The 51916-nt window shown below is 33.1% G+C and overlaps 3 protein-coding genes across 3 annotated transcripts; all 3 read right to left on the bottom strand.

The window, feature by feature from the left end:
• Positions 1-3007: 3007 nt before the first annotated feature.
• LOC134240243 (uncharacterized) lies at positions 3008-6304 on the bottom strand (the record flags this gene model as incomplete). Its single annotated transcript, XM_062722334.1, has 3 exons — positions 5455-6304; positions 4941-5099; positions 3008-3211 (listed from the first exon to the last, which is right to left on the bottom strand). Coding segments are annotated over exons 1-3 (1189 nt in total), but the record flags the coding sequence as incomplete, so codon positions are not given.
• A 19003-nt stretch (positions 6305-25307) lies between these two features.
• LOC134240237 (uncharacterized) lies at positions 25308-29377 on the bottom strand. Its single transcript, XM_062722330.1, has 3 exons — positions 29305-29377; positions 26758-26797; positions 25308-26424 (listed from the first exon to the last, which is right to left on the bottom strand). Exons 2-3 carry the CDS (start codon positions 26781-26783, stop codon positions 25455-25457), a joined length of 996 nt encoding a protein of 331 aa, XP_062578314.1. The 5' UTR covers positions 26784-26797; positions 29305-29377; the 3' UTR covers positions 25308-25454.
• An 18865-nt stretch (positions 29378-48242) lies between these two features.
• On the bottom strand, positions 48243-48611 carry LOC134240241 (tripartite motif-containing protein 3-like). The gene has a single exon (XM_062722333.1). It carries the CDS (start codon positions 48609-48611, stop codon positions 48243-48245), a length of 369 nt encoding a protein of 122 aa, XP_062578317.1.
• Positions 48612-51916: the final 3305 nt, after the last annotated feature.

Here is a 51916-nt window from a genome sequence, read left to right as displayed (position 1 = left end):
AAATCAATTAGTTTTTTAATTCTAATTTTATCATCTCCATTTTTTCTGAGCTGTTCAATTTTTCTCTCGAAAGACAACAGCTCTGTATGTACGTGTAGTGAGGTCCTCTCTGCAATCTCTGCAATGAAATCATGGAAAACAATAAAATAATCTTCGCCTTAGAATGCAAATTAAACGGATCACTTATTACTGTCCCATCTTATTGAACTTCAATCTGCACAAACTGGATATGCTTAAATGTTTGTATGGCTATTCACAACCCTGGTGCACTTAAGGATTTTCAAAAAAAAAATCCAAAAATATTCTTAATATGTTAACATCTCCTTCCTTATTTCCATCCTGACTAATGGCAATAACATATAGTTTGGAATCAATGATGAATAGCAATGCTAAATGTCATTTAAATATTACAAACTATTTTAAATCATCCCATCAAGTTTTACTTGTTCTTAATTATCTATCTTTGAAAAATGTTTCTTTAAATATAAAATCTGGTATTCCTTTACCCCAAAGAAATTTTAAATTGTAAAGGATAATGTGCCATACGTCCTAAAATACCTTGACAAAAAATTATGAAATTTTACTATGACTTTTGCATACACTAAATCAATGATTTGTGTATCCTACTGGAGTAATATTTAAAAAAAAAATAGAAACGTATTTTGAGAGATATGCATCTTTAATTTTGGTAGGAGTACAATGTTTACATCCAATTCGCATCAATTTTAGGCCCCATCCCATCCTTTGAAACTTGATGTATGTGGGTGCAAGGAGTACATTTTTCTCCTTTGGATGGTAAATGTATTTATCGAAATCTACCCATATATGTGAAAGGAAAAAACTGAGCCTAATTGCCTTCATATGTTTAAAATATTGTTAAATTCCATTTTGAGCAGATCAAGTGATGTATTTTTTGATGTGAGAATCAATTCTTATGCTAATTGAGGCACCGACGTACTTTTCCATCCAACCAATTTGCTGAGTTGCATGAGTGAGTATTTCAAAAACACTAGAAAAATAATGCTTGAAAACACATGCGAATACTTAATTGTCGAAGGGTAGTATGATATCAGGGGTACTACAGTTTTGTAAGTTGATTAATGGACAATAGGCTGCATGTATTCCCGTATATCAGTTAAGAGAAAAACCAAATGTTTTGCTTGGTCTCAAACGTAAGACGCTGAGATTCCATGCTTAATTGCATGCATAAAAGGATTTTGTTAAAAATTTGAAGTATGGAATATGTTAATTGTCATAAATCATGTGTCTGTGATACAAACATAAAAAATCAGCATGTTTCATCATTCAGTCATCGTATTGTTCAAATTGAGCCAAAAAATAACAATAATTATATACATACAACGTAAATTCGTTGGACATACATATCCCTATGTTGTCCTAGGACCCATTAGTTGTATTTGTCTTTATTTATGAAAGAACATACGGTCACAAACCAGGCCTAATATTGCTATAATTGGGGCTAAAATTCATTAAAAATGCAGTATTCTTTAATGTTACAAACGATACGAACTATTGAAACTATTATGAAGTGTCATTTTCCTTCATTCTTTTTCGAAAATTATCCAAAAAATATTGCAATTTTATGATAATTAATCGCTGTTAAAAGATGAAAAAAGTACAAAAATGACCTGTTTAGTAAAGAAAAAAGTGAAAACTGATTAGTGAAATGTAATAAATTGGCACAAAATTGCCTATGGGTCTTGCAGCAGATTAAAAAAAAAAAGAGGCCCATGGGCAACATCGCTCACCTGAGCAATGTGGCTAAGAAAAAAGCAGAAATCATTTTATTATTGAAATGTGTAAACCCAATAGTGGTCCCTACCAATCCTTAAAAGAGAGAAGGTATGATTTGAGCAAACTTGAATCTACATGAACTAAGGATGCTTGCATATTTCTTTGACTATACCCGTGGCTTTATTGCTCTTTACATTTGAACTAACATTGTCGTACAGTCCTACCTCCAGGGGTCATGACTTGAACAAATTTGAATCTACACTACCTGACAATACTTCCATATAAACAGGACTTATCATGGCTTTGCTATTCTTGAAAAGAAGAATTTTAATTTTTTTGTACATGTTTCTATGTAAAAACTTTGATTCCAAGTTGTAGCCCCGACCTACCCCCAGGAGTCAAGATTTTAAAAAAAAATTAAATGTCCCCTTCCTGAGGATGATTCCAAAAAAATATGATCATTTGCTATTCTTGAGAAGAAGATATTTAAAGATTTTTTAATATATATTTCTATGTAAACTTTGATCAACCATTGAAGCCCCGCCCTACCCGCAGGGGTCTTGATTAAACATACTTGAATTTCCACTACCAGAGGATGCTTCCATATAAATATGATCATTCATGCCTTTGCAATTCTTGAGAAGAAGATTTTAAAAGAATTTCTCTTTATATTTCTATTTAAAACCTAAATTGGCCATTGTGGCCCCATCCACTCCAGGGGTCATGAATTGAACAAACCTGAATCTACACTACCTGAGGATGCTTTCCTATAAGTTTCATCTTTCCTGGCCCAGTGGTTCTTGAGAAGATGATTTTTTAAAACATACCATCAAATTTTCATTATTTCTGAATTATCTCACCTTGAATAAGGGCGTTGCCCTTCATTTGAACAAACTTGAAGAAAAAATTCCCTTTACATAAAGATACTTTGTGCCAAGTTCGGTTGAAATTGATCCAATGGTTATTAAGAAAAAGTAAAAGATGTGAAAAGTTAACGACGACGACGACTATGGCTCAGGTGACCTAAAAAACATTATCCAAAGACTAGATAGGTCTTTTTAATTTATCAATAATTTATAAATCTATAAGAATACCAAAATAATCGAGAAAAATCTAGAATACAAATACTACAACTATTTCCATTTAGAATATTTAATAATATTGTGAAATTAGAAAACTCATTAAAATTCTCTTCATATAAATCTTCATGGCAAAAAGATAATCATTAGAGAAATATGTTTAGATAATAAACCTTTCTCTTCAGTCATTTCTCTCCTTTCTCTCTTTATCTGTTTTACTCCGCTTTCTCTTTCAATCTGTTTCCTTACTACTTTCAGTTGATATACATTGGATTTGAGCTTTTCGTTGAAATCTTCAGAGAGATTACTGAAATCTCCAAAGCTCTCCCCAGACTCTGCAAGACAACCAATTCCAGACTCATCCGTCTCATGAGTCCCTAAACAAGCGTAAAAAATATTTGTTTTTTTTTTATCACAAATAAATAGAATTAGGATTTTTATTCCATGACAATATTCTTTTGTATTTATTGCAGAAAAAAAAACATTATCTATACGTGTTATTAGAAAACTGATACAGACAGAGACTGTCCCTATTTCTTAATAATACATTACAAAATTGAAATACAAGAGAAAAAGAAATGAACTTTTTTATGTATTAAATTGAGTTTCAAATGAATAATACATTAAATTGGTATGTAATCAAACCTACTTTCCGATCGAATATGCTTTACGGGGCAGTATAAGATTTGACCACATGACCAACTTCAGAATGTATATAAGATATCCCATGATTTGTAGTATGAAAAGATTTTTATGCAGTGAGTTGTGTGGGGTTTTTTTATCCCCGAGCCTTGGCGAGGCATAAAAATAATATCATAGTACAAATCATGGGAGATTCTTTTCATCCCATGTTTCATTCTTCACAATCATTGTAAACTTAGTTTTTGTATATATAAAACTCTGCATTATTTTAATTGATAACTCATTGTAATCTCAAAAATGTGGCATATGAAAAGGATATCACATGAGCTATATGGATAAAGGGGTTAATATGGGATAAATTCATGTAAATCTCTAAAACCAATATTTTATTTCTTATCACATATCTCTTTTAACATTTTAATGAAAGAATCTACTGTGTTTCTTCTTGTCAAGTAATTCTAAAAAAATCCTATGAAAATGTTTCATTGAAACCAGAAGTCTCTTAAGTAACTTCAGCTCTGTTGTAATATATTTATAACAGGTTGAAATAAATCTAAAATTAGAATCGTACGATTCGTTTTCAAACACGTTATTCTATTTTTACCTGAGTGAGTAGGAATACGTGTATGACCGGTTAGCTGGTAATGTTAATAAAGGTGTGTTCCTTGTGTTTTGTCATTCGAGCTCAAGACTGCGTGCATTTCGATCACAATTCGCCCCCTCCCTCCCGTAAGCTATATTCTTGTGTTGTTGTATTAATGTTTATGAATGTTATTGAAGCACTTTATTAAATGTTGAGCAATGTCGTCAATTAAATGCGCAGGTCTTGGACTGCTACCCATAATACAGGTGTTTTGTTTTGATTTTTGAATGAGGGTATAAATAATTTATGTTCGGTTGAGATTGGACGAATTAGAACATAAGTTTTAAGATGATGATAACAATAACAACAATTCTGGATCTAATTGTTTAGAAAAACCGACTTGTGACTGTATCATGTCATGTTAAATCTAATTTTCCAAATTTACACAGAAAAAAGATGAATTTGCATGCAAACTGTGTAATAACTATGCATAAAATCTATGTGAAACTAGTCACATGGTTTTTGTTTTATTTTCACATAAATCTAATGCAAAAAGGAAGATCAACGCATAAAAATCATATGAGCCACTCAAAATATTATAAAACTTTTTACATTGTATTACAAAGTATTACATATTTCAAGACTGACTGGACTACTGTTCAGTTGCACATTTTATCTATATGGATCGAAATAAAATTCAGTATGCATGGCTACATGTAAATACATTCTAATTACATTGCTAACTGAATCGTATTTGCCATGGTCAACTAATAAAACATCCATTTATATTAATCAATGACACAGGTTGTATAAGGATGAGATCATTTTGGTAAGTCAATTTGTACTTTAAATCGCAAGTATTTTCAAATCGCTTAACAAACCTTTTCTAGACTGGATTTCTATGATAATATGCCTGTTGTGTTCTTCAGCTATGGTACATTCCACACACAAGGGAACACCGCAGTTTATACAATACCTTATTGCAGTATCACTGGGATGCTTATCACATTTCACGTTCTGTAGAGAACTGTAAGAGAAGTCTGTAAGAATTGTGTTTTATTAGTACTTGATACATGTATATATAATCCTGTGTAAAAGAAAATTTACACCCTTTTTTTACCAATTGTGTTTCAAATTTAATTGACGCCTATCTTAATCTTGTGAAATTTTGTTAAGAAATCTGCTAGATTATCATTGTGTGCAATACACAAAGTAAACATGTTAAAGAAAGAATATATTAGCAAACCCCCTTAATAAGATATATTATCATTCTATTAATTTCATGACTTTTACTACTTTGTGTAAATTATGTCTTTCATTCTTTTTCGAAAGCCTGTATAAATAAAGTTATATTTTCTGAATTATCATAAAGAATACACATTAAATACCACTTACAATTCAGAGAGAGGTCATATATGCAACTGTATATGTTGACTGTGTTGTTAGATGACCCTACAAACAGTGTGTGGGTTGTATAATCATAGCTCAGGCCCAGTGGTTTGTCTATCCCATGTTGTGGTGTCAGGATCTGTGACAGGAAGTGACGGTCACAGTCAATTATCTGTACTGACTGGGTGATCCAATCACACACCAGGATATGTGACAGAGCGTCAGTACAGATTCCTAGTGGTAAAAGTCCTGAACCTGACGGAGGGCCTGAGTAGGTGAAGCGATGTCTTCCTCCACAGTTTGTCACCACTATAGCATTTCTGTACGATTCAGACACAATAACATCTCCATTGCGGTTCTCTGTGATATAGTTAGGTCCACTATAATGTCCCTGGCCTGTGCTGTTGTCATAATGTATGGTCTGGATGTTTTTTCCTGTGGAATTATATCGGACTACTTTGGTTGTAGGAGTATATGTATGACACATCCCAACCAGCAGATCTCCAGTGGAGGGAGAGCTGAAGACACACCGTGGTATCCATGGTACTGCATTGTACTTTATAAATGCAGTCTTTACTTTGTCTGTAGACAGTTTGTTAATGTTATAATCACTGTCTATATAAATTAACTCACCGTCACAGTTTACAGTGTGTACTCCAGCACCACTTGCTATATCTGTCAGATAAAGTAGTTCATCCCCTGCTGTGTTTGTCAAGACATGATTTTTACCATCACTGATCCAGACTCGATCTGATGAAACATGAGAAATGTGACGACCATACCTAATACCTGGCACTCTGACAGATTTCTGTTTCACAAATCTAGACATCATTCACAGCAGACGTTTATTTCCAACTTGTTTTTTTTTTTTTGCATTCACTTCATGACAAAATCATGTGTAGATTTCCTCAAGGATATTTTTCTGCAAATTACAGCATTGTGGTAAACTAATTCTAACTAAAGGCAATAATGTGTTGTTTTTTTATTATTCTTTAAATCAAAAATTTGACTCTCTTTAGATTGAATTAAATGTGCCAAGTTCATTTTCATATCTTTAATATTGTGTATGTTTAACTTAACTTATTTACATATCATACTTTTTTCTCTTTTCACACAGATTTGAACAGAGCATTTCCTAGGTTAATAAAACATTTTAAAACTGTAGTCAAAACAAATGTACACACCGCTGTTGAATCTTTGACTAAGTTGATTTGGCAAACGAATCTGATATTGGAATTGAATCTGACAAAAAAAAACAACAAAAATACTTGCATTACAATTAATCATGAAGGATGTGTGGTAAAAGCATTTTAATGTTCATCTCTGAAGAAACTGTAGCTTAACTGGTTTGTACTCAGAGAGAGAGAGAGAGAGAGAGAGAGAGAGAGTCTCTTTTGGACTTCAAATAATTAAACAGCAAAATAATGATTGTTTTTTCCTTTATTTCAAACTTTATTGAAATCAAACTAAAGTCAACCTCTAGGAGATGTTGCCTCACGAGAGAATCTACAGAAATTCATATTTTAATAACCATATCAACACTGTTCATAAAGGTAAAAAAGCCATGAAAAAATTATATGTTACTCAAAGTAGTGTACTTACATGTCAAGTTATATAAAAATCAGGGAAAAAATGTACAGGGGGTACTTTTTGAGAAATATCAAAACAATTTTTATGTTTATTTAATAGCCATGACCTCTCTGTGTATCAAATCGAAAATCAACAAATCTAATCGTGTATTATATATATTCCTATTACTACAATGAGTTAAAGTAGTTATTGATAAGATTACCTACTTAGGAGGGATATTGCATTGCCGACGTATCCATGAGAATTATATTGTATTTAATCAAATTCCCAATAATATATTTCAATAAGACAATTGGTTTTATACAATGACTAAAAAAATGAACACTATAAAACAATTAAGATGCGAGGTCCGTTCAAAAATTACTCGGATTTGTTGCACAGAAAAAATAATCCGGCAAACTGTCACACATAATATAAAAGAATCTTTACTTATATGGTCTTCAAAATTTCATATCAAAATTTTGTAAATTGGTATCAATTTTGAAGGATTTTTCAGGACATATCATTAAGTCACGGAGCAGCAAAATCTTCGACGCCACAGGTAGTATAAAAAAATGTGATTGAGCTTTCATTTTCTCAACACTTTCCCAAGAGTACCTGTACAGTTTGAGCTACCTTAAGGCTCTTTCACAATTGGCACACGAGCAGAAGCGACAAAATATTCGTGCGACCGAATATTTTGTTTATGATCTTTTGCCAAAATAATCGCATTTGAAAAAAGTGTTCGTACAAAATTCGCACGATCTAAAGCGATTGTTGTGCATTAAATTTTGCGGTATATCTTGCCTCTATATGCGACTGTTGTAGAATGAAAGCGAGTGCTGTAAGATAATGCGATAGGATTACACGACTGATCAGGTAATTGGACGATTGAACGTGCGACAATACGACTGCTCGTGCGCTCATGCATTCCATTGTACGAATGTTCGTGCGAGTCTGAGAGCCGGGTATATATACCACCCGTTTCCGACGCTCTTCAGTTGACATAGTTACGATGCTTATAATTATACACGGTATAATATATACCTGTTGCAAAGCACGACAAATGAAGGTGATAAATCAAGCAATGGTAGTAAAACGTTGCAGGATTACATGAGACTTGTTGAGCAACAGTCTCATGGTCGCAAAACACACGCAAAGACAGCTGCGATTAATCTTACTATTTTTAAAAATCGTGCATCAGTCTTATGAGTACATAAATCGTTGTAAAACGTTCGCACTAATATTCCTGCGTTGAATTGCGATAATTTGGATCGCATTTGGTCGCGTCTGAATAGTGTGCATGTTGACTATTTTGAAGAGACCTGATGTGACCACTAAAACATGCTATTCATTGGCTTATCTTTTCCTTATTATTGTAAAAATTTCATACTTGTCCGTTATGGGCTCTAAATTAGAAATAAAATGTTCTGTTCTGTTCTGTTCATGCAATGAATGCGAGACATCGTGCAATGTATGCGATAGCTCGTGCGAAACTAAACTTTTCTCATCGCAAAGTGTTGTAAAGTGCTCGTGCGCCAATTATGAAAGGGCCTTTATCTACTCAACATGCAAACACGATTTTTTGTCAAGCTTATATGTAACATCTATCAAAGAAGTAAAGAATAATCTTTTTATTAGTTTTAAAACCAAAAACTATAGGTATTTATGAGATATAGCGTGTCATTTGTCACTCTCAATCACGTTCTTTACAATCCGAATAAAGTTTACGTTGAAAATCTTCTTCCCGTCCTCACGTATAGCCTTTTTACAGAGGTCTAACGATCTAAGATTTCAATAAGCTATTTTGGACAAATGTCATGAATACCCTAGTATACTTCATGTTTTATTATGCATATTTTGGATCTATTTTAGCGATATCTCGAGCATTACACATAATTTAACAAAATTGTGGTGCCCCGTCAATTCAGGAGACGTTATTTTCACATTCGTTTTCACGGAAATCGCATCAGAGAAAAACTCACTATATTTCTGTTAGTACTTCAAATATCATGTCAGAAATCTAGATACATAATAATAGAACACTTTAAAGAAACATTTGAGAAAACTGTCGAAAAATATCGCGAATTATAGAAAATTGATAAGCTAAATTTTGGATTCCACATGCTTTTCTTTCAGATTTTTTGTCGCGCTTCGTACCTCTACATCAACGATGAGAAAACTGTCGAAAAATATCGCGAATTATAGAAAATTGATAAGCTAAATTTTGGATTCCACATGCTTTTCTTTCAGATTTTTTGTCGCGCTTAGTACCTCTACATCAACGATATCTACATACCGATAATTTTAGTAGAACTTTTCCAGAATACAGAAATTTTGATCAAAATTTATTGAAATCTTTATTTCTGTGAAATTTCATAACTACATGTATATGACGTCCATAAGAGTAAATAATAGCAGAGTCCGCGTAATTTTTGAACGGCCCTCGTAATGAACAGTGATCGATTTAAAAAAAAAAATTTAGGTGCTTATGCCTAGGTCACATTTCCCTGTCGGTAGCCGTAGACCGGTGGTAATCGGTGGTCATCCGTGGTATTAACGATTCCCCTACATCGGTACACATCGGACTAGTAGTCCTTGAAGTATCAGTCACATTATCCAGCGATGGGTATACGATGGGCAACCAATGCGTTTTATGATAAAAATGGTGTGGTTGCCGGCCGGACTTACAAAGGCCCAGCGATGCATTGCTTATCATAAAACGATGTTCCAGGATAATCGGCCGATGTATATTACATCGCTCATACATTGGTGAACATCTTTTGTACATCGGTCGACTACAGGCCAATGTTTGGTCGAACATCGACCGATGATCGGCCGTTATCTGTTAAACACAAATCAACCCCCCGATGACCTCAGATTAAACGGAAATTGGACGATGCTCGGCCATACACCGGCCGATCCTTGAAAGACGTGTTAATGATGGGTTGCCGATGAGGAGCGATTAGAGGCATCGTTGGAGACATCGCTGAATTTTAACTACGAATTATTTCCTACCGATGACCCCACCGATTCGCAAAATGGCCTCAGTCACCGTCCGATCACTAGTGGTGCCCGGCCGGCAACCACGCCATTTCCATCAAAATACGCATCGGTTTCTAATCGTATACCCCATCGCTGGATAATGTGACTGATACTTTAGTCGGAGTAAGATTCTCCTGTCATATTCACCGTGTGCCTTTTCTGTTGATTGGGTAGCTGGACATTTCCGAAGCCAAATTCGATATAAAAACAAAGACGTAACAGTGACTGTAGTATGAAACAGGATAGCCAAAATAAGGCCCAACAATAGGTTTTATTTAATAACAAGACCATTATAACGACCATATAGAATATTTACGAAATTCTGACTTTAAACGAGTCTGTTTAAATCTCTGAGATATCAACTTGTCTATATCAGAAATCTGTCCTGGCTTAAACTTCGCAGCTAGGTTAAGGACGCCCATAGGAGATATGCTTTAAAATATTCCAAGAAAATCAATATAATGGTGATATCCTTTTTTAAAAGCATGTTTTAGTTTAATGGGGATTCGAGTTCGGCCACTTCACGTATATCAGCTGCTTGTCACGTGACATGGTTAAAATTGGGGAAAAAAATATGCACGGATACGAAGATCGAAAAATTTCAACGATATACGGATAACTTTTCACTATGAAATTGTATTTTATTTAAGACAAATTTCGTAACCTGAAAAGTGCTGGGAACAACTTCCCCATGCCCGAGAAGTATGACGTCGCACACGGTATTGGTTCAAAAAGTTAAAAATTACTATTGCGGCAGGATTTGCGCTATTTTCATAATTTTAAAACAATTCACTATATGAAAACTAAATATCATTCGATCGGTAATTGTTTACTTAATACATTTAAACAAGAATGTTGTTAAAAAGAATTCCACTTGTCAAAGATATTAAATTGACTATTCCGTCAATTACGTGAAAAACACATGTAGACCGGTAACAGGGGCGTCGCACATGCAATTACAAAATGTTGATAACTTCCTTAAAACAAACAATACAAACTTAAAATTTGGCTGAAAAATTCAAAATCTGATGCAAATGACGTAAATTCTTAAAACTGTAATGTCATTCAATTCGTATGCTCTGAACGCGTCTCTCAAAATTTAGAATAATAATTACATGAGCTTAATCAATTTTTTAATTAAATCTCAATAATCCTTTTTGTGTGTTAAGAACTATATTTTATAAAAGACTGATATTTTGGGTGGATATGTATGTTGGATTTCTGATATTAAGCCGATTTATTGTGAGGATTGTGTTGAATAAGATGGTGTTTCACAAAGTTTTAAGTTTCAATGTCATAAAGTTTTTAAGATTCGTAAAATGGTAAATTTTGTAATGCTGGGTTAAAAATTAATGTTGAAAATTATTTTAAATTCTACAAAATGTTGGCATGTTATTTAGGAAAAGATCTCTAGACAGAAATTTAACTTTTATTTTAATTTTAAAATTTTAATTTCTAAAATTAGATTTTAATGATAATTGCTGTTTCACATATTTGTACAACATGTAAGTATATGTAACAATAGAATTTGACGGCAAAAACGTCGTATTTTTATGCTTAACTCCAGCAATAACCTTCATTTTAAGAATTCATTTTTCTAATTTGGCACCAAACGACTTTTAATACAAAATGTGCAAAATCAAAACTTTATTTTGATATGAAACTGACTTGATTCTAAAAAGCAGTGTTTGTTTTTCAGGGTTTTTACAATGTCAACATAAATGTCACACACGTAAAAATTTGGCGTTTTACGTTATTACGTTTAACCTAAAGCGTCAAAAGATTTTTTTTCCAAATAAACTTACTTTTATTGCTGATGAGCCTGATATGGATAAACGAAAAAATGTACCATTAATAATTAATTTTAAGAATAACTTTAGGTTTTAAAAGTTGTATTTATATATATATAAGTAAAACATACCCACTGTATACTGTAGTACACTGTATAAATATAAAACTATATATCCTTGTATCATTCAGAGTCCGAATTAAGACACCAGAAATAACCTTAAAAATACATGTATCTGCTTTTCATTTACTTAGTATATATTTGGTTAAAAGCAATGGGTCTTGCCTTTTTCATAATTTATTTAGTGATGTTTCATTTTTTAATATTTAAAAAAATGCCTTTAAACTCATTTAACCAATCAAAATAGTACCAAGTAACCATTTATTTGAACAAAACCTAGTTTAGGGATAGGATAACGCCTCTATTCAATTGCCTCAATCTGATTAAAATCTGACCCCGCCGTCACCAAAAATCCTCAACATCAACCTAAATTAAATGTTGATGAAAGCATATGCGAAACGCTCTTTGAAAACTCTTTATTTCCATTTATAAGTATGGAAAGGGCATACAATCCCATAAAGCAGGTAAACTGTATGGGTATCCAAAGAAGTAGGAAACCTTCGATCATTGATCTGTGAGCTAGGTACGTATTAAAGGGGGGGGGGGGAGAAAAATGAAATATTTTTCGAATAAATACAACTGAAACCTCTAATTAAACTCCACTTCAACGAAAATTCTTTTCATGGAAACTAAAAGTGAGGGAGAGGGAGGGGTCGATTCTAAAGTTCGATTCCTCTTCTTTTTTAAAACTGAATTTTTTAAAAATATTTAGATCTACTGTAAGAGAAAAGTACTCAGTATGTAAGGGTCTATGTGATGGCTAAAGATGGAATGGGAATAGGGACTTTGAACGAAAAAATTAATTCAGTGCTAAATCAGCAAAATAGTTACAATCGTACAACTTACTGAAAACAAAGGACAAGTTCGAGGGCCTACTAAAATGATATAGGATGGTTTCGAATTTATCTCAATTGAATTAAAAGCACATCAATTTAAAATGCGATGTCGAACAAGTTTTGTTATTTCTACAGAGTTTTTGTTTTAATGAGACAAATCATGCTTATATTTTCCACCCTAAAATATCTGCATCAATTTAATATAAATGAACTTTATTCGTTCCTTCAAAAATTAGCAATATTGATAAAATGTTTAACAATTAGGTCACACTTGACGGGCAAGGTCATAGGGTTAATATCATTAAACAGCAGGATTCATTTTACATCGGCGTACATAGATTATATGAAAATCTTATCTAATCCAAATTGTATGAGTAAATTAAAGTAATGTTAAATTTTCGAAAGGTAGATCAAATTTCCAGGTCATGCATGGGAACAAAAATCATTGAATATTTGGAAAGTAATGCACTTTTAAAATTCGCTTCTCTTATCAAAAACTATAATCAAATTTTCTATTATGATATATAAGTTTATCTTCATGGTTAAGGTCATAGGGTCAAAAATTAATGTTTAGCTAGAAGATTGTTTCTCTATTGAATCTCTCAAATCATTCACAGAGTGAATCAATATTATTTCTCAAGGGATTAAACTATATCCAAACAAGATTTTCTAGAATTTGCAAGAAAACTGAAATGAAAAATATCATTTAAGCACAGCTGAAAGTGAACTTAACATACTTTTCAAGAACAAGGGGGGTGTATAAGACAGTACAAGTTACAAGGCCCTGTTGCATAAAGAACTTCTTGAGTTAATTATATCTATTAAGAATATAATACAAGAGAACTGAGATTGACCAAATTATTAATGAATCCTTGGTTTTACACAGATTCATTACGTAACATGAAACTAATGGGTGTTTTTTCTTCTGTCGTGCCAGTTATGTACGAGAGTTGTCAGTAAAATTCTTGGACAAGCTAAAATTAAAAAAAATTGTGTCATTGATATTTACATGTATAATTCTTTACTAAATATGAATTACATAATGTAAGATTATATTCAATTTCAAATATACGAGGGTTGTCCGGTAAAATCGCGGCGTACGAATGATAACGCCAAATGTTTAAAACAGCGACACGAGAATTCGAGGTTAGAATCAAGTAAGACAGGATCGGCATTGTTACATCGCAAAATGTAATATCAACGCGAAATGTAATAAACCTGGATTAAAACATTTTGCTTTATTACATTTTGCTTCGAGATCAACGCGAAATGTGATAACACAAAATGTAATACAGTGTAATAAGATATTTAGATTATTACATTTTGCACCTAGATCAACGCAAAATGTAAAACATTTTGCTTTATTTTATATTTGCACTGAAGACAAAGCAAAATTTAATAACAATATGTTATAAAACAAAATATAAATATTGTTTTGATTGCGTTTAATACACAAAATATTTAGAACTAAAACAATGAGACCAAAGTTACAGCTTATACGTATATAAATATACATCTTAATGTATCTTTTTTTTCTAAGTCTAACTTTAGTTTTATTGAATACACTGTACTTAATTATAAAGCATTAATTTAACTTTGATTGGCATATTTTTGATAGACCAGTCTTATTAAATTTCTAACCAATAACAAATATTTAATGCTAAAGATTAACCATAGGTCCATTTATAGCTCTTGATATATATGTTCGGCATGTGTGCATTGGTTAACAAGTCAGAAGTTATGTGTGTGTCAAGCAAGGAGGTTTTGGGTGTTTACTTCGTATGTTTATCATTGTATTACTACGGACATGCAGAAACAATACATTTTATCATTAGTAGGAAGAAGATAGAGAGAAGTTTTTTTTGCTTGTCTGCTGTTGATTTGTATGGAACAGTATGGTATCATAATTGTCGATAAAACCCCTCTCTGCTATATATTTACCAGTATAAATGTTTTTGTTTTTTTTTTAAATTAATTGCATTTGTTTATAAAAAGCACATTGATCAGTACCCCCGTCCCCTAACAACCCCGCCCACACACTCACGTTACAAATTTGCAACACCTATACTTTGAATAAATGTATTAAATTATGTAGATAATCAAATTCAATATATCATATTGATTGATTGTATACTGTTTAACGTCCCTCTCCAGAATATTTCACTGATATGGAGACGTCACCATTGCCGGTGAGGGGCTGCAAATTTAGGCCTATGCTCGGCACTTACGGGCTTTGAGCAGGGAGGGATCTTTATCGTGCCACACCTGCTGTGATACGGGGCCTCGGTTTATACGGTCTCATCCGAAGGAACGCCCCATTTAGTCGCCTTTTACGACAAGCAAGGGGATACTGAGGACCTATTCTAACCCGGATCCCCACGGGGCCAATATATTATATAATTCATAAAATTCATTTATTGCAAGAAATTGCGCATGCATCTATCTATATTTTTCCTTTTATTTTATCGGCCACTACTCTATTGTAAATTGTACTCAATCTGGCTGACCCAAAAATTGTGTTATTACTTTTTGCATTCTTTCGTGTTGCTTAATTTCAGCGCAAAATGTACCAACGCAAAATGTATTAATCACAATATTGTTTTATTACATTTTGCGTTCTTACATTTTGCGTTGATATCGACGCAAAATGGTATAACGCAAAATGTAATAATCCTCAAAAGTGTGTTGTTACATTTTTCGTTATAACAATCTGGGTTGATTTCGACGCAAAATGTAATAATGCGAAATATAATAATCCAGGATTATTACAGTTCGCGTTGTTATTACATTTCGCGTTGCAACACGGCATGGTTCGAAAAATAAACGTTTTCGGAAAAGGTGGCGCAGAGAGCAGTGACAAAATTATGCGCGTACACATCGGACCTCAATTATCTAATATACATAATTGAAATATAATTATGATATCATTCCATTCAAAATAAAAGTTACTGACTATTGTTTTATACTTACCTTTTTAGGCAAATTCTTGCATTCTTTTCCACTGAAAAAGATCGATCGCGTAATTTAAAGTTTACAACACTGAGTCTACTTCCCTCTTTAACATGTTTAACTGCTTTATAAAGTTTTAGAACGTCAGGTGTATGATCTCTTTAATATTCCTTTTCCCTATTTTGAAAAATTACGTGTTTTGTTGCTAACCATGCACATGAAATTAACTATACACACCACGTCAAAGTGTTACAAAGTCGGACAATATATTTTCTTCCTTGTTTTGTACAAATATTGAAATCTAACGGGTCGATGATTATTGACAATACAACTTGCACGGGTCTCATATCTCTTTAAATTTTGCACCAGAACCTTTATGTTTCTCATTAAAGAATGTCTCAGTTGAGATTTAAAAGAGATTGCAAGAGTGTCCTATATAAAGGGTAAATAATTCTATTCTAATTGCTTTCATTCTTTTCTTCATTTTTTTTTTTTAAATTTCTTATTCGCGTGTACAATTTTAAATCGTTTTCGAAGCATTGGGAAAAAATTCAGAAAATAACATTTCCTTGCTAAAAATGGTTACATACTCGGGGCCCTGACGAATAAAGGTTAATGAAAACTTTTATTCTAATTACATCCATACAGCTTTATGCAGGATGAATTTTACTGATAAAACAAGATGTGTTTGTGAAACACTATGCCCCCGTATGGCAACATAGTGAAGATTAAACTTTTCTTTGATGCAAAGTTAATATTTTGGTACCCAAAGTAGGGTCTCCTAACTGGAAATACAATTGTAAAACATGAAAGCCCTATCACCATCTGTTCCTTTTTTCATGGCCAGGCTAAAGTTTTTTCATAAGTACATGTACATAAATCTTCAAGATCAAGTCATAAGGTAATAATGCATTTGGTATCAAATGAAAGGTCTTTCCACAAAGATCACATATTTGAAGTATGGAAGCCCTAGCCCTAACCATTCAAAATTTATGGCCAAGGTTAAAAAGATTTTTATTATAGCAGGTAAAACACCAAGATCAAGGTCAAGGATATTGAAATTGAATGAAAGGTCTTGTAACAAGAATTACATATGTGAAGTATATAAGCCTTAGCCCTTACTCTTCAAATGTTATGGCAAGGTTTATGTTTTTTTCATAAGTCCGGAAATCTCCAAGGTCAAGGTCAAAAAGGTTTTTGGTATCCAATGACAGCTCTTGCTACAAGGAATACATATTTGGAGAATGGAAGCTCTATCCCTAACCGTTCAAAAGTTGTGGCCAAAGTTATGTTTTTTAAAAGGTCAAAATCTAACGTCAAGGTCAAAAGGTCAATATCAAATGAAAGGTCTTGTCACAGGAATAAAATATGTAAAGTATGAAAGCACTAGCTCTTATTCTTTCAAAATATGGTCAAGGTTTATTTTTTCAGAAGGTCAAGGTCAAAAGTTCAAAGTTCTTGGTATCCAATGAAGTGTCTTCTTACAAGGATTACATATTTGAAGTATGAAAGCTCTAGCTCTTACCGTTCAAAAGTTATTGCTAAGGTTAAAGTTTTCTCATTAGTGCGTAAATCTCCAAGGTCAAAAGGTCAAGCTTGGTGGTTGCCAGTAAAAGGTCTTGCCACAAAGAATATATATGTGAAGTATAAATGTCTTGGTATCTATTGTTCAAAAGTTATGGCCAAAGTAAATTTTTGAATTTTTTGTTGTAAAATGGGTCAAATTCCAAGGTCAAGGTCAAAAGGTCAAATTTGGTGGTTACCCAAAGATAGGTCTTGTCACAAGGAATAAACATGTGAAATATAAAAGTCACAGCTCCACTAAATCAAAAGTTATGGACAAGGTTAAAGTTTTTGCGGACAAACAGACAGAGAGACAGAAAGACAGGGAGACAGAGAGACAGACAGACAGACAGACGGACACGACAAAAACTATATACCCCCGAAACTTCGTTTACGGGGGCATAATTATTACATAAACAATCATGAAAATCAACCCAATACATTGTACCTTCTTTACAATACAACTTTTTTTCAGATCTCCTCTCTGTTCTGAGTATATCTTTAAAACATATTTCTTGACACTCTTTTTAATTTATAATTCTTTTTTAATTTATTTTATAAATTTTATAAAGTTACTAGTTAAGTTCCAATAATCTATTGTTAATCACCCATATTTGTTGAAATAAAACTTTTCAGATATATTTTTAAACGTATCTTTTATGTTTAAAATCTATTCAGATTCATATTAAACATATCTTCTGACTTTTGCTGACATTTTTTTTTCAATGAAGCGGGACGCAAGTCAAAACAAACAATAATTAAATTTTGGTATAATTATAGACAGATGTTTGAGCAGTAATTGTTTGATGTTTATTACAGCGATTATTGGCGAAAATCATTCCTACAGCGATCGTAAATAATGGACCAATGTTTGGTCGAACATTGGCCGATGATCGGCCGATGTCTGTTGCCCATCACCCGCCCCCATGGCCTCAGATTCAAAGGACACAGGACGATGCTCGGCTATACATCGTCCGATCCTTAAAAGATGTGCAAAAGGATGAATTGCCGATGAGGAGCAATGTGGGCCTTCAAGAAGGATATAGAAATATAACTTTTTTCTTCCCGATGATTCCACCGATGGCCTTCGTCAACGTCCGTTTAAAGTATCAGTCACTTTATCCAGCAATGGGGTATACGATGAGAAACCGATGCGTTTTTTGATGGAAATGGCGTGGTTGCTGGCCGGGCATCACTAGTGATCGGACGGTGAATGAGGCCATTTTGCGAATCGGTGGGGTCATCGGTAGGAAATAATTCGTAGTTAAAATTCAGCGATGTCTCCAACGATGCCTCACATCGCTCCTCATCGGCAACCCATCATTAACACATCTTTCAAGGATCGGCCGGTGTATGGCCGAGCACAGTCCAATTTCCGTTCAATCTGAGGTCATCGGGGGATTGAATAGTGTTCAACAGATAACGGCCGATCATCGGTCGATGTTCGACCAAACTTTGGCCCATAGTCGACCGATGTACGAACGATGTTCACCAATGTGTGAGCGATGTAATATACATCGGCCGATTATCCTGGAACATCGTTTATGATTAGCAATGCATCGCTGGGCCTTTGTAAGTCCGGCCGGCAACCACGCCATTTTTATCATAAAACACATTGATTGCCCATCGTATACCCAGCGCTGATAATGTGACTGATACTTTAAGGACTACTGGTCCGATGTGTACCGATGTTTGGGCATCTTTAACACCACGGATTACTACCGATTATCACCGGTCTACGGCTACCGGCCGGGAAATGTGACCTAGGCATAAGCCTTAGTCACATTTCCCGACCAGTGGCTGTAGACTGGTAGTAATCGGTGGTAATCTGTGGTGTGAGGAATGCCCAAACGTCAGTCTACATCGGCCAGGTAGTCCTTTAAGTATCAGTCACTTTCTTCAGCGATGCGGTATACGATGGGCAACTAATGCGATTTTTTTTTTATAAAAATGGCGTAGTTGCCGACCGGATTCACAAAGGCCCAGAGATCAATTGCTAATCATAAATCGATGTTTCAGTGTAATCTACCAGTGTATATTACATCACTCATACATTGGTGAAGATCGTTCGTACATCGATCTTCTATCGCTAGGCTATGGGCCAATGTTTGGTCGAACATCGACTGACGATCGGCCGATTTCTGTTCCCCACTACTCAATCCCCCGATGACCTAAAATTCAACGGACAATTGACCATCGTCCAATTCTTGATAGATGTGTTATTGATGGAATGCCGATGAGGAGCGATGTGGGGCATCGGTGGAGATATCGCTGAGTTTTAATTGCAACTTATTTTCTACTGATGACTCCCATCGATTCGCCAAATGGCCCCAGTCACCATCCTATTACTATAGGTCTCCTGCCAACAGCCACGTCATTTTTTATCAAAAAACGATCGGTTTCCCATCGTATACCCTTTCGCTGGATAATGTGACTTATACTTAATCGGCAACAATTTTTATTTAAAAAAAAACATCCGTTGCACATCATATACCCCATCTTTGGATAATGTGACTGATACTTAATAAAGTTACTGTTTGTGTATATGAGCAGAAAAAATATGTATAGCCCTGTGCATTTTCTAAGCTCACACTTTTTTTCGCACAAATTAAGGTCGCCTTCCTATTGTAATAAAAATAACATTATAGAACCTAAGTATGACGACAAAGCCCTTAGTTTCATTGCATATATATCATGTAAACGGTTAATATCCTTTAAAATTATTTTAAGAGGAATTTATTAATGAGTGATAAGGTGTAATAGCTAAATTAATCTACCATACATATTCACAAATTGAATAAAACAATCTTTCTTTGAAACCATTTAGTTGATTTTTTTTTAATTACATATAACATATAAAAATAAGTACTTTTCTAAATAATTTATTAATTAAACATACTTGTTTTGGTTTTGTCGAAAACTAAGGGCGCATAAAGTACGACGCTGCATCAAGAATTGATGCTTAAATGAAGGTTAATGAAGTAGTGCTTATTTTTGTTGAAAATTTAAAATTACTTCTATTGAAAGGAAAATTATTAATTATCAAGAGCTTGAAACTTTCAAATTTTGAAGTAGAATGGACCGGATCTCTCATGATCCATTAGGCAGGCACATATACACATGAATGGACTCCTTTTATGATGATGCAATGGAAGACAATGTATCGGTGTAAACGAAATAGTACGCCCACACGTCCTTCAATTTATTTTAAATTAGTTTGACGCTGTTCTGCAGAAGGACAAAGCATGATCACAGGCGCTGTTATCCGAGGCGTATATTGTTTTTGTTCTGTCTGTCTGTTTATCTGATTGTCTGTCTGTTTTCAACTTTAACCATAACTTTGAACCAAAGGTATATAGAGACTTCAGATTTAGTATGCATACTTTGAATTCGTTCAAATGACACCAAGGTCAATGACCTTTTAACCTTAACTGTGACCCATATGCTAAGAATAGCCTTTTCTAACTCTCGTCGTTACTTTTGAACCATAGGTTATAAAGACTTCATATTTGATATTCACACTCCACTAGTTAAGTTCTTTCAAATTACAAAAAGGTCAATAACCTTGACTGTGACCTTAATGCAATGTACTATTATAATACTAGTTTTTTTTTTTCGAAATGCTTGCCATCGGCCGCACAGCGTTTCATAAACACATCTTGTTTAATACTCATTTTGCTCCTTTTTTAACATATAGACTTTAAGAATGATTTTCTTCTAAAGAAACTAGAGGTTCATAGGTCAAGAATATTATGGGTTTCTCCTAATCTTACAAGTAAGCCCCTACTGCAACAATAATAATTTGACATGAACTCTAATTTTACACTATTCGTGAAAATCGTTTCTAAATTATTAGAGGTTGGAAAAAAGAACTTCAAACACTTAATACACTTTGTCCCAAAAATGTAACTGAGCTATAACGACAAACATCTTGCAAATTGGGCTGAAGTCAATTACACTTTACTGCCTTCAATTAAAATATACACACAAATTAAAATTAAACAAGAGCACAACAAAACGGAGCATTCCATCGTAAGGAGAATACCTTCAAATAAAGAAAGCATACGACTTCACTTTTGATTTTTACAGTACTATCTCATTCGCCCACAAACGAACACACTCAATTGTGTTACCATATAACTCCGTTTCGAGGGGATAACCAGAAGTCTCTGTCGAGACTGTAGCTTTACTGGCTTGTATTTATATCAAAGGATGAGAAAAATAGCAGTTGGACGTGAAACTTTGTAAAATCAATAAAGACAGTATGACTCGTTTAGTACGAACACGGATATTTCAAATTTATGGATAAAATGAAGTTATTTTGAATCTACAGCTATATAAAGAACTGCGAACGATTGTATTGTTCTCCCACCTACCTCCAAGTCAATTTCCAAAAGTAAACATATTCGATGAATTTTTAATATTTTTTAAAGATAATTTTATGGATTTTCAAAAACATTACTTAATTGGAAAACCAAAGAGAGATAACTCTAAAATTTTGGTAAAACTTGTGTTTTTCACTATAGAAATCAACGGAAAACGGAAAATATTTTAAAAACACTCCTCCCTCCTCGTGTCACAAATATTCTTTTTTACAGTTAACATAAACTGTCATATTCATACGAAAGCTTTTAATTTGACACGGGGAGAACACATGTTTATTGACAAAAAAAACCCGACAAAATGCTTATATTCAACCAATTTAATTGGCAATTTACAACTGAAATATTATATTTTATTAACATATTTGTTTTATTTATTTGCCTAAAACATTAGAAAAGATATTAGGAACATTTAATCACATCCAAGACTATTTCAAAATATGGTAATGCTTGAAAGTCCGATTTCAATGGAAAATATCGTCTACTCCCCTCTTTTTAAGAGCGGGAATTGTGGATAATTTACTATCTAGCGCTAGTATTAAGGCAATCCATCATTTATCATTAACCTGTTCTTTGTATTAAACAAAGATTTCTTTTTTGCCAAAATGTTGTTTTTATTGAATTAAATGGATCCAAAATGTAGGTGGGAATTCATCATTTACCATTGAACTGCTCTTTGTATTAAACAAAGATGTTTTTTTTTTTGCTAAAATGCTGTTTTTATTGAAATAAATGGATCCAAAATGTAAGCGGGAATCGAGTGTTAGCATGCTGTAAACCGACTTTTATTTGCGTGCGAGAAATTTTCGCGAGATCCTCCTCATCGCGAATATTTCTCGCCGCGAACCGGTCCTGAAAGTTTCTGTTGTATTAACAACAAATTCACAAAATGTTTGATAGCAAAAATTAATCGTTGCGAACGAGTGTACCACCGGTAAATCGCGAAAATAAGTCGTCGCGAATAAAATTTGGTTTAAAGTATTGTCATTATCCAATTATTTTTCTGTAATTTATTATATAATATTATAGTATAAAGTCAACAAAGTTTTGTTTTGATTGTGTGAAGTTTAACTTTATGAAAAAAGTTCGTCTGATAAGTTTAAAAAGGTACACATGACACAAGGCGAAAATAATATAAACTTTGTAATTGGTAATGTGTGGGTTTTTTTTAAATGATAATAGTTTTCAATGCAAATTAAAAATTTAATAGATTGTTTTATATGGTAAAAGTCTCATGACCTTTTTTGATGTTGTACATATTGGTTATTAGGGGAATATAAAAAAAGGGTTTAGCATTGCTCTTCGCCAAAAGGCAAAAAAGAACAGGCCCAAAGACCATAAACTTAGAACAGATTTAAGTCAAAATTTGGATTTTAAACATCTTATGTTTTATCAACATATTAGCATTAAAAATTAATATTGTGCCTCGCATAAATTTCAATTCAAACATGAAAATAAATTATTTTATTTCAATACAAACTTATTTTGAGAGTAATATCGATTTTACTTAATTTTGACTTAAGTCTGTTCTCAGTTTATGGTCTTGAGACCGGGATTTGATGACACTTGGCCTTTTGTTTTCAAACATTTTGTGTCTTGTGAATCAGTCTATGTTTTGTGACCATACCTGTCATAATGTTCGATAATACAAATTATTGATTATTATTTTCCGAAATGTTACAGCATAAAAAAGAACGTACAGTAAACCACTGTGAACTTGAAATAAAGGACACCATTGCACATAGTTGAACTATGCACTCAGAGTATTCTGTATGGTGATATAATGTATAGAATAATGGATAATAATGTAGAATGCAGAATAATAATAAAAAATATTTTGTAAATGTCACTTAAATTGTTTGATAATTCATATGTGCTTATATTAGGATTTTTCCTTTTTTAAACTTGCAATTAAAATTGCAATTGATGAAACCTTGGTCACTCAAAAATATTTCTAGAAAAAAAAAGAGTTTTCTTAAAGAGTACGATTGACTGAAAAATTGGAAAAAGTGAATGCTTAAAATTGTTTTTCTTAAATAAAGAAAATTACAATATACTGTAAAATCACATATTTTCGAGGGTCAACTTGTCGTGGTTTGAGGAAAATATATTGGTTCATGGGGATTTGATTTCGTGGTTGCGCCATGGATTTTCTATTCTAATTTCAATGATATCCATGGTTGCAACAACCGAAATCAGCAAACTTCAGCAATGTTCTAGCATTACTCTATTTTTTTAAAAATTTGAATTGATACATTCCTTTTCTGTATTCTGATGGATTGAATATTGTTTTTTAAGGGTGCATCCCCTATGTTCAATATACTGAAAAATCACATATTTTCGAGTGGTCAACTTTTGTTGATATGAGGAAAATATATTGGTTCATGTACAATTGGTTTCGTGGTTGAAAAATTTTCCAATAGTTTTATTTGTGAAAAATTGCATTTTGGGGTGGACATAAATTCGTGGGTCTCTTCATCATGTCCATAACTAGAAAACTACAAATTTAACCCCCACGAAAATTAGTGATTTTACAGAATCATGAAACAGTATCATCTTCATCGGTTTATGTGCAAGGTTTCGTATTTGGCTGAATCTGTTATTCCTGCTTTTTTCACCAGCATAATTGGTTGCTTTAAATTCTGTTAATTACTATTAAGATTTCGGTTATTCATTTTTGTCGTTAACATACACCCCATTTTTATCTATAGTAGTGTGACCAATGAAATTTGTGTGAAAAAATTGCAATGATCAAAGTGCCTCCAGGCTTATTAAATTTAACAGGTGTCAAGGACTTCAGAGTTAAGACAGTAGACTTGAGTTAACAATTACCTCCTGGACAATGCAAATAATTGATTAATTAATTGATTAAGCAAATATTGATTAAATAATTGATTAATAACTCTATTGTAAATGTTATGTAATTGTATGTAATTTGCTGTTTTATACTTTTATCAGTTATCCACGCTGGCTTTCGCTCTCAGCCACGTATGGACAGCCTGTCTCTCGTCCTTTTAAAGCTGCATATTTGGAATTCTGTCCTATACATCACTTTAGTGAATGCGCAATTTAGACGGTTTTAATAATTTGTACTGTTTAAGGCACTAACAAATTGCAGTACTACCAGTTGAATGAATACTGCATTATAATTAAATACAACGAAAACATCATACTCTTTTATCAGTTTAGTGAATGGTGTGGTGCAATTTTGACGGTTTTAGTAATTAATTCTTAGAATGTCAGAAAAAATGACTTGATACAAATGGCAGATAGTTTGTTTGCTTAGAATACATGTTTTCTCAGCTTCACTGAATTGTGTCATAATTTGAACTGATCATAATGGACATATAATTTGCAATTTGTATGTAATTACAAATCCCTGTAATACTTCGGAATAAAAAACATAGAAAATATTACATTGTGCTTACAACGTGATATTTAAATAATTCAATGAATTTTGTTATATCTCGTTATAAAATACATTTATCCAAGGCAAACAAAACTACGGAAAGATTCGCTAAATATACGTACTAATGTAACAGTGTGTAATTGAAAATCTTTCACAGAGAAAAGACTTAAATTAAATGTTATAAAATAAAATTACTTTAAAAAGAAAATACACTGTTTACAGATGCAAATAGAGAATAATGTTTCAAAAAAAATTTTGAACCCTAGTTATTTATCCGAATGCCGTAATTACAATTTTTATATTAATTATACTTTTTGAGCAAGGGATGCGTAATTAACATATTCCTAACAAACAGATTTGCTTTTTTTACTAAAGATAATTGTATGTTTGTTGAGAAACTCCGAAAAATAATTAGCACAAATTGTTCGTCCTTTGCTGTAATTATAAGGCTTACGTCCATAAAACTTCTTGATCAGATCCATGTTATAATTTGCATTAGGTTTTCTAAGGTTTTCATTATTCCCGCCTACGCTTGTGTGATGCACAGCTAATATTGTTTGGGTAGTTTCAATAACTATATAACCTCGGTCAAGCGACTCCATAACTATAAAGTTATCCATCCCACATCTTCCAGAAACCACATCAAGCAGTTCTCCCCATGGAAAATTTTTGGACGTAATGAAGTAGTCTTCAGCCAGTGGAGTCCACAACTGCCCCCTGTCTTTTGAGATCTTTTTAAGAGTTTCAAAATTCGTGGCTTCCTCCATAGTAACATTATCAACGTTTGTTCTTTGACCAACAAGAAGGATTACTTTATCTCGAAATTCAGGTATTCTAATCAAAGCAAGAAGTGTTTTGATGAGTCCTTCTGTAAACATTATGTCCCCACTCGCAAAACCATAGAACCACGAATCGTAGTGTTTCATAGCGTCTAAAAACAAGTTCTTGAAAACAGGTAAATCGTTACCACTTCCCACTTTTGTCACCGGTAGTGTTTTCCAGCCGCCTTTTTCAACGGCATGTTTCAAATTTTCGTCATTTGTAAAATAAATTGGGGTAAAAAATTCCTTAAATTTAATCCAGTTAGCCACGGTGTTATTTCGAACATCATATTTTTCTGGATATTCGGGCGTTGGCCAAGTTGAAAACATTGTCAATAGACTACGCCCTTCATACTTAAATTTGACAGACTTTCCAAATGGTTGACGAGAAGCGTTCATGAATGTTGAGATGTATAGTCCACATGCGGTACCGACAGCAAAAATTACAAGGATACTTTTTGTACGTTTTTTCCCAATCCAAAGAGTACGAGGTCTAAAAAAAAAATGGAGCATTTTTTTTATAATTGTTAATCTGAGGTTATCGAAAAAAATAGCTATTTGCCTTTGGGCCAAATTAAGTGCCTTTAGTAAGTAGTAACGGTTGAAATTTCAAGGCTTGCACACTAAGAACTATCATTCAATTTTTTTTTTTAAATTATCCGTACAAAAATTCTATATATTTTATACGGATACTTTCTATTTCGTAAAACTTTATTTTACAAAGGCAAAGATTTCAGTATGCACTGCATGCTCACAAAATTATTAAATAAATATTATTCACTTAAATATTCAATTTAAAATAAAGAAAGCCGGAGAATACTGATACCTTAATGATGACGAAATGGTACTCATTTCAACAGATATTCCTGAAAAATAATAAGCTCTTAAAAACAATAAATGTATTAAAATGGAGTAACTAATCAAAAGACAATTTCTAGAGGTGTTTTTGTAGGGTTCAAAAAGAGTTTTCAGAAAGGTCCATGTCCACAGTGCAAATTTGAGAAACCCTGATTAGACATATATAAACGCCTTATTCTCAAAAAGATTCAGTTGCAGGGTCAGGAGGTGTGGAGAAAAAATAATATTCATAGAACAGTTAGATATGTAAAATACCTGTATAAATAGAAAGGATTCAAGAAGTTTTTGGTATTTATATTTTATATCAATAAAAAAGAGTGTATGGTTTTAATATACTGCTCAATAAACTTTTTAAGCTCTTATGGTTTTTCGCACAAATTAAGGTCAAATTGTTGTAATAAAAATTACCATTTTCGAACTGCAGTACAATGACATAACCCTTCGTAATATTACTTATACAATGTCAAGCATAAATGTCTTTTAAAATTATTATCTCAAGTTTCCAATGTGGATTTTTTAAAGGAGAATTTATAAATAAATGGTAGGATGTTTCGACTAAATGATTCTACCATAGGTTTTAACCAATTGTATTAAACGAGATTTCCTTGACACCATGTGATTGAAAATTTTTGATTTTCTTCTTCAAGGTGAGTATTTTCTAAAAATCTTTGCTAATTTAGCATACTCCTTTTGGTTTTTTCGAAATGTAGTGCTCAAAAGGGATAACATTGCAGAAGGAAACCACACTAAAGGGTAGGATAATGAAGTATTGTTTGTTGTTTTTTTTTTTTTCAATAGTAAATTCCTTCTATGAAAAGGAAAATTCTGCATTTACGGTTTGAAACGTTAAAATTTTGCAGTGGGATGAATCTCGCATGATTCTAGATTTTAGAAGTTGACTCTGAAAAATCCCACCTTATTAACATACAAAGCAGACAAACAGATGTAAAATACTATTACCACCCCGAGTTAAAGTGTCAAAATGAACAGAAAATACAGTTACAGTAGCTGTACTGTGCCCATGTCTACGTTTCTGTCAAGAGCTATTGCTTTCAAAAGAACGGATAAAACAGCTGCAATTTGCAAGAAACCACAAAAATTCAAATTCAATTAAAATAGTTGTTATTTTTCAGCCATGAATATATCAAGGTTCTACCAATTGATTTGTGTGAATTATGTTTCAGTAAATGAAATAAAACTCAAATTTTGTAAACAAATACTTTTAAAATGTATTTTGCTGTCACGATACACAATATTACATCCAAACAATGTGACCTTAATTTGTGCGAAAATCCACGTGAGCTTAAAAAGTTTGTTGGGCTGTATATAGGATCTCCCGTGATTTGTAGCTGGATGTGATTTTTATCCAACGATTTTTGTTATTCCCGGAGCCTTGGGGATAAAATCCAACAACAGTTGGATAAATGTCATATCCAACTACAAATCATGGGAGATTCTTTTTAGCTCATGTTTTATACGTCACAAACAATGTTAAAATACACTCTTCTTTTTATATATATACTATATCTGACGCCACTTCATTTTTTTCTTCATCATGCTAACGCAAAATCCATTGTGACATCAAAACTGCACTTAACTGTGGGATATAAAAAAATTCAATGAGTCACATCCATGGGATACAGAGAAAAAGACTCGTACGATATGCAAAATTTATCGTCACTGTATTGATTTTTTTTCAGAAATATCAATGCTTATTTTCTTAAATTAATTTTCAGAGTCTATAGATAAAGACACAGGTCTGTAAGAAAAATTATACACATATAAAGGGCGTCTTGTTAAGTGTGGCAGTTTAAGGAGTTCATCCTTATATGGCGGGTTTGAATGCTACTTTGGGACGCGGAGACCGGTCCTTCGGATGAGAAAGCGTATAAACAAAGGTCCCATGTCATAATAGATGATGGCAAAAAATCACTGAGTGTCGAATAAAGGACAAATAAGATTTTAAAATTGAAACAATAAATGAGGCGTAATTTTCTAGCTCTTTAAAACTACTTTAAAAATCACATGGACATTTTTAAGAAAACAAAAATGTGATGTTTAGAATAATAAACCTTTTTCAAATCCCTAACGCCTCTACACGTGTTCTTCTATGCTTATTGCAGGTTCCTGGCACGATAAGGATCCCTCACTGCTTAATGGCCCTAAGTGCCGAGTCAATGTCAAAATTTGAAGCCCTTCATCTATTTATTATTCTCGAAGGGGATGTAAAACAACATACAATCATTTTTGTTTGTGTATTATGATTGTTCCATAATCCATTCTCTACGGATCCCTAAGATACTTAATTAAAAATTAAATTTCAAATATAAACGACTACAAGAAATAGAGATACATCAAAGCTGCAAACATAATCGCCTGCAAACTTTCTAAAATTACTAGTAAACGTAATCTCACTGAATCTATTGAAGTAACATAATATGCAGCGTTTAAATTATATGCATAATCGAGTCACTTAAGTTAATTAAGTAATTTTTTTTTAATTCATAGTACTTACGTGTTTGTTTGATTTCAATTTCCTCCTGCTTCTCGTTTTCGCCGATTCTATCTGAAAGCTTGCGTTGAAAATATATACCCAAGGAAATTCAATGAATTCGATTCTAAAATTTAAAAAAAGTAAAGCGCTTACAATTACATAAATAAAATTTAGCCATCAAATATCAGGTTTTTAACATGTTTAATGCAGCGTTGAATAATCCCCTCGACTTTAATTTGCTTCTGTTCAGTAACTTTACTCTTAACACGTTAAAGACTCCATGAAAGGAACAGACGTCTGGCTTTCGAAAATCAGTTAATAAGAGTATAGTGGTCGAAGCTGGGTTTACTTTGCTGAATGTGTGCATTTATTTCCTAATATGAGATGGGTGGTAAATATGTAATCATTTATATCTGAATAAAAAGAATGGATTCCGAAGAAGAGTACTTAATGGAAGCATATCTTCATGTGAATTGTCATGCAGGGTACGATGTCGTTAAGTTTATTTAATTGTAGGAACTTTCTTAAAATTGAGGGACATGTCATAAGCATTTAAAACGAGAGACCGTTTGCATTTCCGATTTTCTTGTATGGTTTCCAAATCGATTTATAATTCATGGCCGGGTTCCACAAAACTATCGTTAGATTTTTCCGAAAAAAGATCTTACGATCGTCTTAAGATCTAACTTACGACAATCATAAGGTTTGCCACTGTTGTTTAACAAAACTATCTTAAGTATAAGAAATCTTAAGACAGTACTGCAGCTCAACTCATTCAGATAAAAACATAACAAAGTTACCCCCACCACCCACCCCTCCCATCCCATCGCGTTAAAGAGTCTACTCTAGAGTCGCGGCGAAAGGAGCTGATCCATATCACGCGGAGCTTGGAGACCGGTCCATCGGATGGGATTGAACTGTAAGCGTAGAAATGAATGCCATAGGAAGAGACTTCTACATGTATCCTTTATATAGAAATCATTTATTGAATTTACCGATTTCCATTTCAACATATTGGAAGACCCAGGTTTGATTTTTCTTTTATGTTGTGCTGAAAATTATGCTTCAGTGGTGCGGATAATAACATAAATAATGTAAGTAAAATCCTATTATTTCTTTAAGTGGGGTTCGTTTTATTTCAAATAGTTTACTTAATAACTGCTGAATTACCATCCCCCTTTTTTAAATCACTGTTCTATTCAAAACAGGTAAATGGTTCTTAAAAAGAAAAAAAAAGAAGTAAAGGTGCTATTTTGATTAAAGAGTTGTACCAAGCTCAAATTTATTTACAGGGATAAGAGATGTAAAAAATACTGCACATCATGGTTAATTAATCAATATTATAAGGACCTCCCAAATGTCTAAAATTTAACACAGGTGATATAATAAAAGGACTAGTTGGCTTGTGGTATAATTTCCTGTGTATCAAATACTGGGTCAAAATTAGTTGAAAAAAAAAGTTAGAATTTTCATTTATTTTTATAATTCATAGATATTAACTAAAATCTAAAAATTTTACTTGAAATAAGGTGAATATTACAAACAGTGATTTATCACAATAAAATTACAAACAATACAAATACGCAGTACATAATCACAGAAAGAAAACCCTATTTGTATGTGCTCAATTACCCTGAGTGCCTAGTTTATATTTAAAATTTGCTGCCCTCTGACGGCAATTAGTGACGTGTTATAGGCCTGAAAACTTGCTATGGCAAGAAAAGAAATATGATTTAGCAAAGAGAAAATAAACTATGTTACCTGTCTACGACTTTTCGGGACAACCCTCGTAGAAAAGAAGAGTCTTAAAAGCAATTTGAATGTAATATCTGCGAAGAAATATGGATGGGTTTTTTTTCTTGTCCCTACGAACTTGTTTTTGGAAACAAGTCATTTGGTATACAGCTGTACTCTATAATTATATCTCAAGGCGGTTGTGTACTTTTGTCTAATACGGTTACCACAATCCTGTGAAAGGTACACGATTTGGGGAACGGTATGCAAATAAAGTGGGCGGAGCATGTTTGCTTTAGGCCTTAACTGACTGCTAAAACTTAGTCCGATGTGAACGACTTTTGATGTGTTTTATGCACGTACATAATTATATTACCGTTATTAAAAAATGTAATTTATTTATTGTTCATATAAATTTAAGTTTCAATGAGTTTCTCTTTATCTAGGAAGTTTAAATGTTTTATTATGCAATTGTTTATCATAGTCTTGTATGCTCTTCTATGTCTCACTTTCAATTTAAAAATAAATTTACACTGCAGCAGTGATGGAGGAAAAATGAAAAATGAAAGGAAAAAAACAACGTCCCCCCGATCTCTTTGGCATTATGTATATACATGTATCTACTCAACAAAAAAAAAAGAAACGCATATTGTTTATCTCACCAAATAAATTTGAAAAAGTATATGGAACAACTATCTTTTCTATCATTGGATACCTGTGACCTATTTAAATTACATAATGGGCTTTTCAACCCCTGTTGTTGAATTATTTCTCTTGATTAATCATGTTTATGAAAATAGTGTTTTCCATGATTTCTTTTAATCTGGGGTCTATTTTCAATGAAATTATTGTATTTAGAGAAACAATAAACACTTCTATTAAACCCTTATGTATGCTTTGCTGAGAGGTCGCAAAGGATATATGGATTGGTTAAGAGTTAAGACGCATGCCTCTAAAGTTTGGAGGCAACGTCAATGACATCAACTTACGTTTCAATTTGGAACATAGGGCATGTTTGATTTTTATCACAACACACTCTAAAATCACTTTTAAAAACTAAAGTTTAAACTGAAACTTATATTTTCATGTTTAATCTGAATATCCGTTTCTTTTTTTTTTTCTTTTTTCTTTCTTTTTTTTTTTGTTGAGTATATTACGATACCCCCAAAAGTGAAAATCAAAAAAAATCTCATTAGTGTCAAAGTTTCACCCGCGCATCTGTCACATCCTTGATTCTCATTTGCATGGAGTTCATAAGAGTGATTATTTTTCAAACCCTGGCTATATTGGGCATGGGTACATGTAACCACGCCGAAAATTTAGTCAAACGACGCGCGCAAGCACCAGTGAAAGAACACAAGTACAGTTATTAATAAATATTGATTTAGCAATACCATTCAATTAATTGTAAGGCTTTTTCTAAGGTTCATCTTAAACAGAGTACAGGTCACCTGTTATTTATGTCTTTTGTTCTGTCCCTCCCCTTACCTGTTCATCATTCCCACCTAGCCAAACCAGTCACCTGTACCTTTTTTCAGAGTTTTGCATAAGTGGGAAGACACCGAGGGTCATTTTTCAACGTTGAATAGTGAGATCAAAGATGTTGAATTTAGACCTCAGTCCGTTGAAAACTGAGCCGGGTCGTGGAATTTTGGTCATGATACCAAAATTCAACAGCATAAAACATATATTTATGACTTGGTTTTCACAACTATGATTTAATCCATAGGCGTCGGGAACGGGGGAGGGATGCTTACCCCCTTTTCTTTGCAAAGATAGATAAAATATAGGTATTGAACAATGTGAAATTGGTTTAGCCCCCCCCCCCGCTTTCAACAGTCACGTTACAGAGTAGTCAAAGAAAGAAGAGTAAGTGGTAGTGTTTTTAAAAAAGTAATTGGATCCTACACCAAACCACCCGACCCCAATAGAATTTTCGGGTTTGGACTACTAGTTTGGACAATGGACAAATTTTCTTTTTCTCGTCAATTTTTTTTTCAGATTTGATTTTTTTTCTTTTTCATTTTGTTCCCTGCACATTCAATTTGCTTCCGACACCAATGTAATCAATGCACACTTAATTCAGTTATTCAGTTATATTCTTAGAATAAAAAATATTTTTAAAAAATGTTAAGTTTCAAAGTTACATGTAGCTTAAAATCGCAATATTTTGCGTAATATTTATTTTTAAAAAATGTATATTTGTATATATAAATCCTGAACATTAGTAAATATAGTTACAAAATATATAACTTATAATAACTTATAATGTCCAACTTGAAAATCGGATTTTTTCAAAATAAAAGGTTTAGTGATCTTTTCCGCATAGTTAATCAAACAGTTCAAAAACGAACCTCACAATTAATAAATATTTATTTTGTTAGTTAGAGGAAGTAAAAGGGGGTGATCTCCCCTTTTTGGGATTAGTACCATATATATTTGAAGAATGTGTTTTATTTTGGGTTTTTTTTAATCTATTTGTGACTGGACTAGCTGTTTTCTTCATTTTTGTAGTTTTTTAAATAAAAAAAAATGTTTGCCTTAGATACACAACCCTGACTTTCAGCATTATCTAATATTTGTAATAAAGTAGCCAAAATATAACATTGAAGCGGCCCTTCCATCCAATTAGAGAAGCATGGTTTGGTTTTCAACATTGGCTAGTTTCCCTTTCCACTTTTTGTTTGCATGTTTGTTTGTTTCGTTTCGTTTATTTATTTTGTTTATGGTTTTTTGTCACAATATTTCTTATGGTTTTGACACCATGCCCCCGCCTCCGAGAAAAACTCTAGTTGTTGATATCAAAGATGGCTGGAAGTGGGGCTTCTAGTCCATCCCAGACTTCTCATTCTCAAGTTATACTCCAAAAACGATCGATTTTGAGGCCGAGGCAGGCTACTGACAGATAAGTTTGTTACAGGGATTTCACCAACCTTGTTTAAAGTCAGCATTACATACATGCTATGGTCGCTATATCGATCTTATTACCTATCATTGGATTCATTTGGCCGATGTGTTTCATTCTAATTTTTAGGCTTTTAATTTTGTTATTTTTTATTCTGAATTTCACTAGATGGGATGTTCTGCCCACCTGAACAATATATATATACATGTAGGACTCACTTTCTAGTCACCAGATATCCAGGATTTTTGTTTTATTCCCTATTCATAGTTTTGTAGTTATTTATGGATGCTATGGATTTTAGAAAGTATTGTCAAAAAATAAAGTTGTCATGCTTGAGATAACTAAAATCGTGTATTGATCAAAATGTATATATATACAGGGGATTATTAAATAGGTTTATTTCTATAATTCTTGAAAAGGGAAATAATTGAATAATTGAATAATTGAAACCGAAATATAAATATAGAGATACTGATGAATCCCGTAAAACAACTTCCCAGTTAAAAAAAAATGTTCAAACTCTGAAGTGGGGTCAATATTCAACAGTGTCTATTTTCAACTTGTTGAGGTCATCGAGGAGAAAAAAATATCAGGCTGTTGAAAAATGACCCCGGGTATAAATTCAACGACTTTTGGTCTCAATTTTCAAAGGAGAAAAAAAACACCCCCAGTTCAATATTCAACTTTGAAAAATGAACCTGGGGTCAATATTCAACATTACACAAACCGTTCAAGGTAGCTCAGTCGGTAGAGCGCTCCCTCAGTGATCGGGAGGTCGTGAGTTCGAATCTCGGCCGCGACTGACCTAAGTCGATAAAAAATGGGTAGCAACTGTTCCTTCGCCATGCGCTCGGCACTTTGAAGTGAAAGTTGCGGGTCCTTCGGATGAGACCTTAAAAACCGAGACCCCGTGTCAGCGGCAGGCGTTGAGATCCCTCACTGCTCAATGGCCCTGAGTGCCGAGTATAGGTCAAAATTTGAAGCCCTTCACCGGCATACGGTGACGTCTCCATATGAGTGAAAAATTCTCGAGAGGAACGTTAAACAATATACAATCAATCAATCAATCAACATTACACTGGCCCAAAAACCAAAATTGCGCAAATGGTTTCATTCAGTTTTGGGTTGAATGTAATGATTATGATAGTCTAGTGTATTAATAGCGGTTTTTGTGGTAGTACGGTGGCAATTAAACAAGTGGCAAATAACCCGATCGAAACGTGTATTTTTTAAAAGATAAACTTGTTTTTATAGACGATTTTCACATTCCTAAGAGTTACCTCCTGTATGTCGGCGTAACGCTCAGTTTTCCAACTTTGTCCTTTGTAATTTACCTGTTGATATTTTAAATCGTCAAACGTTATCGGTCAATTTCGACCTGCACCTGTATTGCCAGAGTATGGGGCAACATAAAAAACATAATAAACATAGTCATACAGATTTTATTTTTTAAAATAGTGACCCATAAAGTTGGTAAGGTTATAAAGGGACAAGTTTATCTTTTTAAAAAGATAGGTGAGCTAGCGCCGTAGCAATTTTTAAACACAGAGAGGAAAATATCCGTGATCAAGTGATTTATTTTGCTGAATTCTTTAAGTTTTATCGAGGCTCGAGAGTGATAAAGCTACAACTATTTTGTGAAGTGTATTTTATAGACACATAGGTAAAGAAAAGAGGAGGGGGTGTTGACCTATTGGAGTTTTGGCGCAACGGAACATTTATGACTTTACTGGAAAGGGGGGAGACTCCATATAATATGGAGAAGATGCCGATTGAGGCATTGTATGAGCTGGGTAAAGAATAGACTTTCTTGGCAATTTAGTAAAGAAAATATAGATGCGAAGTATAGATTGCATGCATGGTCCTTTGTGTCATCTTTGTCAAGAAATGTTAGGTTAAAAGCCAGACACGTGAGAGTTTTTTTAATATAAATAATGGATTTATACGTTATTTTTAGTGTAAATTCTTGTTTCTGGGATATTTAAGATTGTCTGAATTGACCAATCAGAAATTATAGTCTGTCTCGGTGGTGCTTATATATAGACGTAAAAATAACCTCCCTTGTCTTTGTTTAGAGCAATCAAATAATGACCCGGGCTTTTCCGTCAGAAAAAAAACCCCGGAAAATTTGAAGTATTACAAATAAAGTGTAAGCTACACAATAAATAAATATAGTTGTTTAATGCTACAACATGATACAACGAAATTGTCATCGTTCGGTCTATCTAAAGTTGTTTTCACAGTTTTCCCAGAATGCACGACCCTAAAGCCGAGCATGCCTATTCAAGGAATTTGGACTAACGTAGTTGCTAGCGCTCGAGAGCGCTCTACAGTGCCTTCCGCCGACTGACCCCGGTTTGACCCTGCAAAGGGAATTACTTTTGTAAATGTGAATTTCGTTTATTCAGATACCAGTCTATGAGTACTGAACAAGAAAAATTATTGTCATGTAACAATCTTTCAACTATGAAAATATAACACTGGTCCACAAATGATTACATACATGTAGTTTGATCTTGAATTGAAAACATACATGTATCTATAAATAGAAACAGGTGATTTCCTTTCAAATACTTGAGTCGGCCGTTTCGTCGGTAAGGCAGCTATGTCTCTTTGTGTGGACCAATTTTATTTTTAGAGATTGCATTTTACAGGTTCGTGGGAACGTAATTTCGTTTATTCACATAAATCTACACAATGAAACACGTTGTTGTTTTGCTAGTATATGTATAGGATCACATTGGGTACGTTTTTTATCCAACAAGTTGTGCGTTTTATATCCCCGATATATAGCCTTGACGAGGGGATAAAAACACGCAACGAGTTGGATAAAAATCATATCCAACTACAAATCATAGGAGATTCTTTTTATCTCATGTTTAATACTTCACAACCGATGCTTTACAATTTTTTATATAGGGCCCCACTTTATTCAATAAATAAGGCATCATTTTTAGCTCACCTCAACGAAGTTGGGGGAGCTTATGTAATACCGTCGTCGTCGGTGTCGGTGTACTTCTATGTCCTATATTGATTAGACATGCATGGAAGATGTTTCTAGTGTGTTCCATTGTACTAGTGAAAGTTTCAGATGCTGCAATTTTAGCAAAGGAATGACCACGTTAATGTTTTTGGAGCAGGTTAACGTTTTTGGTGTAGGTCTCATTTTCGAGTAACTATATTGGTCGTCAAAAGCGTAGTATGATCGCAGTAGGGTCTGTGTAGCGTCGTAGTATGGTCTTCAATGTTTTAGCGGCAGCGTAGCGTAAACGCAGTAAACACGGCCGCTTTTTTTAGTAGAAGCGTGTTAGCAGCGCGTTTGACGTAGGGACATGGTAGTACGGTCGTATAAAATACCACTTGAATATACATTATTTTTTTCAGTTTTGGAACATGAAATTACGGAAATTCCAGATTTAAGACCATAATTTGCCAAATTGCTCTATTTAGACGCCGATCGGCTGCGATCAGCCCCGATCCAAAAAAATTCAGATCGTGGCTTGATCAGGATGACCGCCGTAGAGTCGCAGCTCTGTGTGAACGGGGGTTAAACCGTTTCTTCTCAGATTGTCCTCATCCTATACAGAGTCTCTGTCACTCAAATACTGCCTGTACTATTTGTACACACATACATTACTTGTTTGAGACATAATTTTTTCGATTCCTCAAACGTTTGTAGAGTTTATTCAGGATTTTCCCTAAGTAAAACATAAAAATGAATTGTTATCCGCTGCTCAGTGACGTTCTAAAATGCCATCTTTGTGTCGTTTCTTAATAAGGACTACCTATCTTCTCAAGTTGATTTCTTTTCAAAAAAGCAAAATATAAAACCATAATTTGACACAAAATTGATGTAGAAATTTTTAATTTGAATTTCTAGGTTGTTTTTCGTTTTTGCTCCATTTTACAGAGAATATGACTACAGACATTATTTAGAGCACTGTCTGTAACGTACTAAATTTTGTCCTGCTCCGCGATCAGATTTTTGCATTTTTAAAATCTGACAAAGTTTTGATAAAATCGTAATATCTTGAAAAAGAAATTAATACAAAACATTTGGATTTATTGTTAAAATATTTCTTTAATCTACCAAATTTGGATAACATATGACGTCAAATAACAGAGATATGATAGTTGTCCACGAAGTTTCGAACAACTTTTATGCACTTTGAAATTATTAATTCTTTTTTAAAGTGCAAAATCTTTTAAAGTGCGTTGTAGCACACGTCTTACCATCGCAAATACTCTTCTTGTCTTCGACCAGTAGAGCAAAAAATGATTTATAAATCTATAAATCCACTTTATGTAAAATGAATTAAAACTCTATCTGATCTCAGTAATCCACAAAACTGAAAAAATTACACATTTTCAGTTAATTATATTTACACTCTGTATGGGGTTTAATACAGGATAATCACAAACTTAAGGTTTTTAATTTTGATTGATGTCAGGCGAGCTTATCAGGAACTTGAGTTTTCAATAACTTCAAAATTGCACATTTTCTAAACTTCCGGTTTCCAAATTCTGCTTGGACATCCGTTTTAAAATTTCCAAATTCTGTTTTCAAATTTCTATCGTCTAATTGCACACTGTTTAATGAAGATTGAATGTTACTTTGTTGATTTTGCACATCTGTTATTGACATTTGCAATTTCAACAGTATTGCTTCTAGACTGGATTCAGACAAAGGATTACTTTGTTGTGATAACTGAGAACTAAAAGGATTTTCCGACGCTCTAGTGGTGTTTTCAGAGGACAATGAAGGACCTGGCTTTAATATACGAGGAAGACCAAACGAATCTAAAATTCTGGTCATTGGTGTCACAAAACACGACCCTTAGGTTGAAGAGCCAATAGCCATCCCAATACTGCTTAGTGTCTTATCAGGGTTAATACAAAACACAAAGGCTCCAGAATCACCAAGCTCAAAAAACGTACCGTTGGGAAGGCTTTGAATTTCAATTTGATTGCACATCACAGCAAGTGTATTGTCAGGCAAGTTTCCAGTATCGTCCACAAAGCGGATATGTGATCCATTATAAAAGAGCTTTCCAATTGTGAATCCTGTTTTACTTCGTTATTTAATGACCTTGTCTGATTTACCTGAAATTTTGTTGCTAACTTTAAGAACAGGGTCAGCATCTGGTATTCTAACAACTTCTCCTGTAAATATTGGTGGTCTATTTGGGTCAAATCCTGGAAATAAAAAAAATAAAATGCTATTCAGAATGTTAAAAAAAATATCGTTTTATGTTCATTATTTCACAAGAGACAGACGACTATATTTACATACAAGCTTTACATTTTAAATCTCGTTTGTTCATTTTATTTTGTTTAAACATTGAGAAAAAATAGACTTCAAGAACAAGAGGCCCACACCTCTCATCGCTCACCTGAGCACAGTGGCTAGAAAAAAAATCAAAAATCAATCAAGTATTGAGAAAGCTTAAATGCATAAGTGGCCCCGACTTAACCATAGAAGGGATTTTAAGTTATTTTGATTAACTTGAATCTACACGAACTACAATAACTTACATACTGTCCCTAAAACGTTCTTCTTTCCCATTTTTCCGTTTGCTCACCGTTCGTTCAGCATGCGTTCGCTCTCCGTTAACAGAATATCTTATGAAAAATTATAAGAATCTTTATTTGATACAACAGATATCTGAGAATTTAGAGAGTCTCTCTCTCTCTCTTTCTCTCTCTCTCTCTCTCTCTCTCTCTCGTTAATTTCTCTGCTCAATAAAAACTATGGCTGCACATTACTTATTTAGTTTGGAAAATTCGATCTATTACAAGAAGGATATGGAGATAATGAACAGTATTCAATCTCAAAGTCCATAAAACAATACATGAGAGCAGAGCAAATACGGACCCCCGAAACATCAGAGGTTGGATCAGGTGCCATGGAGGAGTGAGCACCCCCTGCCGATCGGTCACACCCACCATGTGCTCCTTGTCATGATCAGGAAATAACGGAAAAATCGGTCGTCAATTCAGTGTATAAATAATGGAGTAACAATTGGTATGAAAAACGTCAGTCAGCATTTGACTCAATGATAAACTGTATTTGCTAACAAGGTCATCGTATCGACCATAGAACTTACGAAATGATGACTTTAAACGAGACTGCTGATATTCATGTTTCATCAACTTGCTTGTCAATATTTTACCTCGTTTCAGAAATCGTTCATACGTAGAGCATGTAGAGAGATTTAAACTACACGCGTTCGGTACTGCAACAAATGTAAATGTTTTACGGCAATTAAAATCGTGTTATAAAAATAAAAACATAGGTACATACAACTGTATATGTACAGAAAAAAAATGTTTTTTATTATTTATTCATTTATTGTTTATTTATATTAAAGCACATGAAATTATTATTATAGAATAATAGAATAATTTCACTGCAAGAAAAAGATTGGAGGCATTCCAAATAAATCTTTCATCTTGCGTTCACCGTTCGTTCACCGTTACCTTTGCACTCGGGTTCGCGTTCTGCGTTCACTCAGCGTTCACCGTTCGCACATCGTTCACCAAGTTGCGTTCAGCGTTCGCACATCGTTCAGTCACCGTTCACTCTGCGTTCGTTCACCGTTCACTCTGCGTTCGTTCACCGTTCGCTCACCGTTCGTTCACCGTTCGTTCAGGTGGGAATGTAGAACGTTTCAGGGACTGTATATCTTTGACTGACTTCAGCTTTTTCCCTGTTAGTTTGAACTTTCATTTAGGTCCTACCTCACCATGGAAAGTTATGATTTGAACACATTTGAATCTACACCAACTGATTATGCTTCCATATAAATATAACCAATTATGCCTTTGTTGGTTTTGAAAAAGAAAGTTTTATAGAAAAAATTCCAGCATATTCTTATGGAAAACTTTGCTCGTCCATTGTGGCCCGCTGAATTTATTCAAACAAACTTGAATTTACACTGCATGCAAATGCTTCCACATTATTTTCATCTTTCCTGATCAGGACCAAGTGTTCTTTAGAAGATTTTTAAACATGCAACCAAATGTTCACTATTTATTATATCCCCTTGAAAGTTGCCCTCCACTTGAACAAAATGAAATCCCCTTGACCAAAGTATTCTTTGTGCCAGTTTTGGATGAAATGGGTCCAGTGATTACTGTAAACATCGCAATCTAATCAAGTGATAAATAATAGTCATTCATTTTCAATTAACAACTAATTGCCACTTTGTGACCGTTTACTGTTTTTACATATATTCAATATAATTTTAAAATGTAACATACTTATATTTTAATACGAAATCTACTCTAACATAACTAAATCGGTAAAAATGTAACTTTAAATTACATTTAGACTGTTAGTAACTGAATCTTTTTTTTTAATGTAATATACCTAAATAAAGCAAAAATAAGGGTGTTTTCGTAAGAAAAGAAGTATGAGTGAGCTTAAACCTCGCTAAATTATTTTCATATTATAGATTAAGGAAAAATTACATGTAAGTTTTACCTAGGCAGGTCTTAAGGTATCCGACTCATAATATTCACTTTGTCAGATTCACTGAATTTGAATGCACAGAATACTCAGTATATGCGGCATAGACCATCTTTTTTGTTTAGTACCTATATGTAAGAACGAAATGTGTCCTAATTTTTACCTTGACCTGTTCTTGAAGTGTTATTCCCCTTTGCTTTTATCAATAAATATTAATTCTTAAAAATATTTGGTAATTTTTTTTTTTCAATTTTAAAACGTATTATTTATCTTTCCATTAAAGCATTTTTTGACATTCTTAGTATTTCATTTTCTATTTTCAAAAATTTGCTTGTCCCCATAGACGTATGGAAGTGCAAGTACATAGTACAACCACGCCATGTTGTGCATTGACTGCTGGGAATGCCATCCTATATATATAGTCGATAGAGAGATAGTGCGATGACACGATGTCGATAGCGCGATAAAGCAATAACGATGACACGATATACAGTGTAGCATCGCATCATCACAATCGCGCAATCGCATCATTACTATCGAACGAATGGCATCATCGCTATCGTGCAATCACGTCATCGCATTATCGTTTCAACGTACCATCGATTCATCGTCGTCGGGCTATCGCTCCATCGCATCATCGTCATCGCATTATCGCTCCATAGCTTCATCGTTATCGCACCATCGCTTCATCGTCATCACATTATTGCATCATTGCACCATCGACTCAAATCTTGATGGTGCGATGATGCAATAGTTAACAGCGTGCCCCTATCCGGATTCCATATAGACCTCATAGCATTTGTTTTTTTATTATAAAACGTATACGTATTATTTATCTTTCTACTAAAGCATTTTTTGACATTCTTAGTATATCAATTTTTATTTTACATTTGATTGTTCCCTTAGACCTCATAGCATTCTTCAATAATGAATAAAAAAAACAACTCCTGGACAGGTAAAGCCTTGTCTACTATAAACTTCTTTGAATCAGTAACAGAGATCAGAGTACTTGTATTTAAAATATTAAAAGCTTAGACATTTATGTCTTTGTATGGGTGTGAAACCTTATGCAAACAATTATAATATACCTATGACCCTAATTACTGTTAATCACTTTTTATTCGCGAGAACTTTATTTTCGCGTAATTACGCGATCGAGACAATGTGCTCGCGAAAATTTTATTCTCGCGTATAATACGGTAGTATTCCTTAAGATTGTATAGAGCAATACCCACAATTCGTGAAAATTTTGTCTCGCTAATCAAGTTTCAATGATTTTCTGGCGAAAATAAGGTGTCGCGAAAGTTTAGTGATCTACAGTGTCAAAAACTTAACAAGCTTTATGTTACTAGTCCTTTGTTGCCTTAACAAAACGATGAAACATTCAACAACTTACCTGCTGAATAAAGTTGATTAGTAACAGGAAATACAAATTCCTTCACAGTTGGGTCAAGTTTAATCAAAGCAGCATCAACTGATTTGTTAACAGATGAAAACGGAAAACATTTGTTCATAATATCACCACAAACGTGAAATTTATGCAGTTTTTTATCGAAACATTCTACATTTAAATCCAGCATATACTTATTTATTTCTTCATTTGGTATTTTCAATTCATCTGATGAAAACAACATGAGCACACGTAATCAACCCAACTGAACCATCTGACAAATCAACAAAACCCCCAATGCTTCCATTTTCAATTTATATACCTTGGACTTTGGCTTCATATTGCCAGATTCCTCAATACACCTAGTCCCAGAATGATTCCCAATACCATACTCTGCAGGACTCCTAGTTCCAGAAAGACTCGCAATCCCAGACTCCGCAGGACTCCCAGAAATACTCCTCGTCCCAGAAACACTCTTAGTCCCAGAAAGAGTCCTAGTCGCAGACTTTACAAGACTCCCAGTTCCAGAAAGTCTCCCAATCCTGGACTCATTATCCTTTTCATGAGTTCCTAAGCAAGAGTTGAAGAAATGTTTATTTCAATTAAGAATACACTGTATATAAAATTACAAATTGTTCTATTGCAAATTAATATTATATGTTATGCAAACAGTAAAAAAATATTTTAATCATGTTATTTCTTAAAAGCAACAAGCATTACAAAATTGGAAAACTAGAAATAAAATTTCAATTGAATATAACTTGAAATTGATATGTGATTGAATCTACCCTTCAGATCGAATCTGCTCTTCGGAAATTGTATTTTTTGATCAAATGAACAACTTCATGCAATACTCCAGAAAACCTCTGAAAACAATATCTTTCTAATCAAGTATCTAGTTTAATTTCTGAGATGTTATTGTTTAGGCTGCTGTTAAATAGACAGGCAAAGCAATTTATCATTAAATTTTAATTTCTAGACAATAATCGGCCCCGTGGGGATCCGGGTTAGAATAGGTCCTCAGTACCCCCTTGCTTGTCGTAAAAGGTGACTAAATGGGGCGGTCCTTCGGACGAGACCGTATAAACCGAGGCCCCGTGTCACAGCAGATGTGGCACGATAAAGATCCCTCCCTGCTCAAAGGCCGTAAGTGCCGAGCATAGGCCTTAATTTGCAGCCCATCACCGGCAATGGTGACGTCTCCATATCAGTGAAATATTCTGGAGAGGGACGTTAAACAGTATACAATCAATCAATCAATCTAGACAATATTCGAATGAAATATTCATTGAAACAAGTAGTCTCTTACAAATTTGTAGCCCTATTGGTTTGTACTTAACACAAACGAAGATAAAAGTAGAACTAGGACTTGAAATTTTTCATTGGCAATGATCTGGTTTCTGACCAGAAGAGTTAAAATTACTCTATAAAAAAATATATACATTTATGTTACATTCAACTCTAAATTCTCAAATAAGAAATACTTAGAAATACAAAAGTAAAAGAGCAGTCAAACCGATATACCCTCAAAAGTTCATCATGAATCTTACTTTATTGAAAGCATGAAGATCAATACGCAGTTTTGAGGTTTCAATAAAGTAAAGCATAAACTATAATATAGACCTAAGGTACACGTTCTTTTTGCAGAATCTATAGATGTGTTAACTTATGCGTTTTTATTGATAAAATAAAGTGTGAAGCATTAGAATAAGATTTGGGTGACATAACTATAATATTCCCGTCTGTTAGTCCTATATGTCGCCGGTTAAAAGAGACCAAAAGTAACCCCCCCCCCCATATTTTTTTTTACAAGAGCAGCTAGTAAAGATAAAAAAGTAATTCTGACTGTCTGAAGTGTAAACTTTTTCTTGCATTCGTTCTTGTCCAATCAAAACACAGAGTATCCGAAAAATTAAGTAAATATAAAATTATATGAGAATCACATACAAATACACATACTGGAAATTTTTATCTTTTCTTCATACTCTTTTGTTGTCTGTTTTGTTTCTTGGAATTTCACAGATATGAATGATTCAGAGTCGTTGGGAACTGTAACCTGTTTCTCTCTGCGTTGTTGTAAATGTTTGAGAGGATAAACAGAGAAAGCAGATCCTGTCATCTTTTTCTCATCAGTGTTTGTGACATCTGTGACTGAGTAAATTATTCATAATTACCGGTAGCATAAGTAATTTAACACAAAAAGTTATTTTAAAGTGTAAGAACTGAAATTTAAACTTAGTTAATAGTACATTCAAAGTTTAATTGGACAGTAAAGGGAAAAAAACAAGAAACCTATGTGAATATTGCTTAATTAATGTTCATTAGCTTCCCAATTCATGATATGACATGACAGATAAAAGCAGACACATCAGTATGAACAGGTATTTGTATACTAGTATGCACCTCAAACAAGTCTGACCAAAATAGCATTTACTTTGGTAAATCAGTAAAACTCTAACATTAATTAATTATGTACCTTAGTAAAAGAAAATTCATTTTTATTTTCAGTAGAATATCATATCATTACAAGTAACTTAGCAAACCTGTTATCTCTTGAATTCCTTTGTTTTTATGCCCTATTTATTCTTTAGACATGCCACATTCCATAAAAACTGGAACATTAGAGTCCATATCATATTTGTCTGCTGTATCTGTGGGATGTTTCACACATTTCATGTTCTGTTCTGGAGGGTCTGCTTGAATTTTGAAATTATTAGTACATGTATTACTCACTATATATGCACAAAGTCAATTCCTAACCCAAATTATTTTAGTTATATACATAGATAATCATAATTAATTGTAATTAAAACATATCCATGTACTTGTTGTTGTCTGTTTGAATTTTGAAATTATTAGTACATGTATTACTCACTATATATGCACAAAGTCAATTTCTAACCCAAATTATTTTAATTATATTCATAGATAATCATAATTAATTGTAATTAAAACATATCCATGTACTTGTTGTTGTCTGTTTGAATTTTGAAATTATTTGTACATGTATTACTCACTATATATGCACAAAGTCAATTCCTAACCCAAATTATTTTAATTATATTCATAGATAATCATAATTAATTGTAATTAAAACATATCCATGTACTTGTTGTTGTCTGTTTGAATTTTGAAATTATTTGTACATGTATTACTCACTATATATGCACAAAGTCAATTCCTAACCCAAATTATTTTAATTATATTCATAGATAATCATAATTAATTGTAATTAAAACATATCCATGTACTTGTTGTTGTCTGTTTGAATTTTGAAATTATTTGTACACGTATTACTCACTATATATGCACAAAGTCAATTTCTAACCCAAATTATTTTAGTTATATTCATAGATAATTATAATTAATTGTAATTAAAACATATCCATGTACTTGTTGTTGTCTGTTTGAATTTTGAAATTATTAGTACATGTATTACTCACTATATATGCACAAAGTCAATTTCTAACCCAAGTTATTTTGGTTATATTCATAGATAATTATAATTAATTGTAATTAAAAAATTTCCATGCACTTGTTGTTGTCTGTTTGAATTTTGAAATTATTAACACATGCATTACTCACTATATATGCACAAAGTCAATTTCTAACCCAAATTATTTTAATTTAAATTCATAGATAATTATAATTAATTGTAATTAAAACATATCCATGTACTTGTTGTTGTCTGTGTTTTCTTTCACAATTTAGAAAGATTGCAAGTTTCAAAGAATCTGAAATAATTTGGGGGGGGGGGGGGCTAAAGATTAGTTTTACCTTTGAGGAGAAAAAAAATCGAAATAATTATTGTAGTGAAACATATGGAGAAAATGAAGAGTATTCAAGATCAAAATTCCATAAAGCAATATAAAATAGAAGCAGAGCACACACGGACATACTAAATATCAAAGGTTGGATCAGGTGCCATGGAGGGGTGAGCATCCTCTGCTGACCGGTCACTCCCTCAATGTGCTCTCATTGTCATGATTTGGAAATAATAAAAACATTCGTCGTCATTTCAGGATAGAAATGATGGACAAACAATAAGTATGAAAAACGTCTATCGACAATGATAAATTATATTTTCTGACGAGGTCATTGTATTGATCAAAGGACTTACCAAAAGGATTATTTAAACGAGTTGTATATTTCAGAATAAGTTAAAAGGTATTTCTTATATATTTCTATTTCAAGCTTTGATCATTGCTCATAATGACCCAATCCTATCCATGGGCTCATGATTTAAACTTAATTACACTACATGTGTATGGAAACCTGGAAGGTTGCTTCACATCAATAACTGTTAATGGTTTCACTGTCCCTCATATGGTTTTTAAAGCTAACTATTTGAAATACATAGATAAAACTTAAATCGTCTATAATGGCCTTGACCTACCTTGGAAAATCATAATTTGCATCTGTGAGTAAAATGAAGAAGTTTAACTGCTTTTTTTTTCATACAGGGTTTCAAAAAAAAATCCATTCAAATTTAAATACTCCAGAAGTCGAAGGATATTTGCACAATAAATGAATTCACACAATGAAATATTCAAAACACATTTTCACAAGACACGCGGTAATTACTGGAAGTTCTACATGTATGAACCAATATGATGGACATGCATAGTTCCAATATTCCAGTAATTTTTTTTGTATGATTTTGTTAAAAACAATTATGACATACATGTATAATATTGAAATACATGTATTTATGTGCATTGTAATCATCTTAAAGCTGAACATGACTCGTAAATAGGCATACGGCATTATCGATATCATTATCTACTATACTTCAACACTAGGGTATACTTGTCGCATTCGTCACACCTGACTGCTATATTGTGACGGTTATCATCGTGGAATGGCAACCAATGTTCGTGCTGGTTGTCTTGCATTACCTTAGTTTACATTTTATTCCAGTTATGTGTATCTTGTATACTGCACTGACTTGTACAACTATAATTGTAAAATTTGGTATCTTACTTTCCTGCATTAGACGAAGTATTACGTAATTATTCTCGCTACCGAGTGCTGTGTAGCATACGTCCGTCTACAACGGCGTCAACTGATTACACTGCACAGTGACCAAATCCTGCCCTTTATGTAGGGATCCGCAGAGTGGCAAGAATCGGGAGCAAAGATGGCGGACACATTCCTTTCACGAATCGTGTTTAGCTTTAAATTCATATGATTAATATATATGTCAATAAATATTATTTTAATTATTTAACTGGATGACAGGAATTATCTTATTGTTTTGCTTTTAATAATTACAAGTATGCTAAAAATACAAAGTAAATACGTAAAAAATAACAAATTAAAAATTAGATCCACTATATGAAAAGAGGAGACAATAATTCACTGAATAAACTAAACATTGTTTTTAAATTGTATCATATGGAGTCTTTTTATGATGAATTATGGCACAAAAATATTTTTGTATAATATCTGCTTTTGTACTACACAGTATATACTGTCCACATCTGTAATAGGAAGTGACCATTCTCATCTACGATATGTACAGACCGAGTGATAAAATCACCCACCAGAATGTGGGACTGTTTGTCTGTACAGATCCCTAGTGGTCGTATTCGTGACCCCAATGGATGTCCTGTGTAGGAGAAGCGATATTTACCATCACGATCTGTCACCACTACAGCATGGTTATAGTCAGACACAATAACATCTCCATTGCAGTTCTCTGTGATGTAGATAGGTTCTCTATACATCCCCTGACCTGTGTTTTTGACGTGCTGTATTGTCTGGATGTTTTTTCTTCTGGAGCTATACCGTACTACCTTACCTGTCTCTGTATCAGTATTATACATCCCGACTAGCAAGTCTCCAGTGGAAAGGGAGCTGTGGACACACACTGATCTCCATGGTGCTATCCTGTACTTTATTATTGTAGGATTCACTTTGTTCTCTGTAGACAGTTTAATGATGTTATAATTCCTGTCTATATAAATTAAATCAAAGTCACTGTTCACAGTGTGCCCTCCCCATAAATTTTCTTGGAATATCTGTCAGATGATATAGCATATCATCCACGGTGTTTGATAAGATGAGATTGTTTTGACCATCACTAATCCAGAACCGGTCAGGTGTCACACAGGAAATGTGATCACAATGAACAACACCTTTCACTCTGACATATTTCTGTAACACAAAACTAGACATCATTCACAGTGTATGTCCAAATCGTCTTTTTGCTGTTGATTCATAACATGACAGATTTATGTGTTGATTTCCTTAGTCAGGAAGATTTCTCTGTAAATAACAACATTGTACTATAATAATGCCTACGTTATTAATGTCCTACTGTACAATCAATGTTATTATCTAAATTGATAACTTGAATAGCTTTGGTTTAATTTCATGTGTAAATGTAATTTACCTGTTTCTTTAATATTCTGCATGATAACTTATTTATATATCTTTTTCCACACTTTGAACATAGAATTTAGTCAAACACAATAAATACATGAAATTTTTATAAATGACACAGTTATATAAATAACAGTAATTTATTCTACCAAACTGATTTTCTTTTGTCGCAGTTCTATTGAACTGTTATACATCTATATCCTGAAAACAGACGGGAAAATAAGTGACCGCTAGAATATTTTCCTAAAACTCGTTTTCACTCCTGTAGGTCATATGCTAACTACTGTCCGTATATAAGCTTAATGGTGCGACGTCTGGGATGATCTCAGAAACTGGAGATGCAACCCGAACGTCTGATGTATCTAAACAAGAAATCCATTGGTCTCTAATTTATTCATATGCGCTGCATAGCAAAAGCAATTAAGATTGGATAATATTCTTGAAATAAAAACTTCTAAATGATTTTTGAGAATTGCACGACCGTGCACAAAGATGCACTGATGCACTCAAGAAAACTGAATGGAGAATCTGATGACCCAATCTATTAAGGAGATAACTGATTACTCAAAATGAATAACCCTGTGGTTACATCATTTCATTCCAAAAAGAAATAAAAAATATTAAAGATTTAACAAATACTTGTTTTATGCTGTCATGTATGTATATCGGGTTCCATTGTTCTCCGTATCTATCTGCTTGTCAATATTGATGTAAATTACGTATTATATGATATATATGAACATGTACACTCATCCTATATTTTTATCTACCCTGTGTAAACATAATAGCATCAAATCAACCCAACTTGGACGATTTACTTGCTATAACTGTGTGCAGTTTTCATACTAAACTGATTAATTGAAGTTCAGGATATATAACTACATTAGGGTACATGTATCATCAGATGCTCTACTTAGGACTCAAACCTATTGAAAACATTTGACGTTGTGAAAAAGAAATTACTTTTGGAATTTGGAATAATACAAACATTAAAAAAGCAAATTATGACGGTTTTACCTTTTCTACTACTTAAAAGTCAAATTAAACTTGCTTTTCGCTCTCTTGTTGCGTGTGTTTAAAAATTAAGTACTGTTCTACTGTACTGTTAAGAAGTTTATTACAGATACATGTATGTTCTATTTACTGTGAGGTATTTAAACATGAGAGATGGCTGAAATAGATTTTGCCTGCTGCCAAATCCTGTTTACTTTTTCTGTGAAAAAAATTTTGTATTACAAATTAAACATGAGAGTGTTTTTCTGCATATTTACGCCGTTCTGTATAATCATCAATCGATAAAATTTGATGTACAGCTCAATGCACTTTTGAAAGTCACATGGATTTCCGCACAAAATAAAGTCACATTCTTATTGCAATAAAGCATAGAATTATCGAGTTTCAGTACAAGACATAACCCCAATAGTATAAAAGTGTTTCATGTTAAAGGTGCACATTCTTTAAAATCATTATCTTTTGTTTTAAAAGTCAGTGGTCTAAAAGGAAATTTATTTATAAATTGTATGATGTTAAATGTGTATTATTCTATTATAGGTTTTTACAAATTAATTTAGGGAACTCTCTTTGATACTATTTGGTTGAAATGTTCAAATTTACTATTTAAAAATAAGTATTTTTCGAGGTACTTTACACATTTTCCATACTTGTCTTGGTTTTGTCGAAATTCAGTGCCGAAAAATGCCAAACTGCATAAAGAAATCGTGTAAAAGGAGAGGATAAAAAAGTATTGTTTATCTTTCAACAAAGTAAATTGTAAATATCGAAAAGAGAATTCTTTTACATTCATGGTCTGAATCTTCGAAATGTTGCGTTGGAAGGTATCTTTCATGATGCTAGACTTGATTTCAAGAAGTTAACCTGAAAAATGCCATCTTTTTAACATGAAAAGCAGTCGAACAAATGAGATATACTTCTATCCTCTTGCGCCTTAATGTCATATTAATGTACAGAAAATACAGAAGTTACATGAACTACACTGTTTCTGTATTAAGGCAAAGCAAACGTATGCTTTAAAATGAACGGATATAAAGACGGTTGCATTTGACGAGAAACATGGAAAAAAACATTTGGAAACTCTCATAATATATCAAAGAAGAGCATATAAAATTCTACCAATTATTATGTGTGAAATATGTTTAAAGTAATGGGATATGATCAAATTAAGTTATAAGTCATTTTCAAAATATATTTTGTTGTCACATTACACAATTTTCGCATTATAACGATGTTACCTTAATTTGTGCGAAAAAGCCATGTGAGTTTAAAAAGTGTGCTGAGCTGTAGTCTGTATAAATATGAACAGATTAAATATCGAACGAGGGTCTGCAGTTATTGATATACTCAATTTCAAGATAGTACGGATCCGTCATGTTACTGAAATTGATACAGGCATATGTATACCGTATAAGTAGAACTTTTAGCGAGAGGTTAACTTTGGTGTTATTAGCTAGCGTGCCGAGATCGCTAAAATTGAATACCGCTAGAAATTAATTGCATTTTATTTCTTATAACTTTATTAACGTACATTTTAAAATCGCTAAAATAACATCTCGCTAAAAATAAATTGCCAGTTTTTCAGGACAATCGCTTAATTTGCGTCTCGCTAAAATTTCCACTTAATCGGTAATAGATAATGAGAGATAGAGTCCTATTTAATGATAAATACATTGTAATGAAAATACAGTAATAAAATTTGTCTCTGTTTTGAAATGGAAAGGTTTTGGATGAG

This window comes from Saccostrea cucullata, unplaced genomic scaffold (genome assembly GCF_032062105.1).
Source record: "Saccostrea cucullata isolate Sc308-1 unplaced genomic scaffold, CSIRO_AGI_Scuc_v1 ctg2162, whole genome shotgun sequence".
In the NCBI taxonomy this organism is placed as follows: domain Eukaryota; kingdom Metazoa; phylum Mollusca; class Bivalvia; order Ostreida; family Ostreidae; genus Saccostrea; species Saccostrea cuccullata.
The sequence above is the reverse complement of the archived record's forward strand: the minus strand, read 5'-3'. Positions and strand labels throughout refer to the sequence as shown.

What these genes read in the sequence shown, in the direction of transcription:
- LOC134240237 (XM_062722330.1), bottom strand. Translation starts at nt 26,783, where the DNA reads ATGAGTACCATTTCGTCATCATTAAG. An exon ending in ACCATTTCGTCATCATTAAG is followed by an intron (nt 26,425 to 26,757) that starts GTATCAGTATTC and finishes TTTTTTTTTTAG; the next exon opens with ACCTCGTACTCTTTGGATTG.
- LOC134240241 (XM_062722333.1), bottom strand. Translation starts at nt 48,611, where the DNA reads ATGTATAATACTGATACAGAGACAGGTAAGGTAGTACGGTATAGCTCC.